Below are 72089 nucleotides of genomic sequence, written 5' to 3' on the forward strand. Positions count from 1 at the left end.
TCGAAAGCTTCAGACTCCATGACTTCACCCATCTGCATGGGAGTGAGGGAAAAAAATCCACTTGGAATTATAAAACTTTCACCAGGCCAAGCTTCAAAAGCGAGAACTATATGCTCATATCTTAGAGGAAAACATTCCTAACAAACCAACTTGCGAAAAAGATGACGCTCAGATATCAGGTTTTTAATTATTTGCCGTTGCACCCTGCAAACAGCTAAGAGATCTCTCCTTTAATCCCCCCAAAAGAGCAACAAAACTAAATGATGGAGAACATATCCCCGGTAGAATTACTGCGATGAGTAACATGGATGGGAACATTAAGGCTTATTCATAATAAGGCTTATAGGTAATACCTTTCATCCAAGGCTCCTTTAAACAGCTGCTCCCTCTAATATTAACTGGATAATTGTGTGGTGATGTCAGATACATGTGTCTGAATTAACATATGATTAAACTATGCATAATCAAACTGACATTGAATTTTTTTGGGGGGAATTCAGGCCAGTTAAGATTTTTTTTGGAGGTCCATAATAGCCTGGCAGCGCATTTATCATAGCAGGAGGCATTTGTTAATAAGTCTTCATCTGGTTGGGTGCCAACTGGCAAAAAAAAGGCCACCTTTCCATTGAAATGCCACATACACAGTCCATCATTTCCTTAGTGTTAATGGAAGACATTTTCTAGAGCACTTTAATTATCATACTCCATGCTGTGCCATTAGAATTTTGCTTTTCCGCATTATTCGCTTGCGACAGAGACAAATGTACAGTAGATGTGAATAGTGGCAGCCAAACTATGCCCAACACTTTAGGTCAGAGTGAAATATTACAACAACTATTGGAAGGTTTGTAATGCGATCCCCTGGATTTACCTCCAGTGGTTAAAATGTGTTAAAGACCATAATGTTGTACTCATTACAATATGCAACGTTGGTGATCCCTTAACTTTTCGTCAAGCTGCCTCAATATATAAATATGTCCAATACTTCAGCGTATGACCAAGCACTGACACTAAAGAGGTACGTAGAGCGTCACAGTTTGAAGTGTAGAAGGAACGAATAAACCTGTGCAGTACAGTTAATTGCACATGCACTTTTAATGCTTGGTCATCAGGGTTTGAGAGTGAGTGCAGTTGGAGGACTGAAAAGTAGAAGGCAGGACACATTTGGACCTAGCAAAGAAAGCCGGGTGAGAAGGAATGAGAGCCCACTCTTCTCTCCGTGAATGTCCAGACACAAGAGAACTTTCTGTCCTTTAGCTGAAGCTTGGGCTATTCTGCTGTCACAAAATGACACCATAATTACAGAGCGGGGACCACAGGAAGACAGCCACTGCCCACTTAGCCCCCACTGTGGGAAAATCAGCATCAGGGGCAATTATACAACTCCTGCTCCTCGTCTGAATCCAACAGTCTCCATCTTTACATCTCCTCTGGATCTGTGCGTTTTCCTTAAGATAACAGGCGTTTCTTTCTCTCTCGCCTTGTAGATAACGGAGATTTCCTCACATATGCACATCCAAGAAGGATGAAGTAATCCTTTTTCCTGCTGGAGGCTGCCAAACATTATAATATTACGATTTAATCACCAGTCTATAGACATGCCAAAGAATTCTGAGCAATCAGTAGGAATGATATTTCTGTCATTTGCATTGCCTTGCTCAGAGGTAGGAAACCCCTCAAAGATATATAATGGGTTTTTTGTTTCTGTTGAGGAATGATAACGTCCCCAGAGCTTTTATTGGTGCACCTACTGTGATAAGTGTTTGGCACTGGGCATGAATGGTTGATGTACGGCAGCCCATGGCGATTATTATCCCACCACATTCATCTCCCCAGACCATTGATTTGTCCAATTAGTCCAGGGGGGATGTTACATACTCAGGTCTCTCTTCTACAACCAGGTACAGTATCTTTCGTGCGCTGTGCTCAGCTCCTGTTGTCGAGTCCCACCGTGTTGCCCCGGGCTCTAAGTCAGCGTGGATAAAGTATTCAGCAAGTGCAATGTTGTCGACTCCCATCGTGACGCTCTGAATTGCTGTGTGTATAAGTATGCAGGTGGCGTGGCGGTGTGCGTCTCCCGCGGCTCCCGCTCCTCCCCCTTCGTGATGTACGCAGGCGGTTTTATCAAACCCTGACCGGGAAGACAGATGGCTTTGAATAGGGGGAGCCTAATGTAAAAGTGTGTGGAGTGTTGCGGAGGGGGAGATAAGCTGCAGCCGGCCATTTCTCTCTGGAGGTGTTAGGATACAGGGCCTTAAATCACCTGTTATCTCCTGCAGCCTCAGCCAGACGCTAATGGTCATCACAGCGGTATGAACCCTGCAGGCAGCAGCAGGGGAAGGCGAGACCGGGGTCGGAGCTGTGCTCGCTCCTCTCCACAGCAGGCGTCACACAGAGGGATAGCGGATGCATGTTTCAGCTACAACATTCGTCTTTCTACAGTAGAACAGGCGCTGTATCAAAACTACGCCCATTAGGTTACTGGAAAGCGTCTTCACTATCGCTATCCAGGCAGACTTATAGAATCAAAGACTGAGTATTCTGGGTCTCGATTTCTGAGTTTTGGCCATCTTTGTGATTGGTTTTGATGAACACTTTATGCACTAAAGGAATCAACAACATTGCATCAGCAAAGTCCAGAGGGGCAAGAGACATGACATATTCTGAGACGCTGGGAATGAGCCCAGAGTTTAGCAATATGATCTAAACCAGGCGCAACAGCCGTGGTGGCAAACAGTGAATAATTGTTCCCATAAGAAGATAAAGTTAGGCAGGGGGTCCCTCATTAGTTGGCTTTTGGGTTCACACACACATTTACCATCATGTAAGTTTTAACTCAGGACGGGTGTGACCTCTTTTATATCATCTTCCCAACAAACAGTCCTCAATATCAAAGCCTAAAACTACATAAAAGAGACAGACCAAAGAGAGGACAAAAAAGAGAGAGAGAGAGAGAGAGAGAAAGAGAGTGTGAGAGAGAGAGAGACAGAGAATGAACATAAAAAGGGAAACTACACATGAAATGGAATCCTTTAGCTCTGTATTATACATGCTGATGACAGAATGGCTGTCTCGCATGCTGATGACCCTCTGTGGTTAGAAATCGGTGGATTGTTGTCGGAGGTGTAACATAAGGAAGAGTGCAGCACAGACAGAGGGCCCCAAGTGAATCGCCAAGCAAAAATGAATTGCCCTTAATAGCATATGAAGTTATATAATTAGTATTCAGCATTTATTCCCAAATCAAATAGTTTCCCTGCAGCCCAGTATCATATGATCCATGGTCTGGTACTGGCCTAGGGATTAATAACCTCTTATCATAACCATTTTACTTAATGGTAAAACCAAACGTGAGAGGTAATTATGTCCCATGGCACAGGAAGACGGTCTGTACATGCAAAAGTGGGAAGTGCAGCTGGACTGTAAACCATGTTGGATGTTTACTACATGTTGGGGGAATAATTTCATACATTGCCTTAATTTTCTCCCTAAAATGAGTCTGAACTGGGGGTTTGATTACAGGCCCTGAAAACGTAGTCAGTGTATTACTATGAGAAGCGGGGTCTTACGAAGACACTCTTTATTATCGTTGGAAAAAGTGGATTTCAAATTCTTCCGTTCAGCAATCAGAGTTCAGCAATAGCTGCATCAGAATCAACTGTCATCAGAAATGTGATGATGGTCAAATGATTTCCGTTTGGTCATGACAGTATCTAATGTTAAAGGCTAATACATAAATGTAAGGCCTTTAAATCCCGAATAATCATCTGCTCAAAGACACATCCCCATATCTTAATAATGACTGATAGTAATGATGGCCAAAACTCGGAAAAAAAGACTTACAATAAACAAAACGTATCCTTCAAAACATGCTATCACAATATTACAGTCACTGCCATCATTACCATGTATTAACATGAACTATTATGACATCAAAGTCAATAACACACTCAGTCTTCATCAGGCTGGCAACACAAAGCACTTTGTCTGTTTTGCAACAAAGGAAGCTGCAGAGTCGAGTGACTGAGGCTCTATTATCTGTGACATCACAGCATCTCCGGCGAGCTGTGCTCGACATGAAACCGTCAACAACTACACTGTTGTTACATGCAACTAAACAACAGTTGTCGAGCATGCCCCGCTGATATTTCTGAAAAAAAAAAATCAGCACGCTACTCTCTACCCAAATTGAATATTTACAGTGATACTTAAATCAGTCACCATAACCTGTTATCACCTCGTCCCCCTGCAGGATGATAGCAGCATGTGGAACTTGAAACAGCTACTATATTGCATGAGTTTGAACATGTCATCTTTTTGGTCTTTTAGCAAAAAATAAATCGAGGCACAATGCATGACTGAACGCTTAAACATGTGGTGTACAATCACAGCAGTTGTGCAGTCTGACAACGAAATACATATCCGCGAAATACACTGCAGGTAGCGAACAATAACAAGTAATCAAACTGATCTTTGTCCAGACCTCCACTTCAAAAGGAGGTCTGGTGGTTGAAGTGTTTAACACAATTTAGAAAATATATATTCCTCATTTCATTCATAAAGATAGGTAATGTGGTAGCAGATGGTTTTTGTAGAGTTTAAAGAGATAAATAACAATTTAGTCCTCAGGTGTGTCTGCACTCTATTAGAAACATTGATTTATTGGATTCACAGCAGGCATCGCAGTTAAGTACAGTACGTGTGCCAAACAAAACGTTTTTGTTCCTCTGAGTGATGATGCACTTCCCGGCGGCCTAAATTGGCCCTGCTCCGTGCCAAGAATCAGGTTTATAGAATCAGGTTTATTTAAGTCGAGATAACAGATGGGATTAAAAATACGGAGCTAATAAAAGCCAAACTGCGGCCGATTGCCGAGTTGATTCAAGGCGAAGAGGAGCAAGATTCACACCCTACGATTGTCTTTGCCTTGTGAAAAGCAGACAGTCTCTTGTTGGAGTTCCTCCCCTCAGCTTTGATGTGGGCCAGCTACCGTAGGGCAGACTTCACTTGTTACTGCTGCGCCAACAGAGCACTGATTGGAGACGGCCAGGACTACAATAATCATTTCCATTTCCTCTCCCTTTTTCATGAGCTGGTCAGAATTAATTCAGCTGCCCTTTACAAGATTAGAATTCCACAAGGCGACGGCGGACCCACTTATCTCTGTGTAATATGAATTCCATCAGAGTTACACGCACGGACACATTGAAATCTTGGTCCATGTTCTTGGAGCGTTAAAAGGAAAGGTTCACACTTTTTTTTTGTCCTGAAGCAACACTCGCTTGCCCATATGCACATTAAAAAAGTGATTGGTCACTCTAATTGTTCGGACGAGGCCAATCTGCGAAGCCATTGGCTACCGGTCTGATGATGGATACACCTCTGGGATCAAGGGGCAATATTTCTGGGACAAGACTTCCTTTTCCGTGCATAGCTGCTCGTTTACGGACCGATTATAACTTCAAATGCAATCCACGTGGACTGTTTACCTGCATTCAACCAAAGCCTGCAGGAACGTTATTGGTCAATACTACTCAGACCATAAAATTGAAACCAGAACACTCCCGATACCGACACCATCTCATGTCGCCTCCAGATTCATGCATATCAATGCAGAATATGTTTATTGAGATGATCTCTCAAGGTCATAAGTGATTGGGGACAAGTCTTAAGTCTATGAAAAATGTTTAACTTCAAACAAAGCTAATTTGATTATCAGGCTTTCGCCGTTTGAGCTGCATTCAAATCAAGTGTGTATCTTCCAAAGTAAATATTCTCAGCCACACCAGCTGCGTGGCTTTATGGATGGCAATGTCAGTTAGTCCATCACTTTGCTGCAGACTGAAATATCCCAACAACTATGGCATGAATTGCAATGACATTCAAGATGCTCAGAAGATTAATCCTTATGACTTTGGTGATCCTCCACAAGGCTGTCATTTTTTATTCAGAATGAAATAGCTCATCAACTATTGGATGGATTGCTATGCAATTTGGAACTGACACTCAAGGTCCCGCGAGGATAACTTCTGTTAACCTAATGCTGGATTACATCAAATACAAAATGAACGACATTCCCATCAGCCTCAGCTGCACTTTGTGCAAATTAGCAAATGTTAGAATGGGGACACTCTGAAATGGTAAAGAAAGTAATTAATACATGCCAAACTTCAGCATGTTACGGGCATCTCTGTGTTTGCATGCTGGTCTTAGCACTTAGCTCAAAGCACCACTGTGCCAAAGTGCAGCCTCATAGAGCTCGTATGGCTGGAGAACAACACTCCCTTGTTGCTGCGGCCTGAGAGAATTGCTTTAAGACAGACCTCAAAATGAAATGAGAGTAGCACGTTAACACATGTGTTTGGGAATGGATGAGGCACTTAGATGAGACGGGACTCCCTTTCCACACACAACTTTATGTGGGAGGCAAACGGCTCCACTCCGCTCTCGAGCTCCGCAAAAACTAGGGCACAAATGCAGAGAAAGAAACCCGCCTGCTCTCCGTCAGGAGCGGAGTCCAATTAACAGAATAATTAACTGAACTAACGTCTCTCTTAAACGACTGTTGCAGGCTACTGTGACAGCAACGAGTGCATTTTAATTAAAGGGCCCTCCAGTTAGCGTGTGCGTCAAGAAAGCCCACGAGGGACTCTTTCCCAGTGAATTGAGACATTCAATGAACTGCTGCACGCTGCATGTGCATTATGAACGCTTTGTCAACGTGGGCTAAATTGGTTGCGGATTGTTTGTCGGGGTGGAGAAAAAAACAAAACAACTATTATTCTCCCTCGAACAACAAACAGCTCATCTCTGCTAGCAGCGCCATGACTTTCCTTATGGGTGTCCAATGAAGCATGCAGAGCGGCGTTGAAATTAAAGGGGGATCTGTAATGAAACTCCCAGAGCCCCCTTAGTAAGAAAGAAACAAGGCAGCCCATAAATAAGACTCATGGAACAAGAGCATAAAGCGCAAGAGCAGGAAGCAGGAAGTAGGACACGAGATGAGAGCAGGAAGTCTACGGGTACGTTTTGGATCCATGGGGAGACACGTTTGGTATTTGGGGCAGAAGTGTCATGTAGCTGTCACGAGAAATATCTAAATGAAGAAGTGTAATGTCTCTGTTGAAGGTACTGATCTCGCTCTTCAGTTTGAAATGTAAATCAAAGACCGATTTAGGAGTTTTTACTCTATAATGACTGGAAAATGGATTCACGCTCTAACTGAATGATTTATAAAACAAACTACTGAAGGTATGAGTGTAGCGCTTATCCTGGTTGCCAAAATGATTTCAGAGGCAGGGTTCTCCTTTTCATGTAGATATCAAAAGATAGACTTCAGGTAATGACTTTTACTCTTCAAAAAATAGATAGATACCCTTCAGGAAATGAACTCTTCAAATATTAAAATGAGGCTTGATTCCCAATTTGGAATATGTGTAATGTAGCTGAAGCATGTTCAGCCTGATTGAACAAGCAGGTGTCGCCGGCTGAGAGACGGAGGAGCAGATGCCAAACAGAATCAGACTGGAAGGAAAAAAATGCCTTGTTGGTTTCTCAAGTTTATTCGATCTGTGGTTATCAAAGACAATGCCCAAGAACATAAGTTATGAAAAAAAAAGCCTTCATGATGGGGACTCTGAGTTTGATATGACATAGCATTATCATTTTTGAAACATAGGCATATTTTCTCATTTATTTTAAAACAGCAATGTTAAAAGTAAAAAAAAAAAAAAAATTAACTAACAAACAAACAAACAAACAAACAGATGGACAGAAGAGATGCCGTAAAAAGGACATTATCTCGGTGGAGTGCTTCATTTGGTGAGCCTCGGGACGGCTCCTGTGTCTGTGTGTGTGCGTGCACCTTGAGTTCACCATCCTCCGCACAGTCTGACCATTGTTAACTAGAGACGGCCCCAGCCGAGTGACTGGAGCTCACCATTGTTCCAAGTGCTGGGGGCCCGAGGACCGTCCCCACTGTCACTGCTGGCCGCACAAACACCACTCAGTCAGGAGGAAAGCCAGGAATAAAAACACACACTGCTCATCGTGAATCAGGCACCAGGTCGTGACGTGGCCCGTTAGACTTTAAAACAGCACACACAGGCACACTTAAATCACGCGCACATCCATCCACACACGCGCACACACACACACACACACACACACACACACACACACAGTACAGTATACAATGCACAAGCCCCACGCGCACAAAATTAAGACCGTTTAAAACACTCGATAAAAGCACAATATGGTATTTAAAAATTAATTGCACATGTAGAGACGAGATGGAGGAAGCACAGTGAGTGGAGCAGGAGGAAGGGAGTGGGGTGGTGAAAGGTGAAGGGGGTCAGCGGTGAGCGTGGCAAGAAGAGGATACAGTACATTCAGTAAACAAAGAAAGAAAACAAAACAGGAGGAAAAGGAAGAAAAAAAAGGCAAGATTAGAATCAAAACCACTGAAAAGAATTAAATAAAAATCCAAACACTTTTTGTCATCTTTTTTTCAGTCATTGATTCAAAGCTCACTCAGGGGTGTGTGAGTCTTGCAGTAGCCCCAGTCTTGTCTCGGGAGAGCGAGTTCAGTCAGTTGTGTAGAGTTTTATTGTTTTCTTGCTTTAGTTAAAATCAATGTTCATGTCTACGTCTCTACAAACCCGAAGTCGGAGCATCGGGCAGGGGGAGTAGTGGTAGGGTGCAAGTCTTCCATAACCTGTCATACGCGCAGGCTTTTACACAAGTGTACACACACACACACACACATTCGCGCACACATACACACCCACACACACGCTCTCATAAACACACAGAGTGCATTCTCACTCCTATCACCCCTGGGTACGGGCGTCTTCTTTTCTTCCCAGCTTAGCGCGCTAAGTACGCATCACTCTTCTGTACAAAAGCAGCCTCCTTCCCTGGAACCGGAGTCTGCGTGTTTATCCTCGCTCCTTCTCTTCTTTTATTTTTTTATTCTCAATTTCCTCCTTTACTTCTTTTGAGAGTTCAGCAGTTTGTCTGCCTCGGGGTACGTCGGGTACTTCACCGTCTCGATTTTCTCTTTGACCTTGTAGGACGGGTAGAGGCCAGTGCGCCCCAGTTTGCGGTTGATGCCTTTGGAGTATCCGTCCCAGTGGTTGCCGGCCACGCCGATCACATCCCCAGGCTCCAGAGGAATGTCTTCGCTGTCGCGCGGCTGGTGGGGGTAGATGGCGATCTGGTTGTGGGCGTTCTGACCTCCAAAGTAGTAAATGTCATCCAGGGAATAGAAGAAGGAGGAAGCGTCTGGATGCAGCGTCTGCATGATCTCGTAGGCCACACGGCAGACCTGAGACAGAAACAGAGCCGGGCATTATGGTCTTGAATCTATAAATGTGCATGCATTTGTCTTGATAACAAGGCTGTAAAGGCGAGAGAACATGCTGTAAGAGGGACAAAAGGACTTCTTCTCACTGTAAGACAAACACCTTTCCTTTCAGCCCAGGTAAAAGAAGGCTAAAACGTGCTAAGCGACTCCTACCAGTCAGATTCTTGCAGTGGACTATTATACCCAGAGTGTGAATATGAAATATGAGGCTCGCACTTTATTTTTAGGGCTGCCAGAAAACCTGATCACTCCACGTTATACCTCACTATAAAACAGCACTTTAGAAGCTGAGACGATCAGGATAATGGATGACAAATGCCATTTTAATGTCAGCCGTAATAAATAGGCTTTGAATCCTGTGACTGAAAATGGGACAGTGAGATTGTTGACGATCACACGATTGTGATTACCAAAAACCTTCGGGGTTGCCTTGTGACAAACTGAAAACATCAAGTGATGACTGTCTCTCCTATGTCTCTAACAGGCCATTTGAACACAAAACCTTTAACTGTTTTAAACCCTGTTCATAATTACTAATACAATCAGGGTGTTTAGTTTTGACATGTGATATTAATTAAGCCCATTATTTATCTCGGAAAAAGCACTTCGACAAATACAATCTAGGCATACGGTCCATATTCAAAAGCTTTCTGGATCATCTGGTTTGCCTTCATAAGTGGGCGGAATTTGCTTTATTTTCATAGAAACGGCTAAATTGTTATCTCCTGACCTAAGCATGGAAGTTTGGTTATGTGACAACCAGTGGTCACACTGAGGTCATATGATAACAACAGAAGTCCAAGATACCGAGCTCCATCCACTGACAGAGGCAGTGTTCAAACCAATAATCTGTTTTAACTGTAATTCATTGGCATTCAGAAAAATGTTAAGGAATTCTTATGGGAATCACTTTAATATACTGTATGTCCAAACCTCTTGGCTTTCTTGTCTATTGGCAGGCACATATCAAAATTGGTAAAGTTAATACTCCAATCAGGACTCTGTTCTCAGAATACAGGGCTCCTGTGGGTCCTAAGAGGTCCCATCACATCCTCTTCTGAAGAAGAAAAACCTCCATCTGGACATTAAACAAGCGGATTCTGTGAAAGCCTATGAATCCAAACTCAGAACTCATGTTTTTGCCTTGACATTCAATGAATTGTTTATTCTTTAATTATTTATTTGGCTGGCGGGTTGGTCTCATTGTCAATGTATTATTTAAGCCTAGTAGTCTCCACCTCTTAAGAACTCTCTTTTTTGTATTATTGACATATATTTTTTTTATTGTGTTTATTCTAAGAGATAATCTGATTAAAAAATAAAAACATTTTGTTATTATTATTACGCATATATATATACATATATATATGTGTGTGTATATATGTATACTATTATAAAAATCTCTCTCTCTCTCTCTCTCTCTCTCTCTCTCTCTCTCTCTCTCTCTCTCTCTCTCTAATATACTTGAACTTGACCCACAACTTCAGTGTCATCAAAATGCTAGGACTGACCTGTGAGGAGAAGGTGCAGACCAGGAAGTCGGTCTGAGACAGGAAGTGGATGTCCAGGATGACTCCTCTGAGAGAGTTCTCAGTGTAGCGGTTGTGAAGGCCTGCCGACCACGAGATGGAGTTATCACTGATGAACTCATACTCTGGATACCTGGAAGGGACCACGAGTCAAGAGTCAGCGTAAGACAAAAGGAAAAATGAAAGAAAATACAGCGACAAACATACTCTCACATATTAGTTGGACAGACTCACAATGGGCATCAACACACTCTCACACACACACACTCCCAAACACTGACTTGGTTTTGGCTTCCTGCAGCAGGGAGGGGTCGTCAGTGGCCAGGTAAACTCGTTTCTTGTCGATGTGGACGCGTCGGGCCAGATTTTGGAACTGCTCCTCCACATGCAGCATGTACTCCTCTATGGGATGGAAGGCCGCCTCCGTCCCCACTTTGTCCGTCCTCCTCACATGGACTCTAAGACAGACAGGGACACAGACAGGGTTACAGACTATTGTCTTGTACATCTGCACTCTAAGCTAGTCGGGTCTATTAACACGGTTATGGTGGTGTCCCTTAAGATTACGTATGTGATGTAATCCACCTGTGCACTTTTCTTTTTGCAGTCTTACAGACTTTGAAACAATTTCAAGGTAATACAAATTCATAAAGTGCAAGACTTTTCCACACCTCAAACTTCGACAACCTTTTTCTTTCTAAATAGGCACCAAGAAATATTATCCTCACCTTGATACCTTTGTTAAGTTACCATAAATAAAGTGAACCACAACTGGTAGCTTCTGTCTCGCACCAGTGGTGTCATGATGGATATGAGGCTCTTACAGCGTCTTCCATGTCAGCTGCAAGAACGTCCCGTTTTACACCGTGAAGAAATGTTTGTTTGTACTGTAAAGCAGAACAGCTTGAGAACCATCAGTGTACTTTGAAGTAAAGGCTTTTTTTTTTATTTATTTTTTTTTATTGCTGGGCCATGCAGATCTATAGTTTTTGCAGAAACAAAAACATCTGAAGCCAAATATCACAGCAAAAAGGCTTATTATACTACTATAAATACTACCTTTACTAAAGGCCTGACCAAATAAGGAGGTCTTTAGTTGATTTAAAAAAAAATTCAACAGAGTTTGCATATCTAATGTAGCAGGGCTGGGTGTCCCAGAGTCTAGGACCGTAGTCGCTAAAAACGGTTTCCACACTCATTTTGTTGACTACTTTGCGGACAGTTAAAATATCAAAAGGACCCAAGGGCTCTTGTTGGTTTCAGTAAGAAGGTGCTACATCATAAAGAGCTTATGTGAGTAAGAGCTCCTTAAGATCAATTCTAAAAGAAATGGAGCGCCAGTGCTGAGTAGCTAAAACCAGAGTTATGTAGTTATATAGTTAGCTCTGAACTAGCTGAGGTCCTATAAAATGTTTCTGCCGGCCATTGAAGAAGGCATTACAAAGTCCAACATGCTAGTAATGAATCTTATGAATACATTTATTGACATCCAGCTTTTTTAAGAACTGCCTTACTTTGGCAACATTTCTAAGATGGAGAAACGCTGTCTTGGTCACTTTGCTAACACGGGCTTTAAAGCTTAAATCAGAGTCCAAAATCTGGTGAATAAGACAAATATTTTTTTATCAAAGGAATTTGTGAGCTTAGCAAATCACAGTTCTGTATATTATTTCATACGTTTTTTTTCCTTTAGAGGGAACCTCGTTTTTGATGTGGATTCTTTGTAAAAAAAAAAAAAGAAAAGAAAAAAGGCACTTTTAACTTGCCTTAACTTGGAAATATTTCCATTGTTGGTATAAACGCAAAAAAACAAAACGATGCGAAAAAAAAGACAAAGAGAAAGAAAAGGAATAGAAACGACCGTAACATTGACAGTATTTTTTTCGCTTTCCTTGTCATGACTTGCAGTACACAAGGACAAAGAGAGATTTCTGTCACCGGCTGTACAGAAAGAGCACAGCTGGTACACAGAAGGAAAGATGGACAAGAATGGAAAAACATTTCCTCTACGGACACAGACGCATCCCTCAAACTGATGGACGCTGAAACATTTCCTGCCGTCCACAACTATTCAATTACAAAACCACCCAGTCACATCTGCATTGTTACTTCTGGCCTTGGTGAGCAAATTCAATTTCAGAAATCTAAGAGAAAAACCTTTCAACCTTTTACTTGACAAATAGGAGAACATATACACTTCATTTATATAGTGCAACCCGGGAGCTTCCCAATACAAGCAGCTATCTACTGCTAACCAAGGAGCACTGGAACATCTGGGGTCAAGAAACTTTTTAAGGACACTTTGGTGTCCACCATTTAGGATTTTTTAAATTTCTTTAGGGATTTAAATAGCTTCGGTAACCTCAAGGCTGCCTCTAACTCTTTTGTGAAGTAAAAGAGTAAGAGGTTCAGAGAAAGAGAATAAATAGCCTGTCCCTAATTTTTTTTTACCAGTGGCCGCAGTAATAGCTCCTCTATTTACGTGGTAAATAAACCCCAAAAGAATGGAGTGAGGACAAGCTGGTGAGTGGGCTACAAGGTGTGTCAGATCCTTTTATTCGGCGTCTCTGATCGGACAGAGGTCTTGGCTCTATGCTTTTCCATCCTTTGTTCGGGTCCATCTCTCCTGCTCCCTCACGTCTTTCATGTCTACTGTTTTCTGGTTCCTGTGAACTCTCTTTTCATCTTGCCCTCTTCTCTCTCTGTGTCAGAGCAGCAGAGACCACACTGAGGCATTGCTTAGCTCTTAGCCATCTATTGCCTCCCCTCTCCAAAACTCTCCCACTACCGCCTCAATAATTCAATGTATTCTCTCTGTTCATACTGTACTGGCAAAGCAGTGCAATCCTCATGGTAGGCGTAAAAGCATGCATTAGACATCAACACACACCCACACTCGACACAGCAATGCTGATTCGGGCAGTTAGTGACAATAGCATATATAGACTAAATAAATGATTTGACCTCTGGATGCCCATCAGCTGCCTGTGAAGAATATATTACCATATTACATCTATGCTTGCTGCAGAATGACATAAAAACATGTCAGAGCTGTTCTTAAGAATTACCTTCACCGTTTCATAATGACGGACGGGTGACACATTAAAGGAATGGTCAACATAACGTGTCTTATTAAGGTGATATGTCAATTACTGCAGTTTATTGTTATAATGCTCACTTTATTATAAAGTTATTAAAACATTTTGAAAATGCAGATTAGATGTTGATCATTCACCAGAAATATTCTAAGTGAAGAATAAAGAAATACCTACTCTGAGAAATAATCGGATTAAAAAAACAAAAACATGTTATTATTATAATATACACACAATGTATTGTAAAAGACCTAAAACGTGGATATTATAAAATATTCTCCCCTTCCCTCTCTCTCTCCCTCTCTCCCTCCCTCCCTCCCCATTAGGACACATTAAATGGTGGCAGGGTGGAGCTGTGCTGATCGCTGCTTTCAGTCAGTGGCTTTCAGCCTTCCTGCATCTCAAGTCCTCAGAGGGCGGCAGGGAGAGAGTGACTGAGCTGGCGGTTGTTGGGTGCTTTGGGACAAGCTGCCTTTCTATTCCTTTTGGTACTCTCTCCATCAACCCCTGCATCTCCCACTGTTGCCGCTCCCTCTCTTGCATTCACACTATGGAGCTCTTTCAGTGTGTCACTTTCCCACACACACACACACACACACATATCGCCTTCCCCCACAGTGCTGACAGAAGCGCAAAGGCACTTTGTTGCAGCATCAGTGCAGAGTGGAGTGGATGTATCAAGAGCTGAGAAGGGATGGGAAAAGAGGGATGAAAACTTTGTTCTACCCTGCACATCATTTCAATAAGCCTTTCCCAAGCGATATGGAGGGAAGAACGGGTGGGATAGCTGAGTGTATAGAGGGGGGTGGTGGAGTGGGAAACACAAAGAACAGTGATAGAGATGTGTGTAAAACCATGAGAGCAAGTGAATTGTGGGTAAGGATGTGCACCCGGGAACGTGAGGGAGATATAACTGTATAAGAATTTGAAATCTTGAAGCGGGGTGAACAAATGAAGACAGAGCAACGATCCCAAATGAAAGGATGTGAGAGGACGGGAAGACTGAAAAAGTTGGGATGAGTCATAGAAAAGAAAAAGAAATTGAGGGGAAAAAAAGGAAAGGAGAGTCAAAGAGCTGGGAGAAAGGGACGGAAGCTGCCGGAAGATGAAAGGCAGAGAGGTAAAAACCAAAAGAGAAGAGCGTATGAGAGAAGAAAGAGCGAGACGGGAAAAAAACACAGAGTGTAGCAAGAGAAAGTCAGAACTGAGCAGAGCAGAAAAAGTAAGAAAGAATGGTGACGATTGTGAGACGTAAAGAAGGAGAGAAAATAAGGAGAAGCTGGCAACAGAGATATGAACATATGGATGTGAGCGTTATGTTGAGAATGTGAACTATTACAATATAACTCTTAACGTATATTTTAAACTACTCAGCTTCATGGAAGTCATTATGTGCATTATCCAGTAAATCCCTTCAACCCTGTGCGAGACCAAGGAGAATTATTTGCAAAGTCCTATTTGATCCAGGTGTGAAGCTCTGCTCAAAGGCTTGTCGAGTTATTTGCGAGAAGCTGTTATTAAAAGTGGCATATGGTATTGTGACAGCATACGTTCCCACAAGTTCTCGTGGGAACTGAGCACCTCATACTGGAAAAATACTTTACAGTTATGGATACTGGACCAGAAGAAGTTTCAAGCTGTGAGAAAAGAATCTCTCAATCACAATCAAAGTCCAGACGGTTATGCCAAGTTTCCTGGTGTACATTGTGTTGCAATGAGGAAGTTCTCTTGTGCTCTTATTTGGACGTTTAAAAGAGAAGGAAGGCTCTGGCGATAGAAATGCTGGTCGGTCAGCCATTGGATGTATTGCCACGAAAAACTGTACATTCCTGTTCCCCATAGGAGGAAGTCTATGACTCCCTTATCCTTTAATTTAGCGACATCATCAGGTACATTTTTATATTTGTCCAGGGTTTTTGTTTAGGACCAACTATCTGCAAAACAAATGTCATTCTCATCATCTGCAACTGTACGTTGTGTTTAGTACTGATTAGCACATGCTAGCATGCTAACACACTTAGACTGAGATTGTAAATCACCTTCATGCCTTGGGATTTGTTGACAATAAGAAACATAGAATATAGCCATTCTTATCCTTTAATCAAAAATGACTACTGAAGACTATTCTGTTTTTAATGCAACCATTAACTGATATATATGCTTCTCTTTCCTTGTCTTGATTGGTTTTACTCATTAAAATGAGAGATACTTTTCAGCCATTCAATTGTCTTCGCAACCATATCTGATGAGGAGGTCTTCAGTATTAAATTAATTGGATTTGCCTAGAGACTGAAAACCCTCATGGGGACATTAATACGAGACAAGGCAGAATCAAAAAAGCATAATATTAGAAAGAAGAGAATGATGACATTTCTTTAATCAAGTTGATATGCATGAATATCGTGTATAATATAGCTGTATTAGTGTAAAGCCCAGAAGTAATAAAAAAGCAAAAGCCTTCCAAGTATAAATAAAAGGTAGAAAATTAGCCAAACTAAACACTTCCATTCGATTGAGTTACTTTTAATACTATTGTATTAACCTCCTATTAACCTCAACCAAAGCAGCGTTTGTATTCCACCACATCGCTCACGGCGTGTCTTTTGTTTTCTTCTCCCTGTGACTTCTGGTTGCTTTGATTGTGAAGCATTTTGCAAACGCTATTGGAGAGAAATGCGAAAGTAACAACGTAATTATTATTGAAGTGTTTATAAGCCCAGAAAAAAAGGAGGGAACAAAGCAAGCCACACTGAGAAGTGATAGATGAGGCTCCTCACCCGATGATGGGGTGTTTGAAGCCCAGCTTGGCAGTGGTCTGCTGGATCTCCTTCTCCAGCCACGCCTGCGGTCGCACCAGGTACTTGACGAACTGGGACACCCACCAGACGGAGGGGTCGCCATGCAGGCGGTGCAGGCGTGGGGCCAGGTCCTCAGGGATGGCCAGGGGCAGGTAGGGGGGCCGGGGGTGGAGGCTGTCCACTATCGGCAACTCCACGACCTGGACGTCCTTATCGTGGGCCTCTCCTGGTGGACCAAAGAGGGGAAGACACTCTTTTAAAACGTATTCAACACAAGTAACTGAGTAACATGAGCACTGCTCACATGTGGGGCTGTAACTGGTGATTATGTTCATTATCATTCATGCAAACATTATTTTCTTTTTTATCTATTCAACTATTGATCAACTTATAATAGATCAGAAAAAAGAAAAACATGCTCATTATGTCTTCAAATTGTTTTGTCAGTTCAACAGACAAAAACCCAAAGATGTTCCGTTTGCAATGACACAATACAGAGAAAAGCAATTAATCACATTTGAGAAGGTACAACCAGCAAATGTTTGACATTTTGGTTTATATGGACTTAAATGATTTATGTATGATTAACATTGTTGGTGATTTATGTTCTGCAGATTGACTAAACATTTCACTTGTATGGGCAGCTTTCTTATTAAAGCCGAGGTTCTCAGGATAGAGGGAGTGGCAGATTGTAAAGCTCTTTGAGATTTTGTGATTTTTCCGCTTTGAAAATAAAATTGACTTGGCTTCAGACCTTTTATCCTTTGTATAGGATTAAGAAAGCCAAAGAGTTATTTTAAGTTCTGACATGATACGTTCCGTAAGATAGATCTTTATTTCTTTTCAGTTTTAAAGTATATGGAGTTTGGAGACGTCAGCAAGTTGTCAGCATAGCTTTCTGTCAAATAACTGACAACACTGACCAACATCTTTGGGTTCACTGAACCTTTCAGTCTCTTTTTTACTAAAATTACTATACAATATGTGATTCTGTATCACAACATATTATATTTTTGACAGTGTGTGGTTTTTCAGTATTATTCTTCATCCCTTTCACATCCATTCCTGCTCTGTTACCAGCATATATCAAAATCTCCCAACCCCTATGAGTCCAGCTTTTGTGATTGACAGCTGCTCTTTGCCTGTCCTTGTTTAAAGGCCAAGGTAAGCGCCGTTCTATCAAGGTTGTGTCGGGCCAGGGGCTGAAGCAAAGCCCTGGGCTGGGGCGATGGGGGATTCTGTCCATCCGGAGAGAGGGATCCTCCTCTTCTGCTCTCCCTCAGGTTTTCCTCTTTCTCCCCGTTAACAGGTTCTTTTGGGGGAGTTTTCACTGGTCCCGGGACAGAGGATGTCGTATGTGTACAGATTGTAAAGCCCTCTGAGGTAAATTTGTAATTTTGGGCTATACAAAATACATTTTATTGAATTGAATGGGGGGCGGCTTTTGGTCTGGCATTGGCGCCTTCAGGCTGAGTCCTGCTTAGCAGAAGCTCAGGGCTGATTAGGAAGGTCACCTTTCTGGGCAGAAGACGGCCCCCGTGCACTGCTAGCGTCAAGGCCAACGGTCCATGAACACACATGTACCCGCCCACAGAAACGCTCGTGAGAATACACACACATAAACATGCATGTACGATGTCTTGTGATCAAAAAGGGGGCGGGGGGGGGAGGTGATCCAACACTGACAACTAACAGGAATCCAAATAAGAAACAACAATAAAAAGAAACGTGTATTCACACACAAACACACACATACACACCAAGAGCACAAGCTAATCTCATCGCACCAGAAGGGATATGCCTGGCAGACAAAAACCTTCACTCTCTTTCAGTCTTAAAACCCAAGGCGAGTTATTTTGGGCCATGTGTGTGTGAGTAAACCCCTGATTTACACAAAAACAAGTTTGAGGCCTGTGTTCTTTCAGACTAAAGCAGCTTCTCTAACTGCCACAGACAGGCCCTAATACAGTTGCAAACACACATCCACAACACACTTCCACCTAAATGGCATAATGAGTCATTAAAAGTGGCCTTTCACAGAAAGGGTACATAAAAAAACATGTGAAAAAACAAGGACAGAAACAGAGTCTTCAATTTATGTGTGCGAATGCCTGAACATGAACTGAATATAAATTGGTAGAAGCATTAAATATTGAACAGAAAAAATATTCCCAGGCTTGTCTTTGCTTATATAACAGCATTGGCATGATTCACATAAGGGGGAATGGGCATATTTGGAGGCCTGCACTTCCTGGCATAAATGTACTGAGATGAAGTACGTCTGCCTCCCACAGCTACTTAATTAGATCACAAAGCTCTTTTAAATTTCATCTCAACTCTAAAGCATTGGCATATTTTTTATCTCCTGTATGCGTCTTAAAACTGACACAGAATTCCTACACTGTATTTTAAGCCTATGATGCGTACTTCGCCTCATAAATATTGCACAAATTTAACACAGCTTCTGGAGAACTAGGAGTGACACCATACAGACACACAATATGTAGCCTTTCCATTCATAATACATTTGAGATGGGGTTTATGAACTTGGACAACTCTTGTTCCAGTCGTTACATGGCAGGGAACATTATGTTTCCCCTGCTGCTCTCAGACTTCTGCTCAAAGGAATACACTCTCTTTGGCAAATTAGCTCTTTGATCAACGAGCCATTGTTCCAAGAGGAGACTAGTTTCCCCTTTGTGTGTTCAAAATTTAGTCTGTTTTACCAGACCTGTGAGGTGTGCTAGAAGCTCTCTCACGCTGTGCCTTGAACATAGCGCTGTGTAAAACAGCAACATGACCTTGTAGTAAATAGACTGGGTTTGGAACTTATTACTTTCTATTGGTATTGACAGATATGTGTATTGATCGTCTGTTCAGATTTGTAGTCATACAGTATTTCCAAACTAAAAACTATGTAAACTGTGTGGAGGCAAAAATTATTGTTTTGTTGTCAGAACTAAAAAGTCTGTATTGGCACTTTTATCCAGAATCCAATCCTGAGAGAAAAGGTGGGTGAATCTTTATCCATATTCCCATTACATACAAATTGTTTCGTGATTGTAGTTCCTAGGCTACCAATTTCAGATTGTATTTTATTTAATTTAAAGTTCTTATTTAAAGTTCTTAGAACTATGGTTCTTTGGTTAAATTAAAAAAGCTAATCCTAGAAGGGCAGCCTGTATTTTATGATTACTGTATTTAAATGTGGATTTTCTTGTAATGTTTTGTTTTTTCCACTTCCCATTTGAGGGAAGAAAATCAGCAGGCCCTGTAATGACTTTATCACTATCTTGGACTTTGTCACAGATGCATATACCATGCATCCTCTCTATAAATACGTCTATAAATAACTCACATACTAGGGAAACCACGCAAATGAAAGTGGGCAAACCATGTCAAGATAAATGATCGGGCTGCTACATAAAATACCAACAATGTCAATTTCCCCACATAAACACAAGGTTAGGCAAACGAAAGACAAACACTGTATTGTGTATAGAAGTATAGAACACCCAAAGCAGCTTGCTCATCACTTTTCTTAGTGAAGGATACGAGAAAGGATTGGTGGCCTTTACCAGAAATGATACAACAGAACTCCAATGTCGAAGACAATTTTTTAATTACGATGTCCCGAAGGCCATCCTGGCACAATGCAAACCCTTTATCATATCAAGGCATTTGCATGGTAGTCAATAAACACTGGCTAACCATAGACTAAAAGGCCAATAATATACTGTAACATTGGTAAATTCAGGCAAACATCCACATTAAATTGTACTGACATGGGAAAACATTCCACTTAATTAGTGAGATATTCAGTACATATCTACTTATTAAACCAAGGCTGTAGTATCCCTTTGTGGCCCAGTGTCCCAAGGAATGCTTTTACATACGCTGTTAACAAAACAGGCATGACCACGGGAGAAGCCGAGAACCCAACAGGCTTACAATAGCTATGCTTGGCTTGTTAGCTGGCTTGGTCAACAAAAAAATACTGCCTCTGGAAATTACCAGATTTATAAGGATAATGATTCATAATGCTAGAGGGCCTGGGGAGTGGCGTTTGTAATGAGTTGACTGTTGGCTGCTAGCAGCCAGATGGCATATATGGATCTATAGGAGGCTGTTTGTAAGACAGACACCAGAGAAAGACATTAGATGGTGGAAAATGACACATGAAAGGCAGGAGAATAAGAATGGGAAATGCAAGGAGAGCAGGAGATAAGAAGGGAGAGCCCAGGAGAGCACATGTCAAAAGAAGCGATAGGAGAAATATATAGAGCTGAAGGTATGCAGTGATGAGAACAAGAACGCAATGGCAAAGAAAGTGATAGAGAGCGAGAGAGCGAGGCACGCATCATAGTTAAACCTCCAAATCATCACTGATCTTTGGTTCTGTCAGGTGAACAGAGGCAAACACACCTACACTGTATGTACACTGATGCATTAATCATATAAAAAAAAAAAAAAAAAAATCACAATTTCCACTCATGTCCATGTGCAATCTCATTCATAAATGATTCTGCTGCGTGTGCATTAGCAGGGAGACGCATTTCCCCCCAAACCAGCATATCGATCAGTCTCAGGAATACTGATACCAGGTACACATATAAATTAGCTCATGCTTCAACATGGTGTTCATTATGGACAATCAGGACTGACGCATAAATTCTGCATACGTAGAGATTTTGCTTTAACCGAGCAAGCATCCTCGTTCCCAAGACTCCACACAAACGTGCGGAGCATGCTCGTACACAGGAGTGAAGTCATTCATAAAAAATGACTTGTCTGGGCTTTTGAAAGGTTTATAAAAGATTAAACCCCTATGAAGCAATAATTAACTATGTGTATAGCTGGAGTCCTGTCAACAGTTTTACAGATTTGTGTTGCAATACCATCTGTGGCCACCAGAAACATTGGAATAAAGGCTGAGTGGAGGCGCTGTATCCAATCCTACAATAAATCTATCGCTAATCTATTCACTGCCAGATCGTCACGCTCACAAACAATACAGTGGCAGAGAACTCAAGCTGTCATTGGACGAACGCAATGTCAACATTGTATTCAGGTTGTTGGGGAAAACGTCCACCGTTGAAACATAATTTTGCCGAACAACAAATTAGCATGAATACAATGACGTTTATATAATTGCCATAAGAAAGCGTGCCCTAAGGTGGACAGCAGGTGCCCGTCCTCTTCTGCCCGACACCACCACTTCACACAGACTGCCCTTTCACCTCTCGCCTGTCCTGCAGGTGTCGCTGTTGAAGCATTTTACTCTAAAAACAGAGATACTGAGATTTTGTAAATGGTATATTTCAACCAATTACTCTTTTGTCTTATATTTGATCTCCCCCTTGATGCTCAAAAATAGAGGAGCAACCTCCTCCACCTCTACTCCAGCCTCCGCTGCTGAAAAAGTCACTGGATTTCTTGGCACCGAAACCTTCGAGCAGTAACCTGCTGCTGCTTCATTGGCTGCCAAAGTGCTTGAACAAGGAATTGCACAGTCCTGCTTAGCCAGGGAATTCACACTTTGTTCTTGCTGTAGCAGCACAAAAGATAGTGTCTGGCAGACCCAATCTTTTAGCAGAGATAGACCAAAAGACAACACGGTTTATTTGATTATTAAGCGACCAATCATAGTCGTTTGGAGGCTGTGGCTGCGTGTTGCTCCCAATGGTGATGGTGTGCGCGTGCACCTACCTGACCAGTGTCCCGTGGTGGCCCCGGCGCGGTCAGTGCAGGTGTTACTGACGGGCAGGAAGACGGTCTCCCAGCCGCCGGGGGCGTAGCGCCAGTTGTGTGACTCCAGGATGAGCGTGCGCTGGGTGCCATACGCGATCATGAAGCAGTAGACGACGTGGTGGAGCTGGCAGCCGTAACCACAGCCCTTATTGATGTTACACACCAGTTTCCTCGCCTTGCTGCAGTCTGCGGGGTTCTGGGAGAAGGAGAGGAAGGAATGTTTCAACATCTTTTATTGCTTGACCTTCTTCGTGCATCTCTCAAAGCCCTGCTCTCTGACTTGTAATAACACATGGCTGATATTGTTTTGTTTGTTCCCTCGCCTGTCTCATACACCACTTTGCTCCAAGTTTATACCAGCTCCCTCTTTTACTCTGTTCGCGTCTCTCCCGCTTTACCTGCCAGTTGTTTTTTCCCTTCTTCTCCCTCCTTGACAGCCATAAATATGACTCTTTTGCTAACCTTTTCCATCTTTTTTCACCCGCCTCTTTCATTCTTATTGTTAAAGTATACAACGATGGATGTTCTATATTTTTTATACATTTTGATAACAAGTATCGTCTGTGCCGTCAAAGCCTGATATAGATGTTTTCACCGTTGTTGTCGAAACATTAAAAGACACATAAATGAACCACACCGTTGCACTGAGTGGCATATTTCTTCAAAAGTATGAACATGGCCACAGTCATTTTACCCACATACATTGTGCTATTGCACTGGCACATAAACAGTTGGCTGAATATAATCCCCAGCAAATGCACTATTTGCCCCTGTTTGAGTACCATTTACAAGAAATTACTGAGCGTCAGCAAAAAACTATATATTTGTGACCATCTTGTTAAGATGGAAGTTGTCAGTAGGACCAATGCGCTTAGGGCAGCATGCCAAAGACGGAGGGGAGGCTGGACATTATTAAGAAATAGATTCATCGGATTTGGTCTTTTGGTATTTGTTGGCAAAAAGAACAATCCTCAGCCTTATCCTTTTATATCTATTCTTCAATAATTTATTTTGTTGTTGTCTGTAATCTCTTTTTCTCTCATTATTTATCCCTTTTCAATTCAACGCTAGATCTGCACAATTTATTGAAACCACAATATAGCTGGCTATAATGATCAAATGGGAGGAGGCACAATATTTGTGAAAGGCAAAATGTGTGTCACATACGTCCTAAACATGATACAATACAGACTCAAGAAAACATCTTTGTTTGGTACAAATCTCAGCAATATATATATATATATATATATATATATATATATATATATATATATATATATAGAGAGAGAGAGAGAGAGAGAGAGGAAGAATGAAGGGGGACAGTATTGAAATGAATCTCCAGTTGTGGATAGTAATGGATAGTATGTAGAAACAGAAACATTCACTCAGTCTCCAATTACATTTAAACAGATCACATTACACCGTGTGTGTGTGTGTGTGTGTGTGTGTCTGTCTGTCTGTCTGTCTGTCTGTCTGTCTGTCTGTCTGTCAGTCAGTCATTCATAGTCCTTCTGGTTGTGGCATGTTGATACATATTGGGCAGCTAGTTACTGTGTGCCTTGTCTCTTTCTCCAATGAGTACTTTTTAATGTGAGAGGTCATTAAGCTCTTTGAAATGACAGAGTTGACCTTGTTAAAGTAAATGTTCTGTATTTCATTGAATGTATGACATTGTTGTCAACGGATTTCCGTCGCAGCCTCACCTGTCGACAGTGACCACCTGTTCTACTTTCTCTCTTGGTTGCCAGGATTCTTTCCGTCTTCCTTTTTTGCCAATTTGTGGGCATAGACTGTTCTTAGTTGGGATCTGTGTCTGCTTTTGTTTTCCCACAGGAGAGAGATATTCTGCCAATTCACAGTCTCATTTTAGGACCAGATAACATTCCGATCTACTGCCCATCTGCTTTTAGTTGGGGCTTCTTTACAGTGGTTATTATTTAGTTTACTCTGATCTGGTCTTTAGTCTTTTGGAGAGCAGTGTTGTGTCCGAGTTAGCTTCAGTACCAACCTTTCCCCTCTCTCTCCCCTCCTATGTTCTACCTCTATCCTCATATCCTTTCCTCTCTGATTCTCTACCTCCTATTCCTACTTCACTCACTCTCATTCTTAAGTTAGCTTCAATATCATACAGTCTGAGGAAAAAAAAAAAAACACCAAATGAGAGGCACTGAGGAGAGAAACAAGGATTTTCCATTTTTGCATAAAAAAGTGGGAACCAACAGAGTGACACGCCGTGTTGTCGATGGGTCGCCGGGTGGTTTGTGATTCGCTCGGCAGCCGGTCTGAGCGACTCGGCAACGCTGGTGCCAACCAGCTTCCTAAACAGCAATTACCGGCTGATGGGAGTGTTTTCCTCATTAGACGGCTGCAGCTGTGGATGGTTCACAGTAATCAGGCCGTGCGGCACCCACCGGCTAACTCTGCCTATCACACACTAGCAGGCGAGGAAGAGGAAGAGAGGGAGGAGAAGGAGCGGGAAGCGAATAGTAGAAGAGATGAGAGGATCAAACAAATAAAAAAAAAACAAGGGAGATGAAATGAGAACGAGGACAGGGGCAATAGAAAAGAGGGGCATGGAAAATAGGAAGAAGGAGGAGAGGAGCCGAAAACTGATAACCACCATTGCTGTTCAATAACACCATGGACAGAGTACAGCAGCCACCGCGCTGAAAGGACAAGCCACACAGGTATTTCCCTGGTGTTACTTACAGGCTGCCAGTTCACTACCATTCCCTTACCACTGTGCTAATAACCTACAGCGCTGTCCTGACAGAAGACGCTCGGTATCTGAGCCGTAATGTCTGCATGTGTGTGCATGGGCCGTATGGCGTGGAGGCCAGCATTGGATCCCTGGTTGATAATGATGACGCTGGAATGACTCCGAAGCGCTGAGAGACTCGGTTCAAGGATAATGGCGGCAGATGCGCGCACAAAGGCAGCCTCTGAGTACCGCTCTGTGTTGTAGGTTAAGTGGCTGTTTAAATGGTGTGCTTTTTGAGTGTGAAACATAGAGGCAGTCGCAGAGCGATTCAGTTCAGAGAGACCACCGTGATATTGTTTCTGTAGGGAATTTGGCTAAGAACAACTGGATAAGAGAAACAGTATGTCGGCCTCAGGTAATTATCCACTGTGATGCCCATGTTCAAAAACACAGTGGAAGATGAAAGAGCCGCACACGCTTGAAGATATCTGAAGTAAAAACTCAACTATATGTTTGGAAAATGTCTGTTTTAACGCTCTCTGTTAGCAGTTTCACACTATACCCAGCTAATTAAAGTCTTTTCTCATAGATGCCTGAAGTGTAAAACCACCTGTAGTGCGCAGGTTGTGAGACATTTGTTTTACATGAAGAGACATCACTGCTGTCATTTAGAAAGACTGGGTTGTTGGCATGAGCAAAAATATCCATAATGACTCATATCATTGCGCTTCACTGAGAGAAAACTCAAATATTATTATCAGAAAATCTTATTTATTTTATTATATAAAACCCCATTTTTGTACGATTTACTGCTGGCAATATTTCTCAGCAAAAGCCATTTAACGTTTTGCATTCTGTAATTGCCTCTTTGTTTATAATAATTCAGTCTTCTTAATTCTTGCTGCGTTTGCCTTTTCCAGTACTAGATGGAAATGCTGTACCTACACAAGGGAAAAGGATGCATGTGTGCACTGGACAAGATGTGGGAAACTTCACATATTGCAGAAGACATAATGCAGAACACAACATTTGATTCGCTATTCTGTGTTACAATGATGTTGTCCTCTTTAGTTTTCAATATACAAATAAATGGGATGCATTAATTGCTCTCTCTGCACATTCCTCTGGCTCTGCTGATACAGAAAAGATACACCAGTTTCTCTCCTCCTGTTATTTTGACAGACTTGAATTGAACTCTGCGTATTAGTAATGCTGCCATCGTCATCAGTAACCACAGGTGTTGTCAAATCAACCAGGACTAAAATCTTTTTCCAATAAACACCACACTGACATATCACCTTGAGGTTGATGTGTCAACTTAAAGCTGGAGTCTGACCTGGAGGAGTTTCTGGGGAACCTGCGTGCCGTAAATCTTTTCAATTGATTTGCGGGGGAATCGGACCCGATGACAAGCATTAAGAATAATGATAGAGGCACTTTAGCATCGAGCATCTTTTGGAGCGTTATAGGTCAACGTGCTGGGCGTTAGAAAGTGATGCCAAGAGTTCTGGCCAAGTTTGAGTCTGTGACGATATGGGATACGAATGTGTGGCAGCGGGTCTGGCTGATAGTCTTGTTTACTTAGGTTATGAAGAGGCATGAGTTTTAAATTGAGTCTATTCCTTATCGTAACTCTAATATAAAAATACTGATCAGTTGCTTCAAGGATTCTAACTTTTAGGTACTGAACACGTTTGATGAACGACAAGTGATGCCAAATCTCACCATGCCAAAGATCACAAACCCCGTCTTCCTCACTATCAATTAATACCACCAAGCTCTCAAAAATAGATGAAAAGCGCATCCAACAGAAATCCATCTGAAGAAGCCAGCCATGTTCACTGAATGTTGTGAGTGGACAGATGGAGCAGACGCAGAGAACGAGTGAGTGAAACCAGGAATGAAGGGAGAGGCTGGTGCGGGTGGCAGAGACAGCAGGATAGGAGGGTGGAGTCTGTCAGTGTGTGTACATATAGACGTGCAACACACCCACACACACGCGCGCACACACACACAGAGGGCATTTTTTTGCATACGAGCATGTGCATCAATCTTGTGTATGTGTGCGGCAATTTCTTGCGTAGGTGCGGGTGAATCCATATGTACACGACTGTGTGTGTGTGTGATGAATTAGTGACAGCAGCTGGTGGAACGGTGTGATCCCTCAGCGGTGGTGACAGCAGCTGTTAGTGGTGCCGTCTCCGCCCAGCCAGACTGACTGGGTCCTCTTCATCAAACACACCGGCTCATTAATGCTGCAGGGCCCGGTGCCGCGGCACACCTCCCCGGGAACCAGGCAGCACCGGAGCTGGGCGAGGGTGAACGGATATGTCATTGGTCTGAAGATGCGTGTAGTGCTGTAAGCATATGTGCATCTATCTCAGCCTGGGTAAATATTATGTGCGTCTGTCTCGGCTTTTTTATTTTTATTTCTGCATATGCGCCGTCTGCCGATCTGTCATTTTTGCAAGTCTGCATGTGTGTCAGTCTTTTGTCGCTTGTGTGTGCGTGTGTCACTAAATCGCTGACAAGCAACAAGAATCCTGCTTGTCAGATCCAACTGCTGTGACAGTCTGCTCTCACACACATCACCTGCTCCTTGTGGAAACTGAGGCTGACTGTTATGGATGCTGCAAATGAGACAAGCAAGTGTGAACGATGTCCTCAAAGAACGCATATGTGCAGTTGTGCCTGTGAGGGAAACATTTACATACTTGCTTACCGTGTATTTGTGTCTACAGTACATGCGGCGTGAATGTGAGTGTGTGTGTGTGTGTGTGTGTGTGTGTAAGAGTGCGTGCATGGCCGGTTGGCTGAGCAGCAGGTGTGTCTGTAGGTACCTGTAGGTAGGTAATTCGGTTCTGGACCAGATCCGACAGGTCTTTAGCCTCCTTTATTCTCCATTCGCCCACTCCGTCCGCCTGGCTGAGGTAGTACAAGTCTGTCATGATGGATCTGCAGACACAGACACATTTAAAAACTATAATTATTCATTTATCATAACCAGTTGAAAAGAAACACCGATCGCTACAAACTCTGTTGGTTTAGTTGTATGTCTGTAATACACCTTGCAACAGTGTTATCAGCAATCCACTCATAATCAAATCTATGAGCATTGCCCGGACAGCAACACTACATCTCTGAGACGTTGGTACTTAATAATCTCTGCAGAGCACTCAACACCCATTTTTTCAGGAGACACGCTTCTCTTTTCCTCTCATTAACGACGACAATATCTGGCCACGTCACATCAAAATTGTAAACATTTCTAAACAGCAGCGGTCGCGGTAACTGAACAGTTTACGTAATTGACCACATTTATTTTGATAATGAAGGAAACATTTAAGGCCATCTGTCATTTTGACAGATTAGAGCGCATCTCCTGAAATGTTAAGTCATTCACAGGAACGTGTTGAAGTGTTGCGGACTGGAGGCCGTAGAACTTGCTGTGGCCATATTCTCCGACAGTCGGATAGTGATGTGAATGAGTTTGCACATTGGAGCTCGCTGAAAGCCCGGTGCCGCCGCTCATCACTATCAGACATCAAGCAGCACTGACAAAGCGTTGATATCTGACGAGTTGGGAGTGAGCACCAGTTGGTCAGAGACGGGGGGCAGCTGCACCACCGCTGCAGAAGGAGCGCATGTGGCTTCCTCCCAGTGAGGCGAGTGCTTTTAGGAAAATCACCATAAATCACAATTTTTGTATTGTCTAATGTTGTTGTTGTTTAAATTTGCCTGTTTAGGCACAATGATCGCAGTGTTTTTAAAAAGGCTGGCCTTCTCATTAACTATTCAAAAAAGAAAGTGAAGGAAAGACAATTAAGAGAGAAACTTTTTAACTCTATTCACCGCCTGGCCCCGGCAGTTACAGGGTCTGTATTGTAGATCAAAAGAACTGAAACCGTTTGTTCATCTTGGATGTAGCCTGGATCACACAATCTCTTGATCTCTTTTGTATTGTGTCTTTTCTTTGTAAAATAGCTACGAGCTCTTGTTAATACTTTTTATCTCTGGTTGTTCTCGACCATTGAGACATTGCAAATCTATCAGCAGGTCGGTTTTATGGTCATTTTATGGATTTACGTGATTTGTGTACAGAACCATAAGCTTATTCACTGTATAAGCCCCAAAACAGGAATTCCCACCTGGTTATTAACAGTTTCTAAACTGTGTTAGAAAGAAAATGTGCAATATCACGGCACAATATATCTCTATCAAAATGACAAAAGGAGACATACACCATATCAACATAGTAGAGTTATGTCAACACAATCTCGACTAGGCAGACTTTCATATTTTACACATCTCACACTACACACTTGCATATGTTGTCTGCGACCTTCTTAGATATGATGCTCATTTTTATTTCAAATCAGGGTCGAGATGCAGACGTTTCTCATTCTCACATAGAATACATTAACTTGATTATTACCTGCTTATAGATGTGATGTGTGTAAAATCCCTTTTCCTACTGAAGTTCCCACAACGTGACATAGGGCTTTAGATAAGAACAGCCACCAGCAAATGTTTACGGCATACTGAGTGTTTGACATTCCCAAGGCCCATCATGCTTTCAGGATGTTTAGAGAAAAAAGTGTTGTGTTTGTCAAGCCGACGTCTTTCTGGATGTTTAGCTCGGTTTTGGATTAAGTCTTCCATCTGCACGCCTCTGACAGCGAATTTGTGTCATGTCACGCGCTGCCAAATATCCTGACCATCCACTTACAAACATGCCCAAGGGCTCTGATACTTGCAGCTAAGGGCAGATGCAAACACATCACACTCTCTCTCTCTCTCCAACACACACCCTTATGCAAGCTTAATCTATTACTCACTTCTTTGACCCAAATCAGTCACATCCTGTGTGACTGAAGGTTCCTATGCATATATTCAGTAGTGCATGCAAAGACGTGTGTCACACACACACACAACACACACACAACACACACACACACACACACACACACACACACACACACAAAGCAGATAAACAAAACATGTCCCATTTCAACAGTGCGGCAGGGTGAAGAGAGCCTTTCTCCAAAATAAGACAGTATCATTACTCATTGTCCCATTTTTAAAGATGGAACCACAATGTGTGCACGAATGTCAAATGCTCCTCCAGGAGCACACGGGGGAGCAATCATTGACCCTTTGAGGGAAAAACTAACCTGGCTGGTCACACAATCTAACAAGAAGGAATCAACAAAAGCCCTGAGGAATTTGGCAGCAAGACACCACATTGCCCTGCTGTCTGTATGCATTGGGGGGGTGTATGCTTCTGTGTGCTTTTAAATGCGTGTGGTCTTGGGCATCCAGTATGTGCAGCTTGTGGGCTTCCCCGGGGTTCCTGATTGGCTCAGACAGCAGCTGCTGAGGCTGCAGCCGCTGGGCTTGGCAGCAGAGCACAGCTTTCTGAGTACTGATGCTGCACCAATGGGAGAATATTCACAAGGTGAGAGCGAGTACCAGGTTTCAAGTCAGACAGATGATGGGGAAACAGGAGAAATGAGAAAAGTGATGCTTTCGCTGGCCTATAGCGTGCTGTTCTGTGACCTGATGAGAGCCATTTGGTGGCAAATAAACAGTCAAATGAGTTTAACCAACCTAATCTTGATCTCATAACTTGTTTTCATTTCTTGCTCTGCCTACAACTGTCCTATCCATCTGGTGTTACACAGAGTTCCGTTTCCTTAGACTGTATTGTTTAAAAAAAACAGAAAAGAAAACTGAATTATTGATTAGTGGGTTAAATTAGAAAGTAAAAATAGTTAAGAAATCCAATGCTTCAAGCTTCTCAAATGTAAATACGTTTTGTTTTTCTAGTATCTGAAGATAGTTATGACAGTTGTTGTATAAAACTATATATCAAGAGTCAAACAACGTCACTGAGTTCTGGATACAGAACAATTTAGAGAAAAGATTAATAGAAAATGATCGGAAAAAGAATCGGAACACTAATAATAATACAAATAATATATAGATGCAAATCTATAGATACTTCTCTAGATAAATAGATCAAGATCATGTCATTTTTTTTTATATTCCGGTACATTCTTTTATAGATGCAGAAGCGTCCATTTCCTGTTACAGAAATCAGAACTTTCTGGAAACTGCTTCTGGCAGATCTCTGAACTTTCACACCGCTTCATTCCAGCTGTCACTTAAACTTTGTGAAACGGAAAGCCTTCTATAAACGCAGTGATGGTATTAATTGGGATGGCCGCAAAATTACTAACATTTGTATTTAACTTGGGACCTTACACCCTTCCTGAGCAGAATTTAAACGAGGGAGCGATGCATTTATACGAGTCAAACATTTCATTGCTCTTTCCACCTCTGTGCTGGCCCTCCTGGCCTCGGCCTGCAGCAGATACAAAGAAAGCTGGTGGGCTTAGATGGAGTAGAGTGAATGCATGTGAACGTCTGTATGTGTCTGTGTGTGACTGTGTGTGTGTACATGCATGCCTATGTGTACGCAATGAGGAGTCAGTCCTTGGAAAGCAGCTTAGGCAGCAAACACTAGGACAATGGGCCCTGTAAGCCACTTCAGCAGGATTACAATGAAACACTTGGCTAAGTGATCAGGCCTTTCTTCATTCAGCAGTGTGGAAGCCATCCAGATGACAGAATGTGTCTATGACCTTTGCCCTTTGCTTCTCAGCACAGTGCTGCTTTCAAGTTCACCTGTCAAATATGTCAACTTTTGTCATCATCAGTAGGCAGAGCTGGTAAACAGTAGCCTGGGAGTCTGTGATCAACATCCACAAAGAAACAATGGGGAGAGATTTCTGATCAGTATTCTGACGATCATTAGCGCTAACAATCTCTTCACTGAGGACTTCGGCTAATGACTATATCCATCATCAATAAATCTGTTGATTATTTCGTTATAATTGAATGTCAAGTCTTTAAGATAAGAAAAACTAACCTAAATCGAAAAGGTAGAAATAGAGAATCTTTGCTTTAAAAGTTGAGCTGAGCCAACCTTTAGGTCGAAAACCACTTAAGTATTAAGGTTCAATACCCAGGCCTGTATATACCAGGTGAACCCGCTGATTGCTCAGTAATCAGGTCGGCTAATAGTCACAGCACAAGATATTAGTGATCAACAACATTCACAGTATGATAGCGATAAAAGCAATTTTTCAGACCTGTACATCAGAAGGGGTTATATTTATTAATAGGAAATACATCCTTCAAGAATTATTGTCCCAATACTTACTGGGAGTGTGTTAAGTTGAAGAAGCAAGACAGAGAAGACAAACACACATTCACACCCACATCTATTGGCAATTTTGATTTTCAAAATGACCAAATGAGCATGACTCTAGGCCGAGGGAGGAAACGAAGAAGATGCAAACTCCACTCAGAATAAAAGCCCCACCAGCCAGGTCTGCTTCTTTCTGGAGGGCATTCTCAATGAGACACTGCCCCAACAACGACAGTTTATCTGGTTTCTTTACCGATTTCAGTGTTGGCTTTGCCACAAATGCCATGGTTCCCTTCAGATCCTTGTGACATATTTAGACATTTCCCCCTTCATGCAACTACATGCTCACCTCTCCTGGTGTCCCATGTGCTGCAGGAGTGTGTCTGCATACTTCAGCCTTTCGCTGAGCTCGGCGTTGGCCAATTTCTTCACTTCGCTGCGAACAAAGTACCAGAACTCCTTAACGCCGTTCTCCACCGTCCTACGCAGCTCCTCCTGAGTGGGCCCAGGGCCTGCAGGTCACAACAACACATAATAAAGATACATTTGATGCACAGGTATGCTGTTAAACAATGAATTGATGACTTCAAAGCAGCTCCATGGGAACACAGCTGGGAGGAACACGGTTTGAGGAAAGCCAAGAGGTCTTTAACAATGTTTGAGCATCGGATTATATAAGTCTAAATAGGCTAATGGTACAAAGCAAGGTTTTGGAATTTAACTATTGAAATGTTCCTCTATTATTCCTTGTCCCTGGGTGGTGCTTTGACCTCAATAAGGAGCGCTTGATCACTGTTTTTGTCTCGTGGCTCTCCCTGGTGTCTTTTCTGACACCGTTCGAACAACAGGAAGAAACTCTACACCCCAAATGAGCCGCACACTGTCGCGCAACCCACATGGATAACACAGCTGACTGCTCTGGTTTCTAGGGAGAGAAACAAACAAAAAAAATCTAGGAAAGGGAAGGACAGCCTCAAGCAGGAGAAGGATGTGGTGGTTGAGAGGAAAAGGCTCTTTTTTTGACCTTCCTATCTTGCGCTCCCCTCTTCTCTCCTCCCTCTTTCCCTGGGTGGAAAAAAAGCTGGAGGGTATTTTTAGCTTTTTCTTCCCCTGCGGCAAGATTGAAAGGCTGACCCTGCGCTGCCCTCCCCGCTCACATGTGCTTCTTTATTTTCTCCCCGTCCGTCTATTTTCTCTCCTCCATTCTGCCATTGGGGCATTCACACTGCTTGTACTTCATTCACACATTTCCCAGCTCACCTGACATCCCCTCTGAACACTGCTTAGAGTGGCAAATACACACATAACCCGGCCCACCCGACTGCATGGCTATGCCATCATCGCTGCTGAGCCACAGCAGGTTTAACAGCAGACTAGACTGAGTTTCTCGCTGCAGGCAGAAGCTCACAAGAGCCGTTGACTGGTTTAGACCGTATATAGTCAAACCCCTGCTCCTTCGAAATCAATCCTTTCATATTTCCAAGCTCTGTGCCAAATCCTTCCCTGCAACCTTTTACATGGCCCTGCCCTGCTTACCATCTCCAGTGAGTTTCTGGAAGCTGTGGATCTTCTGCTTGGCTCTGGTTAGCTGGTCCTCCAGGGAGCGCAGTCTCCCTGCAGCGAGGGACCCGGCTTCTGCCTGACCCTCTGGTATCCTGGGGGAGAAAGACACAAGGCGAAGATGTGCTGGGTGAGCAGGCGAAGGAAGAGAGCGCAACATTGCTTTACTTTGCAGAAATACTCTGCTGAAAGTGGAAAACTCCATCCATCCATCCATCCATTATCAGCCGCTTATCCGGGGTCGGGTCGCGGTGGCAGCAGGCCGACCCAGGCTTCCCTCTCACTTGCAACATTTTCCAGCCCATTGTGGGGGATCCCGAGGCGTTCCCAGGGCAGCTGGGAGATATAATCCCTCCAGTGTGTTCTGGGTCTTCCCCGGGGTCTCCTACCAGTTGGACGTGCTCGGAAAACCTCTATCCAAGTAAATACAAATGTCTAATGGAAAAAATATTCTGTAAAATTATACTCAATACTTATGCAGAGGTGCAAGTAATAACCAATTCCATTATCATAGAAGCCATTAATCTCTTTTTGATTACTTAATGAAGTAAAGAAAATAAATAATAATTCCTTAATCACTTTAAATGATAAAACAATTATCAAAATTGCTGTCGTTCATTGTCTAAGCAACTGGTTTAGCACCAATTTTATGTAAAACTACTGCATCACTTGTAAAACAGTTTATTACATTTAATCTTTCTAATGGAATACAAACTCGACGAGGGCAGAGTTCAAGTAGCTTGGTTGTAATTACCAGCCGGGACCGTGCAAGTGTCTGGTATTGTTTTGCGACACAACCGTGCAAAATGAAGAAACACAAGTACAGTTGTGGAGTTGAGTGTGTAGTTGGGTGTGGAAGTAGGAAAGGTAGGAAGAGGACAAGGGGCCATTGTCCACTTTACACCCTCGGCGAGTTTAGCAACGCGGCTGGTGTTGGCAAGATGGTCTCGAGTCTTTGCTCATGATTATCAATCTGGAAAAAAAACCTGTTGGATGTTGTGCAAATATTATGAATTTCCGCTTCAACAGTCAACAAAAATCAGTCTCTGAATAAAATGTGTCAACAAATACTGCAGGCCACGCATTTGCAGAATTCTGCTTCTTTTCATATTTACAACACCTAGTTTCGTCACTAATGAGGAGTTTGGAGAGGCACTGAGAATGTTTATCATCCCAAACCACGCCACTTAATCTACTGCATTTTCTCATTTGTAGGTTTCTGGGCTGAAAATGTGCAGTAAAAACTTGTGAGGGATGTCATCTTTTAATGTACACCAGTGAAAAAAATTCTACTTGATTTGCTAAGACACCACAGTGGAGCCTCTTGGAGCCCTGTCCCAGTTTATTTATTTGAAGCTTAAAATTATCTACAAAGTACAGATTCATTTGTCATGTTTGTTAGGGCCAGCCTATCTACTTCTGAGCCATACTTCCAATAATTATATCCTGTTTCACTATCAAATGCCTCTTCTGTAATTAATGTCAAACTATGGAGACAAGTGGCAGTTAAATAATATTTCTTTGCGACTTTGATTTAAAAACTCTATAAAAACCACTATTCTCCCGTGACTTTGCTTAATGACTAAGAATGCCTGCCTGTTGTAAGGTAATAGGACACATTTGTTACTCTATAATTGATACAATTTCAATTTAGTGGGGGAAATACATGATAAAACATGAATAACAAAACAGAACTACATCAAAAAACAGTGACTAGATGTAATACTATTTGTTGTTGTATTTTATTAGCAGCTGAAATGGAACATTCTTTCCATTATTGTTCATACTCTATGCTGAATGGGACTGAGACGTGTGAAGTAGGACTAAAAAGATCATGTCATGTGCAGCGGCAGCCAACAATGAATCATTCCATGACACTGTTTTTGCCATGGAGGCACAACTCTGCATATGGTCGCTAGCTTTTTTGATACAATGTGAGCATGTATGACAGAAATATGAGCTCAAAAGCTCAAAGCGTGGCTAATTTCCAGCTCTTCATTTTACAAATAGCTCATTATAATTAAAATTATGTATGGGCAGCTTTTCAGTCCATTTAATATGTTGCATCGATAGAAAACACATTTTCACAGCTCTGTGTCGACGAACAATGAATAACTACTGCATGCATTTAATGGAACCACAAATGAGCACAGGCTTCAAATCAGCCGAGAAAAGAAAAGAGCTACCACCGACATTATTATACAAAATAAATTCCTCTACATGAAACTATTAAAGATGGAATATGTTTGAATGCACAGGGGCATCGGTGAAACACTGCAAAGGCCATTTTAGTGAGTCATCAAGGCATGCAAACTCAATTTGCTCCATGAGTGAGGAACATCAGTCGCTGGCAGGCATAAAGACGAGACTTCTTAAGTTGCAACAGCCCTTAATGCTGCTCATCTCCCTCTCTCTGTTCAAGCCTCGGTCCCGGAGAAGCCCTGGCTGAGTACTCACTGAGCATTGTGCTTCAAAGCCACAGAAATTATGGAAAAGGAAAGACTACGTAACTGTGTGATGGACAAGGATAAACCTTCCCATACACACACACACACACACACACACACACACACACACACACACACACACACACACACACACACACACACACACACACACACACACACACACACACACACACACACACACACACACACTACTGTTCAAAGGTTTGGGGTCACCCAGACAAATGTTCAGATTCTTCTCAATTTCTCGCATGGAATAGCCTTTATTTCTAAGAACAAGAACAGACTGACGAGTTTCACATGAAAGTTCTCTTTTTCTGGCTATTTTGAGAGTATAATCGAACCCACGAATGTGATGCTCCAGATACTCAACTAGCTCAAAGGAAGGCCAGTTTTATAGCTTCTCCAACCAGCATAACTGTTTTAAGCTGTGCTAACATAATTGCACAAGGATTTTCTAATCATTCATTAGTCTTCTAAGGCGATGAGCAAACACAATGTACCATTAGACCATTGGAGTGATAGTTGCTGGAAATGGGCCTCTATACACCTATGTAGATATTTCATTAAAAAACAGCTGTTTCCTTCATTGGAAAAAAACTGTGCTTTTCTTTGAAAAATAAGGACATTTCTAAGTGACCCCAAACTTTTGAACGGTAAAAAGTATATATATATATATATATATATATATATATATATACACACACACACACACACATACATATACACACACACACACACTACCGCGTGTGTGTGTGTGTCTCAAAATATCCTTTTGCTGTGAAATCTGGGAATGCCGATTCCAGCTGCTCGACACAGATCTCTTGAAATAAGACCCAGGTGTGTTTCCTTTTCAAGTATCAACTCTGTCTATTCTCACAGCGAAATCTGTTCAAAACAATAATAAACCGGATCTCCCAGAGGCCACACCCTAACTTGCTCGTTAAAGCATTGTACAGGAAATAGGACTATTTCCTAAGTGACATAATTTCCCTGGGGTTTTAAGTGTGGCTAAAACTGTAACATGAAGCAACATGATATCTCCTTGAACATGGCAGAAGAAATAGGCCACACCAGCACAGGCTAATGAGTAGAGACGTGATACAGAGGTTAGCTAACACGCTCCAAAGAGACACAATGCTGGTGCAGGCAAACCACAAGCATCCCCCACCAAGATATGTAGATATAAAATATATCCAAACACTCGGTGGAATCAAAACCCACAGACACACGCAGGAGGCAAATACCGTACACAAATACACAAATGATCCTTGACGGTATCTCTAGAGGACCTGAAGCGAAGACTAGACAAGGCAGCTGGATTCAACGTTGTCTAAATCAAACGATACAGGAAGAGACGTAACAGATGAGGAAAAGCTCTGACTCGGGGGAGGCAGGGCGGAAAGGTGGGGGGAGATGCTGTGGAGTAAAAGACAAGCTATGAAAGCAGGTCCTGATGAGCCCCGCTGGAAGTGAGCACTGAGTCGGAAAGCAGGTGAGGTTCAGCATGCAACCCAGTTTCCTCTGAAATGGTGCCCCAGCTGTCGCTCCATTGGCTCCTGCCCCCTCATCCGGTAACCATGAAGTTCACAGGGTGATCAGAGCCGGGCGGCACAGTTTGAACGGCAGAGGCACGGGTGGCACTGCGAAGCATACATATTCCTGTGGTTAGATTTAGTGTAATCTGACCTGGGAAGCCATACATATGGATGGAGATGTGAAGTATTCTGGGTTGGCGTGGATGAAAGCAGGCTATACGAACGCAATCTGCCTTAATGTAACGAGGAACATCTGATTTAATGTTCCTTTACTCTGCACCTACGATATACAGTGACGCGTCGCAGAAGGAACTGACATGTTCCAGCCTCTGCTGTAAACTCAACTGTGTTAAACCGAACCACTTGACTCCAATAAGTCAAGCTAATAAACCACAGGAATGCGTCGGGAAAAGGCAAGTAAACACTATAAATGTGTGGAATATATGGCCATTACAATGAAAGCCCACTACCCCTGCTGAGAATCGGTTTGAAAGATCTGTTTAAAGAGGCGTGAATAGTGCTATCCCCATTTATAGCGCATGACTGTATAATACTGCATTGTATGTGTACTACAGGACATATTTTGTGTGCAAATATTTCTTCTTTGTGTCGAATCGGTTCATCTTGCTTTGACGTGGCCTTCCTCTGCCGTCTTCCTGTAATGTCCACTGACTTTAAACAGTAGGATTCCAAGTAAACTGATTCTGTACGGTGCATTCTTGCATCGCCAGCTTCAACGCCTCAGTACACCCAGAGCGAGCCAGCTCCATTAGAGCCCTACTTGACAGAGTTGTCCTGACCACAGACAGCTCTCACAATGGGGCTAGTGTGTGTGGTAGTAGACCTTCCCTCGCTGGGCCTGAGCGGCGGCCGGGTCGATGGGAGTTGAGGCCTGGAAGGCGCTGCAGCATCTGTTTGGTGTGGCCGGACTGGGATGAAACCATTACCGGAGAAATGAGTCCTTCCATGGCCTCCTTGTATATGGGTGGACAAACTGCACGGCCATTTTCACAATTTAAATTTGCATTTATATTCGAAAGATAGGGACCCAAATGAGGCAGACTTATGCAAAAGTACCAGACAAGATTGTACAGTTGCAGCCTCAACAACTCCTCTCATCCTCTCAGTCCGCATTTTCCATTTCCTACTTTGCTGCTCCTTTACTTAGTGCAGTCCTCACGCCATCCATCATGCTTCCCTCCGCTTCGCCTCCTCTTCGCCTCGCTCCCTCCATCCCTCCCTCTGTTGGCATGCCTGGGGATCGATCAGGTCCTCATCGCTCAGCCCAGCTGTCACTCTCACCCTTCGCTCCCTCCGATGTCACACCATCAGGCCGGCGCGTGTCATTGCCTCTGCAAGAGCCATGGCTTCGTGCTCGAGGTGACTGACAGCTGCAGAGAGGGTGGAGCCAGACAGACGGAGCAAGTCGACCTCGTGCTCACCTCTCATTAATGCTGCTGGGTGATTGGTAGATTGGCACGCTGCCTGTCATTCAAATCACTCTGGGATGGCCTGAATAACCAAATCACTGGACTGAATCTGTAGGCCAGCCAGGTGATACTAATTTGAATCTGAGTGGTGATTGATTGATTGATTGATTTCACAAGACATTTCCATTGTAAAAATTATGGAGAGTTCAGCAAAGATAGAGAGACCATGAACAGTAGTGTGTGATGAAACGGTTTAGTAGGTTAAATACCTAAGTATCTTTATCCTCTCAGTGATGCTACAAACAATGTGCAATTAGTGATAAAGAAAATCAATATCTCATGCAAACTGCTTCAGCATGACTATCACACTCTATCACAAAGTGAATGAGAAAATGTAAACAAGATCCCTCCAGGTATATGATGAATGCAAAACACTGCCCAATAATGCCTTCCGCATCCATCGAGTGCTGCTGTAGTGTGATGACGCTAACCAGGTTAAATCCTACTCTGAACTATAAATCATTCCCAATGCAGTGGGGTTCTACTGCACAACAACTCAACACAAAGGTGTAATAATGTCAGTTTTATGGGATGGAATCTCTCTGAGGCCACTCATAAAAAATGAATGCAGTAATGTGAAGGTTAGGTGCTTCAGGTGAAATCTTTACCGTCTAATGTCAGCGGGATGCTTGCAAAGAACTGGTTCTGCTCCTTTTGCAACATTTAGAGATTCTTGTTCTTGGCCAAAATCTGCAGAACGTGCAAGTCAGTGAATTGGGTTAGGCATGCGTGGAGCTAGTCGATCAGTGAGCTAGTGAGTTGTTATGTAGCCGGTCAGTCTGTGACAACCTGCAAGCTGGAGTCTGGCTCGGTGCCATGCCACTGTCAGCAGTTTGGTAGTGGAATGAGTAGGAGGAGGAGGAGGGAGGGGACGAAGGAGTGAAACGAGGCAATGAATTGAGAAAGAAGGAGCTGTGGCAGGAATGATGGGCAGCTCACTAACAGCATCTTTGTGTCTATTAGGGCTCCAATACAGGGGTATCACACACATTTTCACCCTGGGCAGCATCAGCATTATGGTTGCCCTCAAAGGGCCGGTTGTATCTGTAACACTGAATAAACGACGCCCTAACATATTGTTAAATAACTGTCTTTGCATTTTATTATTGTCTATTCAAGTGTAAAATGATTGTACATACATTTAATTTAGGGTTAAGACACCCACATTACTTATCAAAGATCAAACACCTGCTTACATACTTTGATGTGGTCTTGAGTTTGACACCTATGCTCAAATTAATATATATATATATATATATATATATATATATATATATATATATATATATATATATATATATATATATATATATATATATATATATATATATATATATATCTCACACACACACCTCATAAAGCTTAACCTCAGCTAGCCAGCAAGCCTGCTTTTGGCTTGCTGTGCCAGATCCTTAGCTGGAGCTTAGAAGGACTTGAGAAGGCACTGTAGCGCTGCCCCAGTAAACAACTGTGGCAGCCTCGGCCCAAGATCAACTACCGGACTTAATAACAAGCAACAGGCGTGCAGTGTGTCGGGAACCCATCTGGACATTGGTTGCATTTGTTTTTTATGCCACGAATTCCACCTTTGTTTTTGAGCCAATTTTAAATAATTACAAAAGCAAGGGATTTAATCAGGGACCAGCTGTCTGAAGCAATGTGTGTGTGTGTTTTCATGTTTGTGTGTGCCGATGAGGGCCCTGCATCAAAGTGAATCTCACAGAAGAGCAGCAGTGGCAACATCTGAAGCTCGAGTTCCCTGTTAATGTGGCAAATACGAGGACACACTATAGTGCATTCCACGCACATGCATGCACACTCAGTCGTCCGTACCCACGTACAGACGCAGTGTCTATGTGCAAAGAGAAACACTGTCAGCATGCGGAGATAAGAGCAGAACCATCTGTCTCTCTATTACACATAGCTCGAATGTGTTACACAATAATGTGTTATTGTCTGCCAAAATAACACAATGAAATCTGGTGAGGTGCCTGACAGTACACCCGTGTGTCTGTCGCACGCTGCATTTCCGGCACAACTGATCAGCTTTCCATTAAAATTCGCAGCAATGTCAGTTTGACTGTATGCAGTACAAGATGCTGATTTAATCATATGCTGATTAGATTTTCACAAAACCTAAAGAAACAATCATCAGACTGTCTCCTTCTGGGATTTGTTATGTTGGTCTGATTGGACTACCAGGGAGCTAGAGGCTGTGCTTAATTGCTGGACTTTGCAAAAACTTAAGGGGATGATGCATTGCACCATGTTTTTTTTGTTTTTGTCTTTTTCTCCAAAAAACTAAAGTGTACTGGCCAGGGAAGCAACAAGGATGATTTACATGTGTTTACCTCAGATCCACAGATCCAGGAATGACAACATTCTGGGAACTGATGCTTTTTACCAAAGCACTCCGAATGTGAAGTAACATTTTACTGGTTTACGTGAACATTAATGTCAACATATTTGAGATATGTTTACACTGGAAGGACCTACCAATTCATATCCTTGTATACAGGAATTTAACATTATCCAGGTTTCTGAACATCTGCGTGCAGGTACTATACGTGCTTTCACATCAAGGCCACACTATAATTATATCTGTACCGACTGAGTCAATGGTTGCTGATGAACCCACTTTGGTTTCTTGCTGCCTGGGCGGTTGCATTTACCATTCGGCTAAATTTGCCTTCCTTGTTTGCATTTTATTCCCTGCATTATCAGTGTTGTGTCGGACTTTCATTATTGTTATCATTATTAGAAACATCAACTGACTCTTCTACCAGCTCCAGCAACAGTTATACATACATACATACATTTCATGCATGTATGTATGTATGTATGTATGTATGTATGTATGTATGTATGTATATATGTAGTATGTATGTATGTATGTATGTATGTACAACTATTGCTTAGCAAATGATAAACTGTACGTAGCCCTAACTACAACCGAGCGAGTCTTTGTATTTTATGTCGCTATGAGGAGAACTAGATAGCTATTTGCAGCTGGTGGGAGTCCTGCAGTTTGATTGGCTAACAGAGTCAATTTATGAGCCAATCATTTTCTGAGGAAGTGTTAAAACTGTCAACGTGAAGCATTACTCAGAACAGTTTAAAGTGACAACACAATCGGCATAGTACATCCCCTTTTTTCGGGCAATTTTCTACACTAGTGTGCATGTAAACACATTTACTTTAAGGAAAACATGTTTGGTGTTGTCACAGTCAAGCAAGTCAGTTCTAAAAACACAGAGCATGTAGTTACCTGAGCGATTCGGCCATGCGCCGCAGGTCTTCATTCTGCTGCTTAAGCCGCTCCAGCTTGGCCAGGATCTTGGAGAGCTCCCGACTGGACCGCTCAGGGTGTTCGCTGTCCCTCACCAAGTGACCACCGATGTAGAAGAGGAGCGTGCCCCAGGCCAACAGCACCAGGGTAATCCATCGCCATGACCCCGCCCAGGGCCGCATGATGCAGCCTCGCCCACCAAAAAATGCCTCTCGGAGTGCCTGTACACCCACCGACCCAACGTCCTGTCTGCCGGATGTGCACACACACTCTGTGCCCTGTCACCACAAGTGCCACAGGGCCAACCTTGGCTTTGGCATCTTTGCAGGAGTGGTTTACAGTAAATGACAGACGGGGAGGATGTGTAAGAGAAGGCGACGGGTGTATCTCCAGCGATCAACCAGCCTTTCCTGCTTGTGCTAAAGCATGGCTAGCATGCCCAGATGTCTGTGTTTTGATGGACCTGTTGATGTCTCCTCCCATCCACCCAGCTCCGCGTTGAACAGGTATGCCCACACTGGCTTGCTGTTGCCTTCCAGTAGCACAGGATTATTTTACTGGAGTTATGTCCTGAAGAAAGAAAGAAAGAAAGATGTGGGCGTTAATTGAGCTTACTGTCTTGCAAATGCTTTTTGATCTTGTGTGTCAAACATAAGCAAATTAAAATCAAAGGGAGAGCGAGGCGAGCGAGCTAGCTAGCTTGAAATGGAGTGCAAAGCAGGAGACATGCCTCATGAAGTGCCATACCGAAACAGAGTGCGATGAGCAGGACAGACAGACAAACGGATAAAACCAAGATACAGCAGACTGGTCTCGACATAACCCTGTCTCAGCAGCCTACAGGATTGATCAGCATGACACAGCAATTTGCATTTACATAGTGATGTGCAATCACTGAGCTACAGTATGCTGCATTGCTGTCGAGGCAGGACAAGGATGTTCACTTTCAACGTCCTGCCTGCACAACACGCACACACACCTCAACACCCTGTACCGTATCCTCAACCACAACCTGCTTCCAACACTTTCTCCCTCACTGTAAAAGCACTGTTGAGCCCTAAAGTTAATGGATTTGTTTGGAGACGGCTAAATCCCACAAAGTTCTCCCCGAGCATTTCACTGCTTCTCCAAACGCCCGCTGTCGTCCCCGTAGCCTCCGTGACAGAATACAACATTGTCAAGGTGATCCGGTGAGCTCAATGGAGCAGAGGGAACAAAAAAATCCCTGGATCATCACTTCCCTTCATCCCAAAGCAGCGGGGGAGACGAGATGGACGCGAGGCGGGTTTATGAAACAACCTTCGCTGTCAACTACCCAACAAAGCCCTGTCACGCAACTGAGACTAGTCATGTGACGGGATGAAGACTGGCAGGTGAGTCTGCACCCACAACATCCAAGTGTGTGTGCTATCATCTCCGAGTGTCTACCACAGCGTGCTCGAATAACGCCAAGCATCTCAGACTTTGTACGGTTGGTGGTGGTGGGACACGCATGCGCTTGATTGACATGTCGCAATATTTGTATTTATATCTGTTTAAGTCAGAGATAGGTGTTCCTGCTGGGGTTCGCCTGGCAGCACAGAAGTAGGTTTGCAGTCGCTTCTCCCGTTTAGCATGGCAGCATCGCCGATACGTAGAGGACGTAAATGGTGCCATGCTGTAGTACCATAGAGACTGTTCATGCCTCACTGATGCAAACTGCCAAGAATGTATCAGTCGAGATCACTGAAACAATGAGTAGCAGACTATTCCCCTTAAATTCTTATTGAATGACGTGGCATTATTGAAATCTGGGCAGAAGTTCCTTCTTTGCCGGTGCTCCTGTTGGGACTAACCTAGGCTGACACAAGGGTGGCTCCTCTTTATGCATGCAGCACAAAGATGTGCTGAGCTGTGCTTTATTATGGAAAATAGGAGCTGTGAGAGGGTAGCACTCCACCAGCTAATGCACGACTGGGACTTTACTAAAAAGGCAGGCTGCAAAAACCCTTGTCACTGTGTTTGAGGAGCCATAATGAGGTTTGTGCTCAGTAGACTAAAACTGATAAATATAAAACTGTTGGAAGAGGCGGGCAACTGCCGCCAAATAGGATATGGGACGTTCCTTTGAGATAACACTTCTAGCTAGTAGTTCGGCTTATACTTGAAAGTCAAGCGAAGCTGGTAATATATTTCTGGCATATTAACAGGACTTTGTCATGTATTAATTGATGGACTCTCTGGTGCAATGGTTGTCAATGATATCAATTAAGCTACACTTTGCGATACACAGCTGACTAGAACAACACCAGTAAAACAGATCAGTTCTATTCATAGGCCCTGGTGATGTCATCAGGGAGCAGACGTGCATGCTTGTGACTTCAAATATTTGACAGAAAACTGGCCTGGAATAGGGCATTTAACAGGCAGGGGTGATCTAATATAACTTCTCTGGAGAATTGTAGGTTGTAGCTTTTGCAGCTTCACTCATCCTGGGGTCAAAAATCCAGGATATCTCACCCTCTGGTGCTTTGAAGCAGACTGTTCTTTTTCTAATTTGTCTTTCAACTTCCCCAACTTTATGGCCGTGCATCACTAAATGGCATGAGCGCCCTTTTAATTGCATTAAAACACAAAGCAAACTTAATTTTCCGAGGTCAATAAAAAAGTTAAATATCAGCATAATCAGAACAACCACATTGAAAAATCCATACATCCCACTAAAGGTCATGAATGTTGGTTTTTGATTATTGGAAATGTCAGCAGAGTGTGCTCCGCTGACACTTACGGTGAAACTCTGACACAGTCTGGCACCATTAACAGCCAAAGCAAACTCACCTTAATGTTTGAGTGGAGGTCAGAGGGGTGTGTGCTTTGAGTAATGTGAGCTCAGCTCAGTGTGTACAGGTTAGGTAACAGAACCTGAGATCAGCCGCTTGTAATGAAATACTGGAAGCACCCAATACCCATTATTAAAGAGATGTACTTTACTTCAGATGGTAAAAAAAACAGCAGGATTATTGGATAATTCGGTTTAAAGATTTAAGACATCTTTACTAAATGCACAAAACGGCAATTATCAAATCCGGTGAATGGCCTCTGTAAATAGGTGAAGAAGGTTTTTACTGTTTCTTTTTAACATGGCTTTCAGCTTAGCCTTGGCTGTGATGTAGTGGCAAAGGAGAGAAGAAAGACATCCGTGGTTGCTCTTTGATAGATCGCCGTGTTTGATAACTAAAAGAATGAGGAGATATCTATTGAGTCATGTCAGCAGAATGTGGCTTGATTAAAGACAAAATGATATCACGTTTTTCCCCCCTGATGAAGATCTGTCTGTGTAATATTCCACCAGAGATACTGGAGTGTGAGTCGAGCGCTCAAGATATTTGCATTTTCTTAAACATCTCACATTTGCCATCAAGTCGCCATGAACAGGCATAAATAATGGAAATTATAATAATGTCAGTTTAAAAGGAAAACATGAAAGTTCCCTACAGTGGCACAATCATTTCTAAGTCGGACTGTGTGACAGATATCCTGACAGTGGGGTTTTAGAGAAATTGGTCATATTCTACCCTTTTTTTTTGTATTTATTACACTTTTTTCCACCCAGCCTCTCCTCCCTCAGCTTCCAAGTAAAATGGAAATATGATTGGGAGGTATTCGCTACTCAAATATGTCACTGATTCCTTTTGAATAAGCAGTGATTCTACTTCAGCCTATACTGTTCATAAATGCTCTGCTCCACCTACATCTCGCTCCCCAAATCCTCCTCTCGCCCCTTGCATTTTAAACATCATCTCTCTCCCACAATGCCCTCTGCTTTGCTCACACGGCAACCAAGGGGGCTGCTTGGCCGGTAAAGGCTGGCATGGTACATGTGGCACTGCGGGGCCGACCGGCACCGCTGTCACTAATGCCCTTGTGCTGCAGCAACATGCAGGAGCCTGAGGGGTCAGCGGAGATGACCTGTTTGAGTCCTGCTGGTTAATCTTTAACGTGACTCAGGCCATAGCAGAGGTCATCCATCAGGGCGCTCCAGTCTCCAGGCAATAAGCAACGCGACCAGGTCCACTGCTGAATTATGCATGGAGCTTGGCTGAGGACGGCTTCTACTACACCAACATGACCAGTACAGCTCGGGGACAAGTGCAAGGGAGCGTCATCTATAAATACACACACATAAGTGTGTGTGTGTGTGTGTGTGTATATAAATAATATACATAATCTATATGTCCCTTCTGATCCATGTTGGTGCAGGAGAGTGCATTAGTGTGTGTTGCTAGGGGCAACCCTCAGAGGGATGTGCAGCAAGATGTATTACATGTTATGGCATGTAGTATGGTGGAGAACAGTGTGTTATCAGGAGATCAGGAGTAAATGCATAGTAGCATTGGAAGGATGCCAGTGGGAATAAATGGAAATTAAAATGCGGTTTCTCTATCCAGACAATTGGCCAGCAGCTGTATTTTTGTGCCGATACTGTCGAACGTGTTTGAAATAAATGGAAATACATGTTCTGGCATTCGACCAGTCTGATTTGTCTCGATATCGGCTCATGAGCACAACAGAGGGGGCATCTTGCAGGTGTTTGGACTACAGAAATGCAGCAAGAGAAAAATCAACTCAGACTCTGGCAGCACTTTTTAACAATTATTCATCCGGTGATGGTTTGCTGAGCGAGCTGTTCTCGAGAAACGGCCGTCTTTATAGCCATAAAACTACACTCATTTCCACCTGATAGCTGCATGGTGCGGCCACAGTCTGCTTCAAATGGCCACTGAGCAGCTTTTCTGGCTATTTTCTCAGCTGGTCTGGAGGTTCAACCCAGCGACCTTTCAGCCTCTACCCCAGTTCCCAAGTAATGGATCACACTCATGTCAGGAACACAGGGGGTCGACACATTGGAAACACAAGTACCAGAACCAAAGTCGCTGCATAGTAGTGGATCCAAGAAAGACTGAAAACACTGAATCAGCGGATGGCACTTGAAAACAAATCCAAATGTATTCGTTCCAAAAAGCTGCTGCTGCAGCGGGGAAAAACAACACAAACGTTTCAGGGAGGGTTGTAACCTGAAATGTTTGCTCCCGCGTTCCCTGCCATCTGCAACAAAAATATTACGATTACACTTTTGAGTGATTTGAGCGCTGAGATTTTTTTTCTTTTTCCCATCAATATGAATATCGGCACTTGTCTGACTCATGCAGCAGCAGAGTGCTTGTTTTCTCTTCTCGGTTGGCTCAGAGCCGAGATGCAGAGACACCTTTAGCTTTTTGGGGAGGCCCACATTGAATATGCATGTGTGTGTGCGTGCGTGCGTGTGTGTCCATGAGTGGTTTGACTGCACACACATACATACATGCTCACACAAAGCCTACAGGAGAGTGGTGAATATTGCATGAGCGGCTGTTTACTTCACAACATTTCTGAGCTAAATGTGGGAGAGTATATTAACTGAGACGAACAGATAGATGGCGAGCTGGAGAGTAAAGACGCCCAAAGTGACTGGGTTTTAATACGGAAAGCCCCAAAGCTTACATCAAGGTCATGTCCTCAGAACTGTTTAGCAGAAGTCAAGGGTTAATGCCCTTCGAAGGAAGCTAGGTTTTATAATTATTACTGAAGTAATTACTGTGAAGAATTATCCCCAAAAAACATTTAGACAATCATGGAAAAGATCATCTTTACAAAAAAGTTTTAAGTTTTAAAAGAACATAAAATGCTTTTTTGGGCATCAAAGCAAACTGTTAGGGTGGGGGTGGTCGTACTGGAGTAGTTTGGTCTCATTAACTCAGTATTATTATATTTAAAAAAAAAAAATAAAAAAAAATAAATAAAAAAAAAAAAATCAAGAATCCCATATTTCAAACTCCAAATTTGTAGTAGAAAAAAAAATATCTGTACCAGTCCATCTGCATTTGTAATTTATCAGTAAATATAGATTGATAAGTGCGATCAAAAAGTGCAAATTTGCCCATTTCAGCAATATCAACCCAGAAAGACCTGCATTATCAGCCTACCTTTATGCCAAGCCGTGACCCGATATCAAAATATATTTGTAAGAGCGTTATTGTTTTAGTATATATTATGCATATTCCTGTAGTATCCCAGCATTGGTGTACTGGTTGCACTTCACTTACCGGGAACTTGGAGGCTACAGTGTACAAACAGGCTGCACAACAGATGGTAGGTTGGTAGGGGTGGGGCTCCAACAGTTACCAGTCTTAACAGGTTAATTCAGCAATAAAAGTAGATCAAAATCTTCTAACGTTGGCCTGGCCAATGTAACAGGCGGACTCTAATACAGTCATTGTATAATGTGGATGGGGTTGACAGATAGTACTAAAATCAAATACTTTTAAAAGGTCTTTTCAAAGAGGGTTGTTTATCCAAAAAGGAAAACACACGTCCTTGAGCCCCGTCTATCTGAGCCTCCACTTGAAGGCACTGAAAGCAGCCCACCTCATCGCAACTTTGAGATTAAGTCTCGCGGAAGTGGCTAAAGGTCTCAGAGAAGTTGTGGCCACGCGACCGCTGAGCCCGCTGCAGCTTGGCATTCAGTATCAGAGCGAAGCACACAGCCTCTCCTTTCCTTCAAGGTTATCTCTGTGGAGAATTCGCTGACAGCAGGATACACCATGCACACGCATTCACACGTGCATGTGCACTCACACGGTGACACAAAGATAGGTACCCGCGATCACAAACACAACAGCGCACACACGCATACACACACACCTGAGCGCTGCTGGCGGTTTATGCAAACACATTTTTAATTGGGATGGAGGGACATATGATTAACAGTAAAAGAGCACCAATCATTCCTCAGTTGTATTACTTTTTATGTCCAAATAAAAACATGGACCTGGGTGGGGGGCCGCACCTGCCAACACAATCTGTCTCCTGACGGGTGAAGGTGGCTCAGACGTGGTCAAGGACGACACTGTAAATTCACCGTGTCAGTGAGGGTGATGAACTGGCTCTGCAACGGGGTGTGTGCGTGTGTGTGCGTGTGTGTGTGTGTGGAAAAGAACAAGAGTCACTTCCACCCAAGCAGCTGCATTTATCATGCCTGGAGAGGAGAGGACATTAAAAAGTCCATGTGTTAGTATTGACTTGGGAGTGTTGCAGAGCAATTGTGGAACCAAGCATCATTACATATTGATAATTTACTTTAAGCACAGCAGTGTTGAGGAATACAATCCTCTGTGAAGAGCCAGAGAGTGCGCAATAAGGAACCTTGACCGTCATTATTTGCGAGAAACAGGAAGCTCGAGGTCTGCGTTATCTATCTACCTTAAGCTACATTGCTGACCGCGCACACACACACACACACACACACACACACACACACAGTTCCTCGTAATGAGTCCCAATGACGTCTGACCTTTCACAGCTTGGGGGTAACAGGGACGGGCTACAAAGGTAGGGGCAGTGAGGGACGGTGGATGGGCCTTTGATGACCCAATATAGAGAGTGCCAACCGTCATTCAGTCATTTTAAAGAGACCTAATGAGTGACTAAATACACAATAGAATAGGCAGATGGAAAAAGAATGGATAATAGAAGAAGATGTGTGGCCAGAGAGGGAGGGAGAGGAGGAGGAACAAAGAGGAGGCAGAGAGAACAGCTACAGTTACACTGTGCTAAATTGTGTGATTTTATCATTTGAATTTGCGGTGACGCATAATGTGATACGCCTGGATCCACTGAATATGGATTTTGCTCAGATTACAATCAGACCTTTGCAACAAGACTTGGAAGTGGTCAGACTTGCATTGCGATTACAATTCTATGCAACTTGGCTGCAATCCATGAGGAAAGCTACGGTACATAAAAAAGATGGAATTAAACGTGTACTAAACATAGCAGATTTCAGTTAATACCCCCAAACGAAGTGCAATAGGCCTTTCCAGGTGGAGTGTGGATGCGCAGCTGTTTGACGAAATGTAACACTCTTTGCGATCCGTCCCACGGACGGGGGCTGGCAGGAAGATGAAGGGCGGAAATCAGAAAGGGCACCGCCGTGAGAACAGACGAAGGAATGTGTCTGAGGTAAAAGTCACTGGTAAATGGACACAGCCAGAGAAAAGACAGTGAGAGAAATTGTCCTCATCTCCTCTCGCAATCTCCCAATAAAAGCTAAGATTGACTATAGCAGGGGTCTCATGTGCCATAAGTTACGTTTCCACACAATAAGCAGTGCACCACACCTCTGAACACTCCCGACCTCAATCATCTTCTGCAACACAATTTACGGTCAGCGGTTAACTCCCATTACACCTTGGCTCAGGGAAAAAGCCCCCACCCGCCACGAGCCAGTGCCCTCTTGGAGGCCGAGGCTTGAATGACAAAAGTAAAGACTGAGGGAGGGAGCTATGGCAGAGGAGGAAGACTAAGAACAAACAACAGCAAAAAGTAAACAGCACAACGATGCCCAGACAGCAAGAACACAGAGTCACAGAAAAAAAACAAGAGAATGGTATAGGAGGAGTGGGAGCCAGGGAGGTGGTAATCAGAAGAAAGATGGCGGCTGTAGACTCAGAGACAGGGAGGGGGAGATGAAGAGCGTTCCCCGAGGGTTGAGAGTCCTGACTAATACAGAAAAGGAGTTCTATAAACAGCAGTAACACACAGCTCCCGGAGATTTATCGCTCTCTGCTGCTTTACCTCCGTTCTCTCGTCGTCAACCCTTAGCTCCTTTGCTCTGTGACCTTAAATCCCCCGCACTGCAAAAACACGTTAGCAGTGACAAGTGACCTATCTATTTTTCCTCCGCTCGGCCTTAGAATCGCGCTTTTTCCAAGAAAAGAAAGCGAGAACATCCAGAAACTGCAGGAGGCCGTTGATTACAAGATTAAACATTTGTTCAAAGCAAACGCCTTCCTCTCGAAATAACGCACCATTCCATGCATTTCGAAATGCCACAGATTTTAATCAATTCTACTTGCATACTAATGTTTGAAAAGAATATTTCCTTGCATTAAAGTATTTTAAGACATCTATGCAGATAGAGAACTATCTAGACTGACCTCCAAACAAGAAGTCCCTGACTCTCATCTCTGGTCTTTAATGCATCAACTTCCGCCTCCATGTTTGCTCGTTCCTTTGAGTTTCCTCCAGGTACTCCAGTTTCCTCCCACACTCCAAAGACGTGCATGAGAGATGAAATGAAAACTCAAAAATTGCCCACAGCTGCATGCATTGGTCCGTCTGCATTGGCCCTGCGATGGACTGACTGTCGACTGGCATGAATAAATGTTAAAGCGGTCTACAAAATTAATATTTGACGAGTTGAGATGGGTGTTTTGTGCAGCGCTCCTGCCTGACTGCTGTCCTCCTCTCAACTCTCTGCTTCCCTCTCTATTTCTTCTTCTTTTTTTTTAATGGTCGTTGGCCATCTCTTCAGTCCATTTCCTCTTCCTCATCTTTGCAGATTTTTGTGAGAGCTTGACATTAAAAGCCAAACCCACTGGGATCTGCCCAGAACAGACTTGCGTAAATTTAAAGCTCTGAATTTCAATTCAATTGCTTTGGGTCAGGATTGTTTGAAGATGTGAAAATACTCTTACCCTCACTTAATGATGAGAAAGTACTTAGCAACGTGCCCGGATTTAGCAGAGTGTGGTTGTAGATTAGAAAGACATTACAAGAGTTTGGGAAAGCTTAGGCACAGATCCAATTTTTGCACCTCCTAACCAATGCTCGCCACCCATCCCTTTCTTCCTTCTTTCTTTAAAGAGCCTCGCCTCTTCCCTGTCCCACCACCACCACAGCAGCCTGCACGCGTCACAACACAAGCCATATTGACAGAACTCCTCGTCCCCGTCAGGTTGTGTTTTCTGCTTGGGGTCCGCGCTCATTCGTTCTCCTCTGTCTCTTCCACTCTGGCTCGACGTCTGGCACTGTGTGTGTGTGTGTGTGTGTGTGTGTGTGTGTGTGTGTGTGTGTGTCTGCTCAGCCCATCAACTTTCGCTTGGATGCTCCTTCCACTCCATGTGACCTGCTTTGCAAGTCATTTTTAGTTAATGTATAGATTGTGTAACAGTCCCATGTTTAAACTCTCATGTGGAAGGAGTTTTGTCAGGGACTTGGCACCGCAGCGAAGGGTGGCGTGATTTCATTTGACCAGCTTCAAACACAGTTTCTTCCAGTGCTATAGGAAAACCATCCTGCCATCGGCTTGAAGGGTTTCTGCTCTGCTGTACGCTCACATCCGCTACATTCAGCCTCGGCTCGGGTATACCATTGGTTTATAGTGTAATGAAACTGACAATTACAGGCTGTAGCCTGTAATTGTCAGTTTCAAGGGTGCAAACACACCCTCTGTGGCTTTTCAAAACAAGAGTACTTTTTTAGAGTAGTCATCCGGGCTTGGCTCAGAATGGTTCAACTCTGCATTCCTTCAGAGGACAATAAAAAAAAAAAAGACACAAGACACATTGGAGGAAAAAAAATAAAAAACTGCCTCACCTCTGGGGGATGAAGTCTCCTAAATGCGATTAAAATACTGGCATGCCGTCTTCCTTGACCCCTATTAACTGATCCTGAGAAAACAGCCCCCACATCTCTTCTCTCCACAGACCCTGCCACGAAGCAGGACCTGTTACTCAAATCACATTAACCAACGGCAGAAGAAAAAACTCGATACGCAGCGTGCTCGGCTGTCCCAACGCTGACCTGATGCAGTCACGCCTACAAACTCGATCCCTCCTTTTACTACTCAGTCTCTCACTGAGGAAAAATGGAGAAATGAAATCTCTCTGTACTTCTTTCTAGTGCTCACTTCTATCCAGTGTGGGCACCGCTGAGGCCTTATTAATACTCGGTAAAGCCAGAGCAGGAGTTTACACAACATGACTTTGTAAAAGCCGAGTGTGACGGGAGAGACTAACCACTTCAGCTGCTGGCAGAACATTGTGATACAACTGTGAGCAGCTGCACCCTTGTTTCAACAATACAACAACACACTGACCCCCTTCCGGAAAGGAGGATTCGTCGAGAGACATCCTAAAGGGGAGGATCTGTCGTCTCCCTCGGCGGGCTCTCGGACGCTCATCGACGTCGCACATCCGACACAAAGACAATGTCGCATTTATGTACCGTTACATGTGCGTTTGTCAGTTGTCAGACATCAGTCCTGACACACGAGTATAGACAGCACATGGAAGTCCATCAATCTTCCTCTGGGCAGGGAACCAGTTTGTTGCTTATTCCGTTCCCTTGTTGGGCTCTTAGCCCCTCACTCGCTTGCGGCTCCTATTCTCTGAATGTGTAACCAGCCACTGTGTACAGCTGTCATGCGTCTGGTGGAAGCGGTGTGACTGACATTCATTGTTCAAGATTGAATATGCATTTCTCCCTCCAGGACTGACGCATGCCAAATGAAGGACATTCCCCTGATTGATGGCATCTATTTAGAAAACAGGGCTCTCCTTCTTCTCCGCTCTTGTTCAGACTTTTTCTCTATTTCTCTCAGTCGGCCATGCTGACCTTTGACAAGCCCAGATCTAGAACCCAGCACTCGGTAAAACAGAGCGGAGCTAGACTTGAAAGCCTGATACAGAGTTATCGGAAATCTCTTACAGTTCAGCCAATTTCCATTTAGTGGTTAGAAGAAAAAAAGAAAAACACCCTTTTCGCTGCAAAAATTATGCATGGAGAGAGGGAAGAAGGAGGGAGGCAGTCCTAAGCACCAAGGTTAGATCACAAACTTAATCAATAATGCACTGCCTATTGTGTTTCAGCACTGCAGTCAGCTCCGCTTAGTTCCATTCAAGTGAACACACAGTGCCGGGTCGGCCTGCCCCAAGTCAACAGTCCAGGTGAACGATGGGTCTCCTTGAATTTAACGGCAGTAGAAACAGCAAGGAAGGTGAAGAAGGGATGATGGCCTGAGCAGATGAGAGGGGACGTGGGCGGACTTGGCAGGAGAATGAGGTACAGAAGGAGTGCCTGGTTGCCGCTGCTGCAGATGTTGTTTGCGAAACTTCACACAACGTTGCGCTCTGTCCCCAATCCACCAAAAGTGATGGAGCCTGTGGCCCTGGGCAGAGGCACTAGATAGTAAATAATGATAATAATAAAAAATACCATCTTCTCTCGAACGTTCGCGTGTGATAATAAACTCACTTGATTCATTCAATTTGAAGTAAACTGCTAAAATAAGCATTGCCCTGTCTGTCCGTCTTTCCCAGCTCTTTTGCCATTGTTCTTCCTCGCTGCAACCTATTGATAATAGCCAAGCCGAGCAAAGAAATGCTTCCTCAACCGCTAAACCCACCCCTCGGGCAACATCAACGGTTTCATCTGAAAACTCTGCAAACAAAAACACCGGCAGGCGAAGCCGCAGTCATGCATTAGTGTCTCCGGGATTCTGCCCCTCATACTGATCATTGTTTATGGGCCCTTAGAGTGCATTAAAATTCATATTACGATCCATACAACATCCATATCCGCACATTTATAACCACATGACATACAAAATAGTTATTCCCATTGCTTTTACCGGTGACCATTCAATGGGCATGGTGACAAACAGGCCATTTTATTGCTGCTATATTGCCTTGTAATGCAGATGGCTCGTGTGTCTGTCTCCCACTCAATTATTGATGTGCTCAGGTGTAAAGTAAAACACAATGAACGGTCATGATAATACCTCTTTGTCACAGCACACAGGATGTTAGTGTGTGCATAGATCACTAATTATAGATAAACATAGACCATCTGGAAAATACTAAACCCAAGATCATAGAAGCAACTCAACCGTGAAATGCATTCACAAATTTCTTTTATGGACTAAAACACTACAGGCAGGATTTTTTTCTGTATCGTCAGCGAGTCTTATTTGATTATGTTGGAAGATCCTCAGCTTAGACGAAGTATATTACAACGCTCTCCAATACAAACCATCACTTGGTTTAGAAATTATAATCACATCCCTGTGAATGCATGATCCTGGAGAACCTACGAGGTACATGTTGTACAAAGTATGCATTGATCTTAGCGCTGCTCGGCTAGCATTGATCTAATGCCAGGGCTGTGAACCGGCGGGGAGCCCGCTGGATCCTGTGTGCTTGTGCGCGAGTAGTAATGGTCAGGTTTGGTCAGTCAGGAGGTAGAATTCTCCTCTCTTCCTGCCTCCTCGGGCTGTCGGATCCGTTCCTCCCAGTGGCGTCTACTTCTGTTCCCTTTCCTGTCGGTGAGCTGAGGGCCAGCAGAGGAGAACGGGCTTCCAGCGCCTTGGCTTGGGAGCCCGGCTCCCCACAGCCTAGTCATTACTGCTGGCTAACAAGACGAGAGCGAGGGACGTCTGCGGCTGCTCTTCCCCTTAACTAACAAAAGAGGAAGACCGCACGAGTAACTGTGGCAGCGGAGGCAGCAGCACAGAGGCACAGGCTCCTGCTGGACCCATAATGGTGCTTTCTCATTATATGCTGTCTCCTGAAAAAAAAGGATGTATCCGCTGGGCTACAGGTCCTTTTAACTAGGCATTGTGAGACCACAGGGGTGAAGAGGAAGGAGCATTATGTGCACGCCTTGTCACACGCCACTGCTTTGAATTATCTTTACGTAGCGATAGTTGTGTGCATGAGTTCTGTGTTGTCCTCATGTGCGATCAGCTGGATGTTTACGCGCATCCTTAATGTCATCTTCTATTTGTGTTGGTGCCAGGGACATCAGAGGAAATCCTTAGAGGGGAAGGGGGGAGAAAAAAAAATGGAGTTTGACTTGATTTGATTTGATTCCAGTGACTCCATTAGAGCTGGGGGCGACTCAGAGTCGGGGGCTGCAGGGCTCACAGCCCATGCGTACTCGAGCGTACATGGCTCAAATCAAAGCACAGGCGCACATGCTCACAAACGTATACATCACTCCAAACACACACACACACACACACACACACACACACACACACAGCTTTCTTTCACGTGTGTTATGCAGCATTTCCCAATAGTTGGCCGTCAATTTAAGTGATGGGGGACGGAGGGCGGCGGATATCTTTATTAATGACTAGTAAAATACTCTTAAATCCTCCCCTTGTTTGACAGTTGTTTTCATCAGTTTTCCGTTGTGTGTCCATATTGAAGAGGGCTGTATTTTGGCAGCATTTTTGTTGACATTTCATTTAGTCAGCTCAATGTCTCATCTTTGCTCAGGCACGAATGTCTCTCACTCTATTAAGAGCTGATGACAATAGCGCTACCCAACTTGATCATGCAAATTTACTGGACTATTATACTCCCAACTGATCGTCGACAATTTTGTGAAACGAATATATTCTCAATTATCTCCATGGCATGTTGTGCAGATGTCTGTATAACAGCTGTTACCCTCCTTGTTTTCTCAGTCCAATACACTTGTGATACACAGTCAACCTCCAACCAATCAAGGTATGCCCCACATATACATTCTGGTCATGCAGCTGATCTTTGGCAGGTTGCATACAGTGGCTTGCGCAGAGCCGCCCCGAGACCAGAGCTCTGACCCCTGGTAATGGGTCTCTGGGGTGTGGAGCGAAGCCTATTCTGCTCTGTATAGTTGTAAACCGGTGGGACCTTCCCCTGGGACTGACCTCCACATGCTGCAACCTCACCATCACCTTCCCTCCCTCCTCCACCACCCACCGCAATGAAGCAAAAAATGGGAGGGAAGCTCGGAGGTACAGATGAGGTGGTTTGTTATTTGCCTCCATGGTTGATGTGAGACGAAATATGATTGTGTGTCCTGGTGGTACAGGTAATGATGGAGGTATGGGAATGCTATACTGGCGAGGGCATCGAGGAAGAGTAAATATGTACGTTTCTGTGAAATTGCAAATATATCAGCGTGTGTGTGTGTGCATATATATAAGCAGAGCAAAGGTTGGTGAAGCTTAGCAGACTATGGAATGTAAACTAGCCACTGCAGCGCGCGCACACACACACACACACACACACACACACACACACACACACACACACACCCTGTTCAAACGGCCTACCTAGCACCCACCTTGCCATCCAGTTGCTACGGTGACTCGCTCGCCTTCTCTCAATGTTCAAGCACGTGCAGATAAGTAGAGTTTGAACAAAAGCGAGCAGTCACTTACCGTGCATTATCATCTCACAGCTATTTGATACTTGTGTGCCTGGAGCAGCCGTCTCCCTCGATGATTGCCCGAGGGAGGGTTCAATGATTTAATCTAATCTGATGACAAATGATTCGATTAGCTCGGCCACTGATTAACCTCTTCCTGTGTTTTGTGTACCTATAGCTGAGCAAGTCTCATTTCCTCCCTCCCTCCCTCCCTCAAGAGATGCGGCTCTACAAATGTCAGTGTCGGCTGTACGTGTCACTGACTTGATGCATTGTCCTGTGCCGTGTGTGTGCAACGGTGGCTCCGCTGCACCCATGGCTCACCAGCCATCTGCAGCCTACTGAGGGACACATGATGATGACGGCTGAGTCACCCATTAGCCCAAATTAGAGCCATCCTTCCACCATTCAAGACAGGGCCGCTGGCAATGCCACGCAGTCAAAGCCATTACGGAAAACACGCGGTGAACTGATTTTGCTCTGCAAATACCATTAGCTGGTGCCCCGAGATTATAAATATCCGAACTTCCAATCTGACGAAGAAAATGTGCTCCGATGGGGAACCGTGTTAAGAAAATCTTGCATCAATGTCATGGACTTCTTCACTGGCTGCCAGAGGGCGCAGGGAGAGAGAGGCGGATAATGGCTACAACAAGCCAAAGATGAAGGAACAAAGAAAAACATCGGTGGGAGAGGGTTTACATGGACGGCTATGGTTTGAGGCTGGGGGGAGTCGAGTGAGGAAGCAGTTTTAAAAGACACACAGTGAGAAGACACAACACTTTGTGTTTAGCAGAGACCCCCTCTACATTTTAGCAATCAAAACAGTTACAGACGCAGCAGCTTGAGATCCCTTTAAAACCCGCTGTTGTCTCAAAAAAAGATTAATTGAAAATTTAAATCTTTGAATAAGTGCTTTTCTAAAATGGCAGCAATAACGGTGGGCCACGCTGTTCAAATGGCCTCGTTTTGGGAAACAACCGTCCCGCATGTGGGACAATTTGCCAAAACAACATAACCACTTCGAGCCCGAGGATATTGACATTTTGTCCATACAACCTGTTTTGATCCACTCAGGTTTCCATTTTGTCCCAAACGCACCCCGACCCCATCCCACCTACCTCGTTCACCGTTTACTTTACTTGAGGGTTCCTGTCGAATGCTACCAACTGTTGCCTAGCAACTAAATATTCACCATGCAGAAACCTGCTAGATTATCATTTCTTGCCATGTTTCACATTTCTGAGAGAATAAAAAATATATCTTTATGATTTCAAGTTTCTAACTCCCAATGGTATGCTCCCGCCCTCACATCTAAAGTAGGGAACTGTGTGTATTTCAGGACAAATTACACCAGCGTTAATAACCAAATGTATTATTTGTAGAAACCACATCACAGATGATCTGCAGTACATGTGATGATAAGTGAAGACAAATTAGACAGAGGATTTGACTTTCCTTTACAAAGCAGAAGTTACAAAGTGTATTCACTTCATTCAAATGAAGCTCCAGCGTACATTCAGTCAGGAATGACGTTCTTTTGCATGTCAAGGTCTGTGCTAGATTTCTCATACATCTGCCATTCCCCCTTCTCATAATGTCCTTGCTGTCATTTTTTGGGCCTGTTAATTATGATAATAGCTGTTCTGATCAGCTGGTCTGTTTTAAAAAATATGATTGTCGCGCTACATTTAGTTAATTCAGCCGTTACCTGACCTTCGTGGATTCAACAGCTTCATCAATCTATCAGCGTCGTCAGTCACACCTCCACCAATGGCTGAACTCCTTGGGGAGACTTGCTGCTGCTCAGGGATGACACCCCTCAAATACAAATCTCCCCGTAGAGCCCAAGCGCCACCGTCGAGACTTTATCATCAGATATAATCTGTTTAAAATAAACATATATCTTTTCTTCATCTTACTTGTCTCTCCCAATTGAACGTATCATTTTGTCAAATCAGGTGTCTTATTGAGATAAAAACATCTCAGTCAAGAATCTCTTCATTTCTACTTCATGATGTCGTCATATTTTAACTGGCGTGTGGTGTTCCCGTCCAAATGCTCCAGCAGTGAACATGTTTTTCCCCTGAAGACTGAGCGTGTGCCCGTAAGCAAGCCGGCCGTGTGGGCTGAACTCTGGACTCCCAGTAATATGTCGATTTATTCAAGACAACAAAGGCCCTCTGTGATAAATACCACAGGGCAGGACTCACAATGCACACAGTCAACACTGTGGTAATGCATCAATTCCTGTCAGAATGTGTATCTGACCACTGCAGAACGCAGGCAGCAATTTGACCAATAAATTTGTAATATTACGTTTTCATGCCGATTGGTACCTCAGAGCTTTTTCAAGTAAAATAGCGCTGCTTTCATAGCTCATTTTTGTTCCTCTTCCTAACAACATGTCTCTTTGCTGCTATATTGTGTATCTGTTAATAACAGCTGCTGGGGCATTATTTACTTTGATCGGAGGGAAGACAGTAGCGTGGCTTCAGACAAGGTATAGAAAACAACTGTTAGAGATAATGAAGCATAATCATAGTTATTTTTCAGCTTCATAAAGTCACAAATAAAATATTTTCTATTACGTAATGCATAAGTTCAAGGAAACAAAAGAGAAGGAAACAAGATTTTACGAATTTGATTGTGAAAAAATAAATTGGTCCTCTCTTCCCTTGTTCATCTGTACTCTACGAAAAGGCAAAAATACCCCCCCAAAAAGTTGTAAAAAAAAGATAACGATCAATATTTTTTGCCATACTTGATGGACTCTATACAGTGAAGATGGCGTGTCAGAATTCAAGATCCTGTTTAGGGCAAACGAGCAAAACGCGCCAGTCTCGGCTCCACATTTGTGGCTACAGGTGGTAAATCACTGCCATTTTTAGAGCAACAGTCTCTCTCTACGCACCAGCTGGGATGTACTTGAATCCAACTTTTCAGTGAAATTGATGAGACATTTTCTGTAAAAGGATGTAATGAGGCATAGGGGAGCTCTATCACTTGCAGTGGATACATTTGCTCATTCACTGTTGTGCCTATGCACTCGGGGAAGACGAAGCTATACGTCTACCAACACAGACAACTGGAGGGTCCTGTTCTTTTTTGTGTAATTAATGATGTTCTACTGAGACCTAAATGAGTTTGCTTATCTGATGCAAGCTCTATGCATAGCCACTTATCAGGATCATGCCACTTCAATATCATGCAAAACTATGAAAATGACCCACGAGAGAGCAGGTTTAGAGCTAGAAGGCAGACTAGCATGAGAGGAAGGGTGTCACAAGTTCAGGCCCGGCCTCATGTTCCCATCAAATCCTGAGCCTGGAAGCTATCAGTCCGTCAAAAGACATTTCCTTCTGCTCCTCAGCTGGAGATATCTATCTATCTATCTATCTATCTATCTATCTATCTACCTATCTATCTACACATACACACACACACACACACACACACACCAACAGGGGTGTGACAAAATAAAAAATGGCCACCCCCAAACTCTGTCCGTCACAGAAGCCCACCTTGTGCGTTTGTGCTTCTGCATTCATGTATCCGATATCACACTTGGCTTAATTTGACAAGAGCAACCCATTCTTGGATGTCTTTGGATGCAAAATGGTAATTACTCCTAACCCACGCTGGAATAATGAACTCGTTAGCATGCTCAGCCTCCTGGAATTCATTACTGCGCTCCGAGCTGCACGTCTGACTCCCGACTGCTCAAATGGACGCACTCAGAATCAAACAGCCATGTTGGCTGCGACAAGTCCAGCGGGCACTGCAGGCGACGCACAGTAGACACACGGGCATCAGCTGATCGAAAGACACTGATCGGTCGCGTCCCCACTTTGGTCTCATGTGAACGCACAAGAAAAACTCTGATTCCTCTGGATCTGTAGAAATCCTCTGATTTCCACAGATCAAATGCTTTTCATGGAAAAGCATTTGATCTGTGGAAATCAGAGGCTGACGGAGCAAGAGAAGCTCAACCGATACGATTCTCAGCCCTTTGAAATAATGAAGCAAAACCAACAAACAGGACACGATGAAGGCTATTAATATTCATGTCGCTAATTGGATACCTAAGAATATATATTTTAATTTTTTATATAATGTCGGGAAGGCAGCAGTCTGACAGTTAAGTGCCGCCTGGGGAATAGAACACTTTCTACAATTTCTGTCAATGTAAAACTAAGTTTAGAGTCTTTTTCGAGCATGCACCCTCATTAAAGACATTTACAAATCAGTTTTACCAAATCACCACATTGCCATTTCACTCAAATGTCAAAGAAAACTACACTAGCGACTTAATGTTTCAGCGAGGCATTTTGTAAAATGGGTGTAAACATGCAGATTTTGAGACTTCGGTTTCATATTAATGATCTCTTTTGAGAAAAACACAAGAGCTGAAAGGAGACAGAAGTAAGTGCTTTACTTTTCTCCTTTTCTTTTTTAAATACAAAACGTGTTGTGGTCATCTATGGATCCGCCTCCTGTTAAGGCCAGCAAACAAACCAAAGAGACACACTTTTCTACGTATACAGAGTTTGATGCCATATTGACTTGTGAAAAACAACTCAAACAAGTAAGCAGCAAATATATTATAAATATGTATAGCAAAAACATGAAAGAAAGAAATACAAGACGTATGGTTTAAAACAGTGCAGGAATGTAGAGATTCATAAAAACAAATAAACTCGGATTGGTCGATAAAGAATTCATCCAGACTCTTATCACCTGAATGAAGCAAACTGCTGTCAAAGCACCAGAGCACTTATGTTCTCGTTTTACTCCCTACCGGCTGGGTCAAGGGCGGATCAGTGGCAACGCGCCTCCAGTCAGCATTTGTCCCAGTTCCTCTAAGGAAAATGCTTGCAGGCAGTCTGCCTGTTTGTCCTGCGTTTGAGTCAATCACACCACCAAACAGGCTTACAATCAATGCACACACTGCTGATTACATTTCAGATGGGTATTTGGGAGGTAAACATTTGAGTGACAGTCCAAACAGACACGGTCCTGTGACACTGCTCTGTGGCTTGCCACGTCTGTCACACGGCAGCAACCGCAGAGTCACGAGCACATTCTACCCACGAAGCAGCTTGTGGAGACGATGGAGATAGTTTATGCAATATTGGTTTCTTCAAATGTTGGCAATTCACAACTTAAAACTAATTCCATCGTCTCCCCCTCCATGTGACTCCCTCTGGAGACAAGCATTGGCTAAACGTCTAATGTCTGCGCAATATAACACAGCTTTCTACCAGAAGGCTTTATTAGAGTCGTAGTGTATCTGGTGACAGCAAAATACATTTTCAGAACGGCAGCATTTAATGGAAACAGCTGGGCGGCATGTGGGTTAATGTAATGGCCTTGCATGTTGAGCAGAAGTGGCGCTAAGCTCAGGCTATCAGAGAGTCATCGACAGAGCAGACCTGCCACTCCATCTCTCTCGCGCTCGGTCTCGCTGGCCTCGCATCTCCAGCTCTCCTTTTTCACTCCCCTCTAAGCACCCATCAATTGAGGCACTGAAGCCATCAGTGCCCACGCTTAGCCCGCCTGTCTCATTGCTTGGATAGCAGTGTGTGTGCATGTGTGTGTGTGTGTGTGAGAGCTTTAGCGTTTGAGGGTGCTTGTGTGTGGAGCCCCTTGATTGGACTCCACAGCAGAGACTGGAGCGTTAATGAACACTGCCTGTCACAGTCGCTGTCCTCTTTGCTGATCCCTCACCCATCACTCTGGCCGATGGATCAGCGTGGTCTCATCTAAATGGGCTCGCTTTACTTTTCCCTCTCTCTCCAGCTGCCTGCTTTGCGGGCCGGGGATCACCGAGATCAGTGGCGCCGTCTAATCCTGGTCTCTCGCTGGCCCCTCCGCCCTTTAAGTGTTTGTTACAGCTATACTTTGGTAGTGTTCAAGTCAAAATCAGGACCAGAGCGAGTCCCACACTTGAATCAGTCTGTGATATTCAGACAAAACTTCTGGGACTGAAACACCTTCAAGTACGGTTTCTACTTTTTACAAGTTTTGAAAACTACTAACTGATGAAATTAAAATGTTAGAATGTGTTCAATTCTTTTGGAGAATTTAATGATCAAATAAATGATACAATCCGTATCAGCACCCATAGTGACCTGAGCCGTATAGATCCAGATCATCAAAAAAACATCTACAGCTCAGATGTGACTGATCCAAATGAAGTACAGTTTTTTTGTTAGAGTCATTCCAACATTGAATGTTTCAGCTATTGATTACAATCATTCTACAGTGGGCCGCCCACTCAATCTCTAATGCCACAATCTCAAACTGTGAAAAAGACAATATAAAAAAAAAGAAGCTTTTCTTCTTTTACTTCCTTGTAGGGCTGGGTATCAGTACTCGATACCTCAATCGAGACAAATAACCCAGTACTATCTAAACATCTTCAGACCAACAACGTGCCATCCTTTCAGCAGCCAGATCTAGATAAAAAATACTGTTTGTATGGCTTTGCTCTCATCCAATCACAAAATCTCTGAAGTCCCCAGAAGTACTCAGGAAACAGGGGCAGTTTTTGTTTCTTGAATAAGACCAAAACACTGAGTGCAACCCCGAGTGTCCTAATATATACTGACCTCTACCATAATTGCCAGATTCTACACTGGAACCTGAACAGAAAAAAAAAAGATCCTGGAGAAGTCAATAATGCACCATTCTGGATCGTCAAGATCCTTGTTATTTTCTTGCTCAGATCAAAAGATCAACTCAAAAAGAATGCGAAAAAGTTCTTCCATCCTCTTCTTAGGTATTTGACCACAGAATAACCTCGTATAGGCTCAGAGTCTGCACGACACACACCCAAGAAGCAACCAGCCACATAATGTCAACCTGCGTAACATTCTTCCAATCCACATTAGGGAAGAGCACTCATTATGAATATGCAAGGTTGCAGTAGAAGCAGGCTTTTGTCCTTACGCCAATGTTTTATTTAATGAGCCTGGGGTTGGCTTGACTTGATTTGCATGCGCTTGTTATAGAATCACACAGTGCCACTGCTCATGCCCACACACACTCCCCAATATAGGGACATGTTGATTCCTTTTTTCGCATGGTTTGTCTGTCAGTTTACGCCAGCAGAAGGACCATGACTCAATTTTCCACCGGAGGAGGATGCTGGGGCTTTCATTTGTGTGCCCTTTTGCATCAAGGATGGTGGTTCTGCTGTTTGGAAGCCTGTGTGCGCATGTGAGCGTATGCGGGCGTGTGATCTGAGGTGTGCCATTTGAAGCGGAGTGCGAGGCGAAGAAGTATCTCCCAAGTGATGGAAGGCAGGCTGTGAAGAGAATAGTGCTGATGTGGTCCCTCTCTCTCGACAACCGCCAGATAGTACCAAGTGAGGAGACAGCAGGATACGAACTACATGAAAAGGCATAAAAAGCTGCAGCCAGCCAGAATATATCTTTGATAAAAGACAAAAGAAAGAAAAAAAACAAAGAAGTAAACCCCCCCTCGTCTCCTTCCACTTCTAATCTGGAAACGGCGTGGGTGAAAATGTGGCTCATTCCATACTTGGCAATTAATAGACCCAGGGACCGAAATGTGTCCCACTTTGATGATGTCGGTGCTTTGAGGAATGAGAGACAGGTCAGCGCGAGCGTCACGGACATCAGAGGCCCTTAGCGCTGTGGCGAGATGTCAGCCCGGCTCGCGCCATCGTCGTGTGATGAGGCCTGGACAGACGCGCAGGGGGGGCCAAACGTGACAAGGCAAGCAGAAACGGGGATGATTCAACCCTGCAGCCGGGATGGAGGCAGGCGGGGAGAGACAGAAACGCGAGGAGAGGGAGAGAAGGATACGGAGAGAGCACATGGCGAAGACAAAATAAATAAAACAGAAAGGGAGAGGGGTAGAAAGAAGAGGAGGAGAGGTCAGCGGGAGAGATGATCATGATAGGGACAACAAATTGGGAGTTTCTATACAGGAGGTCGGGCATTAACAGAGAACAGCAGAGAGTGAATGAGGCATGTTAATGAAAACGGCTGCTGCTGAGCGAATGGGAATACAGCTTTGGAAAAGATGAACCTCGCAGCAATAATGAATGAAAGGCGTGGTGACGGGAGCAAACAAGTGGACTGAATCCACCTTGAAACTTGGAAATCAGCGCCACGTCAAAGAAGAGGATATCGTGACCAGAAATGGCCCAGCTGAGGATACACAAGGACCCTCAAACCTCACGAACCCACAAGCAAAGCGCACGCTGTCCAATCTGCTCCGGTGTAGCTGCTCCGTAACACAAGGAGAAAACTAACATGTGGTTTTCCTGCAGAACTCCCCAAGCGGATGTGAGTTGCTGCATGAATGTGAAACAGGGCATTGCAGAACAAGAGTGCACATACTTCCACTGAATAATTTAATGATCTGTGTTTTAAAAAGTAGAAGCCTGTTTTTCTATTTTCTATTGCTGACTGATCCAACGCCATGGCAGTTTGTGAAAGCTTTTTTATTTTCTCTTGTGTCTGGTAAGCCCATCACAGGAAAAATCCTCTTCCATACATTGATACTTTTTGATTAAAACACCAACAACCTTATATTGTGTTCAAAGTCATGCTTGCTTGCCATGCATTGTCTTTAAAAAAAAATCCTAATGAAATAAAATGCAGTTTAAAACAATAAATTGGTCAGCCAGACATCTCAGTTTTTGTGTATAATTCATTCTCTTTTTTTTGGATAACTTTTCTTTTTTGCTGTTCAAAGGCTGATAAAAGAATCACCATTGAAATGTCAAAAGGTTAAAGGAGAACACCGTGTTCCTGAGAGACTAGCCCATTAGTGCATTTGTAGTGTAATAGAGCGTTGACCTCTTCTCCGTGCATCTTGGACACTGGTGAAGTTGTTCCAGAAATCCCTTGTCATTGCCAGATTACTGCTAATGATTAATTTTGTCCAAGACGTTTTTCATTTAATTTGTGTCCGTGTACTTTGACCGGGGTATCAGTGGGCGTGGGCGGGGTTAGGAGGATGTAGGGAGTGCCATGTGGTCAGAAGGTGTGGTGCTGACAACACGGCCATCTGGAAGGCTGGTGGGAGCCGAGGACCTCACAGCGAGAGCAGACTGCCACCTCATATCAAGCCAAAATTACAGATATAAAAAAAAGGGAGGATGCTTGTATGGCCATTTAATACAACTCTATCTGTCAGCCGCCTTGAAAATGGGTTGAAAGATAAAGAAAGCCTGGGGAGCAAACAGGAGACATTATGACTGAGGCAGATCATATTGACAGGGGCGTCCCTGAACAGAAATACTGTTCCTTTGATATTATATCACATGATCTGAGCCATTTGTGCTCACATGCCACAGAAACCCTCAAACAGTGTTTTCCCAAAGGACGGAATCGCTCGCCCTGCTGGGAGGTTTCTATTATTTGCCGGCACCAGAAGGGCTCTTGAGGCCAAAGTACAAACAGTGCATCTGTGTTTGCCGAGGTTGATGTGTCCAGTTTATTGAACATAATAAAAATAGAATCTTTCTAACAATGATTGACATTTATTAATATCAACAATGACAGATGCAACATTACGCACTGCACTGCAGTGTTAATTTACTTAAAAGTCATGACATTTTCAAAAGTGAAATAATTTACATATATATCATGTTTCTTCAAGAGAATCCTATCAAAATAAAACAAAACGTTAATATCTCTAGAAGTGAATTTCCAAGATGTCTTAGCGGTTGACAGCTTTAGCGCATAGAAAGTCCCGCCTCCACAAAGAAGCAGAACTTCTTTCATGTGGAAAAAGCTTCCATCTTAGTATGAAGATGGGTCTTCCAAATGCAGATATGGTTTTGCTGACGTAATCCAATCAAATGATCGCAAGACTGCCTTCCCTTCGGGAACTGATGAATCTGAATCCGAGGTCAGCATCACATGCTTCGTTGTTGAACTCTAACAGGTGCTTGTTTATAATTGCCGTGCTGACATTATCATGTAAGCGCAAAGATTCTACTCTACTCACAGGTGTGTAAATTGACTTGGATATGCAGGGTTTGTAGAGCATAATATATCAAATTAGTTTGTAAAGAGATAAGACTGAGCCCAATCCTCTCCTCTCCTAAAAACTAATTCAAAGTGTAACAATTCCAGGATGAGAAATAAAAAAAAAGCCCAAAAAGGGAAATAGCTCGGTGGACAGACAACTAGCTATAATCCTTCTCCACCGTCATTTTCAAACTGGGTCCTTTTTCTGACAGAATTCCCTCAAAATCAACGGTTAGCTTTCTATAAAAAATGGATTTCTGCGGACAGAAGGAGGCATTTGGGTTTGAGTTAGTGAAGGAAAACAAAGCCCTGTGTTGGCGTCCACGGTGTGGACAGGCGGGCTGGACCCATCAAATCCTTTGCAAGCCGTTTCCCATCGCGTGCCAGAGTGCAACCGGGCTAAAACATCAGAGGTGGTAGCACATCAGAACTGGTGCTAAGGCACCTTGACACTCAGCACTTGCCTCAGAAAATGAATTATTCGGTTTTAGATACCAGAACTGATACTTTTCATGATTTGCCCTTTGATACGTCCTTTTGTTTTTCCTTTGTATTATTACTATGGTGCGGAAATTCTTGACTGCCAATTAGGGCTGAACGATTAATTGCATTTGCGATAATATCGCGATATGATAAAACGAGATTTTCTAACCACAACGTGCGCGATTACAACGTCATCACGTGACGCGAGCGAAAGAGCGAGAACTCGGCTGTATCAACTTTTCATGCGGCCCGCTAACCTGTTGCGCAATGGCCTCTGGCTCCACGGAACAGTCAGAAACTGACACAGCTGAGACTTTAGTCTCGAAGAGGAACAGCACGTCGGTGGTGTGGAACCACCGACGTGCTGTTCTGGTTTCAAAAAAGAAGATGCTGCGCAGCGTCAGGTGATGTGCAGAGCATGCCGCGCTCCTGTTGCTACTTCACGGGGTAACACTACAAACTTGTTCCAGCACTTAAAAAAGCACCACAAATCAACGTATGACAGTTGTATGGCCAAGATGCCGAGCACCAGTGCGCCAGACAAGCCAAATACCTCAAGACAGGGATCACTGACCGAAATGTTTGAAAGCGTCAATCCATATGACCTAATTCACAACGACACGGGGAAATCACTCGGGCAATAACCGAGTTCATAGCCAAAGATATGATGCCTCTCAGCCCGGTGACCAAGCCTGGGTCCATGGCATTGATAAAAACGCTTGATAAATGGTACAGGATACCCCCCGTACATATTTCAGTCAGAAATAATAAATAAATTCATATTTCATATTTCCTCCCACTCCTCTTTTTATTTAATTCTAACAAATAGGCCCAGCCAATGGGAAAGAACATTTTACACTAAATGTATCTAATATTGTGTTGGTCATATTTAAATCATTCATTATGTTTTGTTGGGGAAAAGAGAGGATAAAATTAAAAATCGTATATTCAATCGCAATTGCAATATTGGAGGAAAAAGATCGCAATTACATTATTTTCCCAAATCGTTCAGCCCTACTGCCAATGTCGAAAAAAAGAATTCCTTGATGCACACTTTCATTCAACTGGTTGATGGATTTAATGATTTATTATACCGTTTATATGCACTGCTTTCAAATATTGCTTTGCAGAGACATTCTCTTTGCCAACATCCTGTAGTCAGCGTTTTAATAAAGTAATCCATCTCAAGCATTATTTGCTCAGCTTATTAAAAGGATATCTTCATCTTTATAGCCAATATCACCTCAACCTCCCATGTCGCTATTTGGCTGTAAAGGAGAGTAAGACTTGAGCCCCAGCTTATTATCCTTATCAGATATTTTCTCCATCAAATAATTGATAGTTGTGTCGATGAAATGTAAAAAAAAATTGCGATAAATGATCATTGTGCCCATGAATAATAATAATTGGCCTATAAAATGTCAAAAAATAGTGAAAGATGCCCTTCGGAATTTCCAAATTACAATTACATGAATTATTTCGATCGACTAATAACTATTTCTGCTTCATTTCCTGGTTTCCGTGGGTTGAGGTTCCCTCCTCATCCCTGCACCACCACTGCAATGGAGTGCACACACACACACAATGTAGAGCTGCAGTAAGCCTGCGCTGTGTTGGCCCGCTTCATCTGGCAGGTTTGACTTTGCTGTTATTACACCACTGCCTTCAGCCTGGTTAGAGCAGGTCTGACACAGTCTGGGTCTATCGCCTCTTGCAGTGCTGCCTACATTGTAGGTCAACGCGCACACTAACACAATTGTACAAAAACACACAAGTATGCATACAAACAAATACACAGCGAGGCCCCTTGGCTATAAAACCACTCTCCTTGCCTCGAATACAATATATGTTGTTTGTTTGCTGGATCCGAGCTGGCCAGCAGCATTACCAGATGCAGCCAAGCGGAGCCTGCATTGGACACACACTCTGTCAACGACAGTAAGCAAGCAGGAGCACTGCACTTCCAGAGATATGGAGCAACAAATCTATACCCCTCACAAAATGGGGGGGTATCTAGCTACAATATATGGTCGACTTTGATGAACAGCAAGGGTCAACAGGCAGGTGAGGGCAGCATTATGTCATTCTGACAATGTTGATCCATTGCGCGCAGTACTGGGACGAGGCGCTGGGCGTCACCTAAAAGGGGTGAGAGAAAAAAACGAATGGAAAGAGGAAAAAACTGTCAGGAAGCATAAAACAAACAGGGGCCGCCTTTACTGCAGGAGATGAGAAGCGATAAGAGACATCAGAGGGAGAGGCTGCTTTATCAGAATGCGGCGAGAAACCAGGAGGAGAAACGCACTCCCTCCTGGGACAAGGGAGGAGTCGGGATGGGCGATGTGGAGGGGGAGAACTAATGCAAGACTGTGTTCAATCACGTCCATTAACAGAAAGAAACAATGATAGCTTTTGACTTATTGCAAGATTGTGATACTTGTAAGGAATATCTGAAGTGTACTGGACAATCCTACGGTATGGGACTAGGGAAGGAAATGTGGAGTATTTATATTCTTTACTGTATATAACGGTCTTCAGCTCAGTGAGGGGAGCGTGGGAGTCAATGGGGGAAAATGAGGCCTTTGCTTCAATTAGTGGTTTAATAATGGCCTGCTAAATATAATGGGTTAATAACTCAGTAAGCACAATAACTCGTCTGATTTGTCATTTTGTGACGCTGAAGAAAGTACCAATTTAGGCATGCATGAATGTGTAGTGTGTTTGCGTGGGCCTGTATTTATGTGTGTGTTGTTATATCAGCAAAGATCACAGAGCAGCAGCCATGCCTGAAGTGGGTTTTTCCCAGCTCTATATGAAATAGAAACTGACCTCGTATCAGCTCTTAGCTGTACATATCGGGGGGTCATTTTCTGTAAGCCGATGATCCTGATGTTTGGCAGTCTGACATTGCAGTCAGTCAAAAAGTAGCTGTTAGCAGCTTGTGGAGTGTAGGTCAACTGTCTAAAATGAAGGGGGGGAGAAATCTCTCCACTCACTGTAATAGACAAAAAGTCTCTGTCAGGGGAAATGGTTTTTATAGCCTTCATACCCTTAAGGTATGTTGAGTCATGTTTGTTTCAAGATAACTTAATGTACAGCAGATTCATTCAGATGTAGTACTTACAATGTGTGTGTGCGTTTGAGGGCATGCGTTTGGGCATGAGCCCAATGAGGCAGAAAGGGTGCCAGTAGCCTTTGAGGAAGGAGCATGTGTCCGGCATCCACTGCTGTTGTGCTGGGTCACAGATGTCACCTGCTCCAGCAGCCTGCCTCACACCACTTGCCCTCCTCTCCCGCCACCACTCGCCCGCTTGTAAAACAGCGCTACACTGGAGGCGAACACAAGTCGCCCGCAGTGTCGGTGGTTATTTGGATCCCATCATATTGTTTTCGGATTTAAAACGCGGGTCACAGGAATGATCACACCAACCGCGACAGTCGCTCGGATTAAATAAGTGAAATGCTATCCGGAGCTACTGGCTATGTTATGCTGCCATGGCCTTGCCAAGTACTGACACCGCAAAGTTAAACTGAATTAAACACTACTGGCTGATGGGTTGGTGGCCTTAAACACAGCAAATTAGCCTGGAAAGAAGCCCGGCAAAGCAAAACATACTTAGATAGTGTCAGCCACGAGGAAAAGTGTGAAACCACCATCCCACCAGATAAATCAACTAGACAAAGAAGTGTGTGTATGTGTTTGTGTGTGTGTGTGTCTGTGGCAAGAGCCA

General features: G+C 43.4%; 1 protein-coding gene across 1 annotated transcript; it reads right to left on the reverse strand.

Moving 5' to 3' along the window:
* Positions 1–8564: 8564 nt before the first annotated feature.
* fut8b (fucosyltransferase 8b (alpha (1,6) fucosyltransferase)) lies at positions 8565–42981 on the reverse strand (the record flags this gene model as incomplete). The annotated part of the gene is made up of 9 exons (XM_079216137.1): positions 8565–9328; positions 10879–11029; positions 11178–11354; positions 16769–17015; positions 22499–22736; positions 28082–28196; positions 32807–32969; positions 33994–34112; positions 42779–42981. 9 exons carry the CDS (start codon positions 42979–42981, stop codon positions 8990–8992), a joined length of 1752 nt encoding a protein of 583 aa, XP_079072263.1. The 3' UTR covers positions 8565–8989.
* Positions 42982–72089: the final 29108 nt, after the last annotated feature.

This window comes from Taurulus bubalis (genome assembly GCF_910589615.1).
Source record: "Taurulus bubalis genome assembly, chromosome: 3".
In the NCBI taxonomy this organism is placed as follows: domain Eukaryota; kingdom Metazoa; phylum Chordata; class Actinopteri; order Perciformes; family Cottidae; genus Taurulus; species Taurulus bubalis.